Here is a 72,089-nt window from a genome sequence, read left to right as displayed (position 1 = left end):
AAAATCAACAACAAAGCACTGAGTGAATGACAAATCACGTTTATATGAACCTTGGAAATATTCGGTTATAATAAAGTTGTTTGGAAGAAAGATTGCCCATCATATTCTGAGAAACAAGCTCCTAGACCTATGGAAGCCAACTGAGGAACTTCCTATTATTGATTTAGGATCTGATTTCTTCCTCATAAAATATCAAAAGGAAGAGAATATGATGAAGGCTCTTCATGGTGGTCCATGGTTCATACTGAGCCATTTTCTATCTGTTCGCTAATGGGAACCAACATTCATAGCATCATCTACACGGCTTACGTACTCGGCTATATGGGTGAGAGTTCCTGAACTTCTAACAGAATTCTACGATTTGGAAATTCTACAAAGGGTTGGGTCGAAGCTGGGGAAACTACTAAAGATAGATTCATGCACTTCATCTACTACTAGGGGAAGATATGCATGAATATGTATTGAAGTACCTCTGGAAAAGCCATTAAAAACCCATGTGAATATAGGTCATCATAGGCAAACAATTCACTATGAGGGCCTAAACCTACTATGTATGAGTTGTGGACGTTTTGGACATGCAAAACAAAATTGTTTGTTTGCTGCTTCTTCATCTATGGAGACAACAACATTATCTCCTACTCTTCATGATGATGGCACACAACAAAGTGACTGGAAAATCGTCAACTTTGCAAGAAAATCTAACTACACTTCCAGGAACTCCACAGCCCCCTCAACAAGGCGGTTGCAGTAACAGCACAACCACATTAGCAGCTTGGCCCAGGTACGTACCCTAACCCTACTAGGCCACATTTGGGCTGGATGAGTGCTGAGAAATACATACCCAATAAGCCCAATAAAGACATCCAAAATAAGTTTGACTATCTAACTGATTTGGACCCAACTAGGGGAGGGCTGGATAGAGTTGGTGCAAGCCCAAGCTATAAGGACCAAAATATGGAAAGTGTTTCACAGCTAACACCAACTCCAATGCTGCTACACCTAGCTGACCAATCCATGCCAACCATAGGCTCACCACCTTCAATGCCTAATAAGCAAGTTGCTACCCAAAAAACTACTGCCATAGATTTACCACACCACTCTTTGCCATGCCAAAATAACAATAACACGTTACTTAACCCAGCACCAACACATCAGCCGCCTCCTCCACGTGGTATTACAGTCACCGCCCAAGACCAATCTTTATTAGACAAATCCCTCTTGTTTATACCCCTAATGGACACGTCCCTACCAGTAGTAAGCCAAGACCAAACGATCCTGCATGCTACAGGAACCTCAACTATCCCAGACCAAAAACACACTCAACCTCCATGCAAACATAATCATTACAAACCATGTGAGGACCTACATGACTTCACTCACCCGCTGATATCTTCCTCACCATCTACTCCTACTCAATCCTCTTTAAATAACTATCATACTCCTTCTCAAATATACAAACACACACAGAATACTCTTAACATTACCAATGATGCAGAGGCCATCCTTTCCAAACACCAGCCACTATATGTCTCTGCAGGAGAACATCCAAACCAACAGTCAGTTCTTTCATCCCCAGGCTAACCACGCAGGGGCCACAGATGCCACACATCTCAACCCCAATGATTTACACTTCACAAACAATAACAATGGACCAGCCACTTTAGTCTTGGTTGGAGATGGGATTACAAGGCTATACGCTGATATTCACTATGGAGATGAACAATCAGGAGGTTGTTCTCCTCATTCAGAATCCTACGCACTTAGCAGAGATTGTAATAGAGGGAATGCGACTAGGAATGGAAGCCTATACTCAGAATCAGTGGTTCACTACCCAAACACCTCTAGTGCTAGAGAATCAAGCCTCAACTTCGAATCAACACCACTGGGCCTACCCTATGAACCCAGTAATCAACATGATGCCCTTTTACCCTCCCCACCATATGGGTCAGGTGTTTGCTCCTTGGTTTCAGTCACTCCACTCTTTCAATCCACTCTCCCCATATGCAAGCCCACTGAGTCCACTAGACAGTTTCAACTTACAAGAGAGTCCACCACAAACACCACCACACTCACCACACTCACCACACGTACTAGACAGTCCAACAAGGCAAGAGTTGTCAGAAATACTAGCAGCGATGAGGGAAACATGAACAGAATTCTAGTGGCTAAAGGGGATTTTACTTTACGACCCAAAAGAGCAGTACGGAAAAAAGTTTATTCTGAAATGTCCACCAGATCTACAAGCATGCAGCTTCAACTTTCGTCTAACAACAAATCCAGAAGTGGGGAAATATGCCATGGTCATAATACCCACACTTCATCAGACTACTCAGTTAGTGAGTCTGGAGCAGATGACATCTCTTGTCACTCCGATGACTCTAATTCCAATAGGGCAGATCCACAATCCTAATTCCTACATGAATTTCTTAGTCTGGAATTGCCAGGGATCACATAATCCTGAGTTTAGGCGTCACTTTAGGTCTTTATTGGACAATCATAGACTAGTGTTAGCAATTTTGCTTGAAACACACATGAATGACCATACAAGACTCCGAGATGATTTCAATTTTACTAACATGTCGCAAGTAGCTGCTAATGGTCTGATAGGTGGATTAGTGGTACTATGGAATGAGGAGGGTATCAAGGTGACAGAGATGAGAATTTCTGATCAAGAGATACACTGCATGGTCCAGGTATGTCCCACTAAATCACCTTAGATGTTCTCTGCCATATATGCTAGTAATCACTATTATTTACGCAATATACTTTGGGAAAACTTGATTAATTTACATAATACTATTGGTATGCCTTGGCTAATAAGAGGTGATTTTAATGAAGTTTTAGAATCTAAGGAGAAATTTGGTGGCCTACCTATTAGTAACAATAGAGTAGATAAGATTGCTAACTATCTAAATTACTGCAAATTAATAGACCTAGGTTTTCATGGTAGTCGTTTCACATGGACTAACAAATATAGACATGGTAATACAATTTTAGAAAGGCTTGATCGCTTTTTAGCAAATTATGACTGGATAAACTTGTATCCAGAAGTTGTAGTGAAGCATCTACCCCGAACTTATTTAGATCATTGTCCCCTCTTAATTACATTAGAACCCACTCCTAGGATACAACAAAAAAAAAATTGTTTTGAAACCATGTGGACATCACACCCACGATTCCCAGAATTAGTTCGTAAAGTTTGGTCTGGTGATCAATCCTTGCTTCAAACGACTAAACACTTCCAGGCAGTAGTTACCCTTTGGAATAAACAACATTTTGGGAATATTTTCCAACAAAAAGGAAACTTTATTAGCTCGACTAGCAGGAATTCAAGCTTCAATTCATTATCCTACAAGTATATTCCTACAAAATTTGGAAACAAATTTATCTATGCAATACATTAATACATTACGCTTAGAGGAGGAATTTTGAAAATTAAAGTCTCGCATCAATTGGTTAAATGAAGGAGATGCGAACACAAAATTCTTCCATATGTCTACTATTCATAGACGTAGAAGAAATAGAATTTATGGTTTAAGAGATCTGGTTGGTAACTAGATTTTCGATCAAATTGAACTAAAACAACATATTCTAGCTTTATATCAAACACTGTTCACAACTGAAAAGTTAAGTTCTAATAGAAATTACAATGACTTGAATATTCATCGACTATCTGTATATGAAAATCATCATATGGAGGAGCCTCTCGGGCAAGAGGAGGTTAAATGTGCCCTATTTAGTTTTAAACCCTATAAAGCACCTGGTCCGGACGGGCTCCATCCTTTCTTCTACCAAAAATATTGGTTAGATGTCGACAATAAGGTCAGTCTATTTTGTCAGGACATCTTTAATACTAAGACCATGCCTCAAGAATTAAATCAAACCTTTATTTGTCTTATTTCAAAGGTAAAAAACCATGTTACTATTCAGCAATATCGACCTATAAGCTTATGTAATACCTTATATAAGTTGGTTACTAAGCTAATTGTCAATAGACTAAAACCAATCATTACTAAAATAATAGGACCTACCCAAACTAGTTTCCAACAAGGCAAACGACCTTCAGATAATGCTATAATAGTTCAGGAAGCTCTAAATTACTTTAGGAAAATGAATGGCAAGTCCTCTTGTATGCTATTAAAATTAGACTTGGAAAAAGCGTTTGATAGGTTAGAATGGTCTTTTATTCGGAGGACACTTATATATTTTAATATTCCTACATCTATGATAACTTTAATTATGTCCTGTGTTACAACGACCTCCATCTCTATTTTAATCAATAGTACTAGGACTCAATATTTTACACCTTCAAGAGGAATTCGCCAGGGTGATCCTTTGTCACCTTACTTGTTCATAATGTGTATGGAAATGCTATCACGAAGCATTACATTATCAGTGGATTACTTCCAATGGCAACCAATCTACATAACTAGAGAAGGGCCACAAATTTCACATCTCTTATGTGCATATGACATTATTTTGTTTTCAAAGATCACAACTAAGAGTTTTCATGCAATAATTGATGTTCTAAATCACTTTACACTTTGTTCAGGACAAAAAATTAACTTTGATAAATCTAAAATATATTTCTCAAAAAATAGCACTCAATCCGATCGGACTTATGTAACTGACTCCTTTTCTATTAAGGAAGGAACATCGTTTGGTAAATATTTAGGATTTCCTACGTTCCAGGCACGACCTAAAAATGAAGACTTTTAATTCCTTCAAGATAATTTCAAGAATAAATTAGCGGGATAGAAAACAAACTTTCTAACTATGACAGGACGCAATACTCTTATTAAATCTACCTTGAACAATCTACCCAACCATATTATGCAGTATATTCAGATTCCAAAGCATATCACTAATAAAATGGAGCAATACCAGCGCAATTTTCTATGGGGCACTACCTCAATATAAGGAAAAAATGCACCTTATCAAATGGAATGTTGTAACAACCCCACAAGAAATTGGTGGCCTGGGCATTCAAAAATTAGGCCAAAAAAACACGACTTTACTTGCAGGACTTGCTTGGCGAGTTTTTAAATCACCACAAGCAATTTGGGCAAGGATTCTCATTAATAAATACCTTCATAAAAGAACTGCGAGTAATAATTCAAAAACTTGGTATAACATTTTAAGAGGTTGGCAACACTGCCAAATGGGTATTAAATGGAGGATAGGAGATGGTAAGCATGTTAAATTTTGGGATGACCCATGGATAAAACCAGGCACAACACTGCGTTCTATGATCCAAGGCCCCTTAACTTTGGAACATAGTAATTTAACAATTTCGAAGCTGCTAAATGAAACGGGATGGAATTGGGACAAAATCTCTTTTGACTTAGCCCATAATATTAAACTTTTGATTAAAGCTACATATGTATCTCAATTACACAATCATGGCGATCAAATCTACTGGGGTCTGACGCAAACGGGCAATTTTACAGTTCATTCAATGTACAACAAACTAGAATTAGAGGCACAACAACCTACGACTCATTTAAATACTTTTTCATGGATTTGGAAACTCCCTATCCATCCAAAAATTAAAAGTTTTATTTGGCTTCTATGCCACAATAGGTTACCAACGAGACTTTACTTAAAAAACATTAAAATCATACAAGATGCAACTTGTTTTTACTGTCAAAGGGAGGATGAGTCAATCAAACACATTTTCCTTGAATGTGTAAATGCTATGAAATATTGGCAAAAATTAGGACTCATACACCTTATTAATCATATTACCAACTATTCATCCACACAAACTTGGGTATGTAAACTAATTTCTTATAAGAACATCAAACTACCTTTCAACATAAACCCTAACACCTACTTACCAATTAGTTTATGGAATATTTGGACTACACGAAACAATAATCTTTATAATATGACTAGGGATAACATTCTCCTTAAATCTACAACTCAACAAGCAGCGGAATACACATACTTGGCTGCTTCTGCACCTAAGACTAATCATAAAACAACATTGACTAAAAATGTTAAATGGAATACACCAAATACACACTTCTATAAACTTAATATAGATGGAGCATATTCAGACAACACTGCAGGGATAGGAGGACTAATTAGAAATTCCAAAGCGGAATGAATATTGGGTTTCGCAGGATCTGCACCACATGAATCATCCACCTTTGCAGAGCTCTATGCATTGACACAAGGTTTGGAATTTGCATATGAAAATAACATAAGGCCACTGGAAGTGGAGGTGGATACAAAGGAAATTACCATACTATTACATACTGATAATATTGCATTCTCTAACATGATTAATGATTGCAGGTACTATCTGGGCCAGCTAGGTAATCATGTAGCACAACATGCATACAGAGAACAAAACATGGTAATAGATCAGCTAGCAAAGGCAGGCCACAATTTTAGAAATGACTATACGCCAAGTGTTTTTGAAGCTGTTCCCACTTTTGTTGCGCAAATTTTTGGAAAAGGCAAGGCATGTTTGGGAGGAACTCAATCAGGACAGGACACTGCTTGGCAAAATCAAAGTGGCAATATGGATCAATTATCCTCGTCTGTAATTAGTTGTCATGATGATAATTCCAATAGGATGACCATGACAACTGTAAATATTAGTAGCAACTTACGACTTTGTAATAGAACAATGATTTGTGATAGGGAGCCAGTTAGGCCCCAACCCTCTGTACGCATTACATAGTTATTAATATATGTTATCTTTCTGACAAAAAAAAAGTTTTCTCTTCTTTCAAATATCTCCAAAACAAGGTTCTTTTCTTACTTGGTGTAATCAGGGATAAACAAACATGTAACTTAAATTTCCTGAAAACATATTGCACTAAATGAAGGAGGACACTGCTTAAATAGGCAATGTAATATCTTGGATATACTATGAAAAACTCAACAACTATATCTTTTATGATAACAATGGTGTCCGGCCTAGTACGCGCGAACCTCTACTATTCCACCCCATACCTACTACCTCCCACTGGCATAGAAAAACCTTCACAACTTTATCACACAGAAAAAGAAGCTTACTGAGATGGTAGGACAGAAAAAATGGTTAAATTAAACTATCATTCACCAAATAAATCTGTAACATGATTTTGTAACAGCTAATCTGATCTGCTATTCATAAATGAACTTCAAAAGAAGGTCCTAGATATAAAATTTTCAATCAATTGCAAGAAAGAGCAAGCACCTGCTTGGGCAATCGAGCTGATTGGCCATAAACACCACGAGAGCAGCTGTCAGCATACTGCAAGGCGACCTTGCCACCCATGGAATGCCCTATAACAACATCAGGCCAATCCCAACCCTGTGAATTCACCAAATTAGCCACATCTTTAGCAGCATTTTCCATATCATGAGGTGGCAGGAAACCTTCAATTTCAGCTGACTTCCCATGATTCCTCAAATCCACAAGAACCATCCTCCAATTTACACCATCTAAAACAACAAGCAGATAGAAGCATATGTTAATAATTTTGAACTTACAGGACCTAACTTACAGAGAAATCTATGAGTTATAAATGAGTTTAACTAATATGCATCAACAGTACAATGAATTTTTACACTGTCAGATCATCTTTACCTGTTGTGGCAGGTAATCTACCTTAAAGGGCAGCCCGATGCACTAAGCTCCCACTATGCGCATAGTCCGGGGAAGGGCCCGACCAAAAGGGTCTATTATATGCAGCCTTACCCTGCATTTCTGCAAGAAGCTGTTTTCACGGCTCGAAACCGTGACCTCCTGGTCATATGGCATCAACTTTACCAGTTACGTCAACGCTCCACTTCAATATCTACCTTATTTTCAATAATACAAATCCCACTTTTTATGAAGGTTTACCGGTAGATATAGGTTGGGCTACCTGATAGTGTAAGAAAATCTTTACATTGTCTGTGTGTATAAGTTAAAATCATTATGTAAATTAGTCTGGTTAGAGATTTGTATGTCAATATAATCTAGTTAGGTCTAGTGTTAGCTGAAAACTCTGATCAGAGACATGTATATCCTAGTGATCAAATTTAAAGAACGTCTAATTCGCCTTAAAGGACAAACTATTTCACCTATACTGGAATAAAATTTACCTGAATAATAATGTATTAAGAGAATGCATAAAACGGATTCCAATTAATTTAACTAATTTGATATCGAGATATAATTGATTGAAGTACCTGCAGAAAGGGAGGAAGCGAGGGATCGAGAGAAGGATCGCCAATTTCGACCGGAACCTAAGAGGCCGTGAAGTATAAAAGCTGTGAAATTGTAAGGTTTTTCCGGCGAAGACCGGACTTCTTCATAAGCTACGGTGGCGATGCAACGGTTTGGCCGGTGAATAAACGGTGAGCATATGGTTCGAACCCGGTTCAGGAATCTAAGGCCCTCGACCGGTTTGCTTCTGCAAATGCTCGACATTATCGGTTGGTTTCTGCTTAAAAGCTTCTTCCTTAACTACTACTATAAACACTACGAATCGTTTTAATTTATACACGTAGTTTCACCGGGGGCATAATTTAAATTTTAAAGGGAAAAAAAAAGATATTTTAATATAATATTTATGTGACTATACAATTATAAAAAGTTTAAAATGTATGATCTGCAAACATGTTAATATAATATTTATGTGACTACAAAATTATTATTAAAACCATACAAATTTAAATTAAATATTCAAGTTTAAAAATGAGTTATTCCTTTTAGGTTTAATAGTCTATTGATCCTTACTGAAACAAGCATGTTAGCTTATAGAGTTTCAATCAATTAAAGAATGTTTACCGTGAAAATGGTAACAACAATTAAATTTGTAAATGAGATTTTAAAAATACGTGATCTATTCTCAAGCCAATTGTTAGAGCAGATGATGCTAAGAACGTGAAGTTTAACGATGAAGTGCAAGCTAAAACGAGGCAGTAATCAAACCGAAGGGGCCTATTGCCCGAATGCAGAACCGGTCGATGAGGACCTCGAGGTCGAGATTCGAGTCGAGCTCGAGCTATCGGGGGCAGCCAGGAATAGGATAACAATTAAGAATACGATTAAGCAAGGCTCTTTACGACCGATATTGAGCAATATATTGAAGAACAAGTAAGAGAACGATAGATATTAAAGTGGCATCGGGCCAGTGAGAACGAGCAAGTTAGAAAGAAAAGAGAGAGAGAGAGAGAGAGAGAGAGAGAGAGATATTATCGCATTTGTGGAGAAATGGAGCAACATCAGCCCTTTACAAGGTAGGGTGAGTTCCCTTTATATAGGAGGGGGGACTCGGCTACAAGTATGTGGAGATTAATTACAAAGTATGGAGATGGGATGACTTGACGTGATGCCTCAGCATAGGCTCTGGATAGGCCGGCCCTGTCAGAGTTAGCCGTGTGCCTTGGGAGCTTCCCCTTCTGTCCTGGCTTCGGTCTCCGTTTTCTCTGAGTCGGGCTTCGACGAGCCCCGAGGTCGGGAACTCGGTCATGGCCTCCCGTCCTCAAGGTCCCGAGGCATGCTTCCGAAATGACTTGACAACGAGAAATCAAGTCTTCTGATTTTGCCGCATACAGATAGTCTCCGCGTTTATGATTCTGACACTTGACTCCTCGAGCTTCTTTCGGCGACGCCATATCGATGATACGACTCCTGGAGCGAGCTTTGTGGTAACCGGACATCCACGGGCTCGTGCTTTTCGACCTCATTCATTGCAATCCTGATTCTCACTTCCCAAGGTGAAGGTACCGCTGTCGGTTCGATTTTCCATGAATGCATTGACTGCGCCCATCGGCCAATCTTCCAAAGCCTAGATGACTGTGTCGTAACCCCCTATAAATGGGGGTGCCTTGGCTTTGCTTTTCTTATCCCAGTGCCTCTGTTGGCTTACTTGCCTATTTCTTCTTATCATCTTCTTTCACCCTTGAACATCATGCTAGGGGCTCATGACCTTAAGGCCGTTTGGAGGAGTTTCCTTAGACTGTGTCGTGGCCTTCTGCCGGGGCTTCCCTTCGTCGAGCATAACCGTGCTGTCCCGCTATTGATGTGGTCGTCGATATGCTGGCCCTTGCTGCTGCTGCTGGCCCGAGGTGATGATGGACGGGGAGTCAGTTTCCCCCCTCATGTAGACAGTCGTCCGGATTATGCACCGCTGCTCAAAAGGGGGCTCGGATTATACACCGTTGCTCACTTTCATACCCCGGCTCGATGTGGTGCTCTGCTCCGAGTCAGGGGCTTGCACGGCTAGACGTTCCAAGGAGTGGATTCTAAGTAGCCGTGCAAGCGGGACCGAGGATTGTTCAGTCCGATGTCTCTCCGAGGTTCCCTTGGCTAACGAAGGTCCTCAAACTTCGGAGAGCTATGGCATTTTTTCATCCCTCCCTGCCACTCACCTTGTCCCTTGGGGATATCAGTGTGGAAGGTTGGGATAAAACTTCCGAGGATGCGCGTCCGGAGGCACCTGTTGCGGACCTTCGAAGGTGGACCGGTCTTCGGGCTTTCACTTTGCGTGTGCATCCCTTTGTCTCTTCCTTTAGGCATAGAGATCCTCCGTAGGATTTTTTAATTATATGTAATGTCCCCTCGAGGGCTGTTGTACATGGATCTTTTATGAATATGAATATACTCCATTGACTTCTGTTTTCGATCTTTGCTTTGTTTCTGTATGTTCTCATGCCCTTCGAGGCCCTTTGAGTGCCTTCTTTTATTTGTTAACTGCCGATATCTGACTTGGGCGCATCTACTGGCCGACATGGCTTTCTTTCGAATCCCATCGTTGTACCTAGGACCAATCCTGGATTTGATTTACAAGCCCGGGCCGCAGGGGCAATCTGAGTTGTATGGGGATAATGCGCCGAATTTCAGGGCCTTCGAGGATGTTATCCTGAATGAAGGTCAGCTTTGGGTACCAGGGGGTCCCTTTTGATCTTGATGTAGATACCCCCTTTAAAACGTATAGGATAGACTTCTGCTGAGGACTTGCCTGTATTTAGGCGCTGCCTAGAACCTTCGTGGAGCTTTCGTGATCGGAGCTTCCCGTGCTTATTCCTCTATTTTAGAAGAGGAGAACCACGAGACCAGGTACCTGCCTCGCGTCGAGTGATGACATATAATGCTTCTCAAAGTCCGACTTCTTTGGGTTGGGGGTCCTCGAGATAGAATGCTATCTCGAGCTTGGAGATAATATGGACGGCTCATCGAGTCTTGACTTCTCGTTGAAAGATGCTATCTGGATCGGGTATCGACCCGTCGATCTGTATCGAGGATGTCGGCTTACCGGGGTTCGCCTAGGCGAGTCGTCGCTGCCTCTCGCATATATGTGGGGCAGCTTCGGCTTTTTTGCAAGACCTCACTATTTTAGATAGTTGCCCTTCCGCTTTGGCATAGGGTTCTCCATTTCTTCAGGCGCAAAAAACATTGGCGCACGTCCTTGCTCTGATCTGTGAGCACTTCGGGGCCGGCCCGTCAGGAAGTAGGGAGTGCTGCTCCTGGCACCCAGGATCCGCTGGGGTTTGTTCCAAAGACCGTTTCTTCAATAAAGGAGGAACATCTGGAGATGGTGAGGAGATACTGCGGGTGGAGCGAAGGGATAATACTACAGGTGCTTTCCCCAGATGAGAGTATTACGGACTCCACTGATGGATTCTTGAGCGTATACCTATACCCTTTCGCATTTGGCCCCCCTGATAAGGTTGTGCTAGATTTTTGCTTAAAGTATCGGGTTACTCTGGCACAGATACATCCGTCGTTTTGGCGAGTGGTGCTGATGATGAGGTTTTTTGCGGAGAAAGCTGGGCTCGAATTCACACTTGATCACCTCGTTAGGCTATACCGGCCCTTCCATCATCGAGGCCTGCTAACTCTGAGATGCCATTCGTCCACGCCCTTTGTTGTTGACGACGAAAAAGATGGGGATCGAGAGTGGGCCAGTTGGTTTATTCGAGTCCGGACGACTGCCATTATCCCTGCGGGGCTTTTGCCATTTCTCGAAGGGTGGAATCATGCACGTGAGTGGGGCGTTTGGCGCTTTTTTAGATTTTGCCTATAGCAAAAATCAGTTGAGTAATAATGTTGTCTCCCTTGTTGTAGCAACTTCGTGAACGCCGGGCGAAGTCCTTGACCTGCCCGGCTGGGTCCGGAGGTTGGTGACCCATTCGACCTGCGACGAGCGTAGGTGGCGAGCTGTATTTCGTACCAGATGGGGAGTGAAATACCAAGGTATGTGCGTATGTTGCCTTTGCCTTGGCCTTCGTATATTCGAGGTATCATTTTCCCCTTTCATTTGTACTGGATTCGCCATTTGCAGACATCGGGCGGTTCCTTGGGATGAGGCAGTGCTCTTCCGAAGATGGGAAGGTGTCGTCGGCCTCCGAGCCGAGGGATGATGGCGATAAGGGGTATCGGCACCCGCGGTGTGATGGAGCTTTTAGTGGCTCTGGGCGGGCCCGTATCTTTGAGGAGAGGGCATCGTCCGAGCCTGATATTCCTCGAGTATCAGATTCTCGGGCGGTGGTTCCTCCGAGTGAATATGCCCCGCCCGAGGTTGGTTCTCCTGGGGTCGGAGAGACAGGATCAACAGGATTGTGTTCTGACTTAGAGGAAGTCCGTTGGCTTCTCTTCAAGGTGAGTTTAGGCGCATTTTTTCCTATATGTCGCGCCCTCCTCCCTTTATTGAGTTTTCCTTGTGCAGGCCTGTGATAGGCTTATGTCTAAGCTGCTCCGTCAAGGGGCCAGGCTCCAGAAATCCTGAACGAGGGCGAGTCCCTTAGGCTCCTTAGCGAGGAGAAGGAGGCTGAGTTGGTACATTGGCGACATGAGGCGTATCGGAGCTCAAACTATGAGAGCTATTTGATGGAGCAGGTAACTTCCTCTAGTACGCGCTTCGCTCTTTTCTAACCTTAAGGCGTTCCCTTTTGTTATATCAGCTGCAGAAAAAGGCGGAGGCCTTGGAGTACCTCAAAGGTGACGTCAACCGCATCAGAGTTGCTTGTGGGAAGCTAAGGGCTCAAGTGCAGGCTCGAGCTTTGTAGGAGATAAGTGCCTCGGCCAAGGTCCCTGCCTTCGATGTCCAACTCCGCTTGACTTGTGACAACGCCAAAGTTTAAGCGGATATGATTGAGAAACTTGAATTTGATCTCTCAAAGGTCAAAGCTGAGATAATTGACGCCCGGGCTGAAGCGGCACTAAGTCAAACCAAGGTTGATTAGGAGATGGCAATTCGTATGAAGGATGTTGTTGATGCCCAAGCTGAGCTGAAGTGAGCCCTCAACCGGGAGAAGAGGATCGAGGAATATGTTCGTTGCAGATCCCGATGAGAGGTAATCGAGGAGGTCGGTGCAAGGGGCTTCGTTCTCTCGGAGGAATTGGCTCGAGCAAGGGCGGACGACCGTGACGCTCGGTCACTTTTCGGTGACGTCGCGGAGGGCGAATTTGACAAGCTATAGCCCTTTAGTGTAGAGTGTAGATTTCGCCATTTTGTCACTTTGTTTCTGATATATGTAGAGCATGCCTGTAGATGGATAATGCGCCTTTTTTGCGCATGTAATATATAGGAAGAAACTTGAAGCTTTATTTCTTCTGTACCTCTTTTCTGTTATTGCTTTCGACCGGGCAGGCTGGTTTTGGTGTTTGGTGGGATCCTTGTAGGTCCGGAACTGATTGGACAGACCTGGGGGCTCTTAAGTGTGATCCTTGACGTGAGCAGGTGATGGGGCCTCCGTGCTTGGCCCGACTGTTTAGGCTTAGTCTCCGAGTCGAGCTTCGACTCGAGCCTTCTTGCCCTTGAATCTTCTATGCTCGTGCGAGCAAGTAGTAATTGTTCTTATCTCTTGCCCTTGGGCATTTGCCGTTTCAACTATTTTGGGTCCAGTCTCCGAGTCGCATTGTGACTCAAACTTTAGTTGACCCTCAAGCTCTTTCCTGCCTGCATGGGTGGATGACGATAGCCTTTTGTGCTTTGGGTCGAAGTGACCTTACAGGCGCGTAGCTCGGAGACTCGCTCGGCTGGCGATGGTGGCATTTATACCATGCCCTTAGGCATACTGTAGTTTAGCTATTTCGGGCCCAGTCTCCGAGTCGCGTTGCGACTTGAGCTTTAATTGACCCTCAAGTACCTTTGGTTTTCAGACTGGCGATAGTGCCTCTTACGCTGTTTCGGTCATTGAGACCTTTCAATATGTGGCCCGGAGGCTTGCATAGTTAACTATTTTGGATTCGGTCTCCGAATCGGGTTACGATTCAAGCTCATTTTAATCCTCAAGTTGTCAATTTTTTAGCTGGCGACAATGACTTTTATATTGTTTGGTCATAGAGACCTTTTAATATGTGGCCCGGAGGCTTGCTTAGTTAACTATTTTGGATCCGGTCTCTGAATCGGGTTATGATTCGAGCTCACTTTAATCCTCAAGTTGTCAATCTTTTAGTTGGCGACAATGGCTCTTACGTTGTTTGGTCGTAGAGACCTTTTAATATGTGGCCCGTAGGCTTGCTTAGCTGGCGACAATGGCTCTTACGTTGTTTTTGCCCATGGGCTTTTTTGTAGGCTTTGTTTTCCGCTCGTTAAGGTCTTTTGAGATATTTTTGCCTGACCCGTCGTCGGTTCTAGAAGAACCTCGATTTCAAGTCATTATTGGTGATGTTTTGAGCACCTCGGAAGATTCATAGCTCGTAGATCGACGCTCTTGCGATTTGGAGCTGACATGGTCGGAGCTCGTTTTTGCCTGTTGAGGGAAGCCTATTTTAACCGGTTCTTTCCGAAGTATATTCGAAGTGGTGGCCTGTGATTTTAGCGACAATCGGGCGTCCCCGAGTCGCATTATTTTGGTTGTATCAACCGTTTTGACTGTAGTCATGTGCGTTTGGCCGTAGCCATTTTTGATCCTGAGTGATAGTTTAGGCGTCTACACTGAGGGTATGCCCTTTAGGGATTCTTACAAATGCGACATATAGCCTAAACTTTGGGATTTTCATGCCTGTTAAGGTCTTACAGTTTGTCATGCCTATTGAGGTCTTACACTTTGTCATACCTGTTGAGGTCTTACAATTTGTGTAATGTAGAATAGATCTGGTTACGCCGAGGCTGCCTGCTGGGGGTCTTACAGTTTCGAGTTTTCCAGCGTATGGAGATTAATGGCAGTCTCTGAGTCATCGAGTTTGTTTAAACTTGAAGACCGCTTTTCGTGAGCTCGGAGTTGCCTTGTGGGGCCTTTATGAGCCCGGAGTTCTGACCCTAGGATCGTGTGGGTGTTGAATTGCTGATTCTAAGTCTCTAAGTATCTCGGGACACATTCGATGGAGAGGCCCTTGCCGCGAGTATGCTGAAATCCCCTTTTCCGAAGCATGAAATGCCGAAAAGATATTCTTTATTATTTGGCATAAATATATGCTGTAAATACATGTTATCTCGTTGTTATGAGCTCGGCCCTTTTGAAACTCAGTCTGCTATTTTCGGTCCTTCTGAGGGAATGGTGCCCTTAAGAGAAGATCATCGCTCGTCGTCCGATTGTAGAAAAAGGCATGTGATCTTGTCGGATCCTGCTGGAGGGACCCTCTTTGGGGGTACGCTACTCCACTAATAATCTTGCTGGCGGGACCCTCTTTGGGTCTGAAGTCCGATCGAGGGAAGAGAGCACGGCGGGCCCTGCTAGGGCCTTGGATCTCTAGGTGGAGTTAGAACTTTTGAATGCCCCGGCTAATTGCCTGCATACATGTTAGTGAAAAAATAACAAAGGAGCAAAGTAGTTCTTCTTCACCGTCGGATATGTAGGTGACATTTCGAGGTTTGGTATGTTTCTGCCGTTCCGAGGCGTGAGCCCTAATATAGTCTTCTACTGTGTTCAACCAGGCTTGGCCGAAGATGTGGTTTGGCGTACCCTCCGATCCCTTTGAGGGCGGAGGCATTGACGCCGGCGATGCGTTATGTGGTGAGGAATTTTCTCTCATGGCGTGTTGCCCCTTACCGCCTTATTTTAATCCCGCCCTTTGCGTGGGATTTTATCTTTTCGGCGAAGTGGGGTTGAGGCTGTCTTCGGGCGGTGTGCTGGTGGCCATATGAATAGGACGCCTGCACCTTCTTTGATGGTACGAAGCTTGGCATCTCATTCCAAGCTCAGATGGGTTGTATCAAGAGAATGGTTTTCGTGGTGATCATCGTCTGGATTCTATCGGGGAATCTGTTGGGGATTCGAGATACGAAAGTGATTTGGTCCGTTGGTCCAGACCGCTCAATTGATTTTGGTCCGACTTTGTTGGTGTACTTGATCGAATCTCCTAAACTCATGAACATACATTTTATTGAAAATAGATTAAACGAGGCGGAGAGTTACCAATGTGTCATTGTGAGACCGAGGCGAGGTCTTGGTATCCTTTTCTCTGGATGTAAGGGTGCCCTTCAGAATATTTCCTGGACCCGTCTTTCCCCAGCGACGAGCACTTTCACTCTACATTTTATGGATCTTTGAAGGGTGTCGCCACCCCTTTACTGTCGTGGCAATACGTTGTGGCTTGTCAGCTTCATTCTTCCCGATCTCCTTCCTCCCTTGGAGCTGGATTCGAGCCTGACCGCTCGATGGTACTCGGAGGTGATTTTTATTGAATAGCACGGTTGTCGTTCTTTTGAGCCAGTGGCCATTTTTTACTCTGTGGCTGCACACGCCCTACGGTTCCTACACCGGGCTATAGTTCTTTTGAAGGGGTCTCGAATAGGTCTAAATCGCCTGGCGTTCTTATTTTTGCTTAAGGTGATCATGATGTTCGGTAAAGCAATGCTGAAATCATACTCAGCTGGGTGGGGTTCCCCTGCCGGTTGTGCCTTGTCGAATATGGTTCTACTGGAGATTTCTCGGGGATGTTGACCTCGAGCTATTTCTCTATCGTTGCGAGGTAGGTTGCATCTCGCGTCGTTCCTTCCATTCGCGACGCATGGATGGTACGTTCATCTGTTTGGCATTAGCTTCTTTGTCGGGAGTCTGCTTGGATATACTGAACCTGAGGAGGTTCCCGGACGATTGTCCACGGCCCCGATTCGTGGCTGGTGCCGGGTATGGGCATCCGACCAGATCTCGGCTGGGTATCTGATCAAGCTTCGTTTGAAATGTCCTGGAGTCGTCGGGCATGCTTTGTTTATGCTTCGGGTGAAGGCCTGTGTTGCCAAATCATCCGAAACCGGGAGCGATCTCATTCGTTCTATCAGGGAATGAGGTATGGCTTCCTGCGGTGCTTCATTTTTTCTTCGTTCGGTCTCAGGTGTATCGAGCCCTCTCATTACTACTTCGATGGCATCGGCGCGTGCTTCTGCGGAGGAACACGCTGGTATGGTAAGCGAGTTTGTGAAGTCAAGTGCCAGGCAGTGACGCTGCGTCATGGTTTCTTTCGAGAGTTTCCTCGAACTTCCTCAACGAGACGGGCTCGAACTCATCATCTTGGAGGTCGTTGGCTTTGAATGAGCACGTGTAAGCGGTGGTGTGCTCGTAGGGATCCGAGGTCCTGTCGCACCTGGGGATTTTCGGCATTTCGAATTTCCTTGAAGCGGGTTTCGGGATTGCTTCCTTGGGGGACGATTGCCGTTTGAAATTCCATGAACCTAACTTAATCCTTCCGAAGAGATCCCCAAGCATCCTTGCTGCAGCGGGGTCGGTTATCGATCCGTTGTTGTTTGATCTCTCGGGTACTCGTTTGGCATAGGGAGATGTTTCCGGCGCAACTGTGCTGGGAGTCTCTGGGTGACTTTGCAGTTGAGCGATAGCCAAATGTTGTGCCTGCAATATTTTAAAAATACCGCGAAGACTCACTTCATGTTCTTTCCGGACCGGGGTTTTTTGAGCTTCCTATTGGTCGATATGTTGTATGCTACCATTTGTGCACGAGGTTTTATTGACCCTTTCACGCCTTGTGAGCCCGCGTTCGCTTGAATCGATCTAGATGTGTTATCGAGGTTCTACAGCGTCGCGCCAGCCACTGGAACAGCCACACCATTTCCGTCATGATTTTTGGGTAGTCATTCTCGACTTTTCTTACCGAGCTGGACATTTTAACCTGAAATCAAAGGATCTTGGACAAGAAAAAGTGTGAAAGATAATGTGCATTTGTGCAATGAAACCAGCAAGAAAATAATCACTATTATTTTTAGCCCCACGGTGGGTGCCAAACTATTTACCGTGAAAATGGTAACAACAATTAAATTTGTAAATGGGATTCTAAAAATATGTGATCTATTCTCAAGCCACTTGTTAGAGCAGATGATACTAAGAATGTGAAGTTTAACAATGAAATGCAAGCTAAAACGAGGCAGTAATCAAACCGAAGGGGCCTGTTGCCCGGATGCAGAACCGGTCGATGGGGACCTCGGGGTCGAGATTCGAGTCGAGCTCGAGCTATCGGGGGCAACCGGGAATGGTATAAAAATTAAGTATACGATTAAGCAAGGCTCATTACGACCGATATTGAGCAATATAGTGAAGAACAAGTCAGAGAACGATAAATATTAAAGTAGCCTCGGGCTAGTGAGAACGAGCAAGTTAGAAAGAAAAAAGAGAGTGAGATATTATTGCACTTGTGGAGAAATGGAGCAACATTATCCCTTTACAAGGTAGGGTAAGTCTCCTTTATATAGGAGGGGGGACTCGGCTACAAGTATGTGGAGATTAATTACGAAGTATGGAGATGGGATGGCTTGACATGATGCCTCAGCATAGGCCAGATAGGCCGACCCTGTCAGACGTAGCCATGTGCCTGGGAGCTTCCCCCTCTGTCCTGGCTTCGGTCTCCGTTTTCTCTGAGTCGGGCTTCGACGAGCCCCGAGGTCGGGAACTCGGTCGTGGACTCCCATCCTCGGGGTCCCGAGGCATGCTTCCGAAATGACTTGACAGCGAGAAATCAAGTCTTCTGATTTTGCCGCATACAAAGAAAATTAAATATTTTTTTAATACAACCATAGTACAAGAATATTTATTTCTCTTGGTCAATAGTACAAGAATTATTTATTACTTGAACCCTATAAGTTAAAATAATTTTAGGTGGCGATAAGGTATACCAGCAAATGGAGGCTCATGAAGACTTCATTTATTGGAAGATAATATTCATTAAGTATAAACTTTTTGAAAGTTGTGTCTGAAGAAATTGTATACGGGTAAAATCAAGCTCATGCTATACTCCGGCTTCGGATAAGATAAATTGAGCTAACGACATAATGACAAGAAACCAGAATTAAGGCAAGGGTCTCATCGAGTCAGAGTTTGGGGAGTGACGCCCACCCTCGAGAATATCGAGGCCATGATCCGGGATCGGTCAAAATCCCAAAAGACTTTGGAGAACGTTGTCGGTCAATCAAGCATGATTAACAGAAGGTCGTGATATCCGCGATTGGCCGGATATCGCGGCGTGGATCTCGGCACGCATTAATAGAGAACCGATGATTAGTTAAATGGAAGATTTTTTACCTTTTATAGAATTGTACTTAGGGTAAAACTCCCCTACTATATAAAGGAGAGCCTGATTATTTATTAAACACATTGTAACACATGCATACCAAAGCAATATACTGTTATTTTCTTTATCGTTCAAAACTCTTATTCTATTTATCAGTGTTCAGTTACTATGAACCCAGATTGTGGGCGGATATATCATTAAGGTTGGAATCATCCTCCTCAAGTGGTTTGATAATTTACTATATCCTTATCTACTTAATTTTACGCAATTTACCGTTTGTATCGAGTTAATTCGCGTATCCTTAAAACCACTTACAAATTCAAGTATTATCCATTTTAGTTTGGCACCTACCATGGGGCTAAGGATAATAGTGGCAATTCGATACAAATTCCCATGACACACCCTATTTTACACTTGTTCTTTGAAGTATCTTTAATTTCAGGTCAAAGTTTACAATGTCGAACTCCCAATCTGCCCCTCTAAACGTGGATGTTGAGACTGGTCATCATGGCGAGAAGAACAACATGGTACCTGGTAATGAGGCGCCCCATGTCGATCCCAACGGAGTCCCGGCCCTTGACCCAATCGACACTAATTCACATGTGGCCATCAATGCGAATTTGCCTACCGATCCTGAAAACAGCGTCCATAGGGGAGTCCAATCAGTGGCCCAAAATACACACGATGGTGAAGGTGATGGGATCAACTTGCGGATGATCTTTGAAATGCTGCAGGCTCAACAGGCAGCGATAGCCCAGCTGTGAAACCAAAGCCGCCCCCGAGCATAGTTGAGCCTGAGCCTTCCCGGAAACCACTCGCAGAAACGAACTAGTCACGGAGAGACCAAGTGAAGCTAAGCCCGGGACTAACCCCGAGATCATAAAGATGCTCGAGAAACTAACAAAATGGGTGGAATCGGGATAAAAGAAGATCGAAGCCAATGACAAAAAGGTGGAAATCTACAACTCCAGGGTTGATCAAATCCCGAGAGTGCCACCGATACTAAAGGGCCTGGATTCCAAGAAGTTCGTTCAAAAACCTTTTTCTCCGAGCGCAACTCCGAAGCCAATCCGAAGAAGTTTTGCATGCCCAAGATTCCTAAGTACAACGGAACAACTGACCTAAATGATCATGTGACCTCCTATACGTGCGCCATCAAAGGGAACGACTTAGAGGATATGAGATCGAGTCTATCCTACTGAAAAGTTTGGGGAAACTTTGTTAAAGGGAGCTATGATATGGTATCACAACTTACCCCCTAATTCTATTGATTCGTTTTCTATGCTTACAGATTCTTTCGTGAGCACACGCTGGGGCCATTAAGGTCGAGACCAGGATGTCGAACCTTTTCAAAGTAAAACAGAGAGATAACGAGAAGCTCAGGGAATTCATGTCTAGGTTTCAAATGGAATGAATGGACTTTCCTCTAGTTGCGGAATATTGAGCCATTCAGGCCTTCACCCAAGGACTCAATGCTCGAAGTCCGTTTGCTTCACAGCAGTTAAAGCAAAATTTGGTAGAATACCCGGCGGTAACTTGGGCTGACGTCCATAACCAGTACCAGTCAAAAATCAGGTTCAAAGATGATCAGCTTGGGGCTCCTTCCGGATCCGTTTATCCCGTCAGAACTAGTGACCAATCCAAAAAAGACATTGATCGTGAACCAAGATCAAATAGAGATCGGTATCAACCATACAACGGAGATCAAAGAGGCAACGGGTCCGGGCGCAATCTTTGTGAGGAGTGAGAGAAGAAGTGACCGAGGTCATAATAATCGGGGGCTCATGAGCAAGAACGATTTTAACAAAGCCATCTGGGACTAAGAAAGCACCGAGGTTATCGGAGTACAACTTCAACGTCTCCCATCATATCTACCATCGGACGCATCAAAAACACCAAGTGGCCTCGACCTTTACAATCTGATCCTGCCCAGAGGGACCCCAACCTAATGTGTAAGTATCATGGCACTCACGGCCATAGAACTGAAGACTGCCGACAATTGAGAGAGGAAGTAGCCCGGTTATTCAACAACGGACACCTCCAAGAGTTCCTGAGCGATCGAGCCAAAAATCATTTCAGAAATAGGGACTCCAATAAGCAGATCAAATAGGAGGAACCTCAGCACGTCATTAACATGATCATCGGTGGAGTAGATGTCCCCCAGGGGCCGATGTTAAAGCTCACCAAAGTATCTATCACAAAGGAAATACGGATTTGAGATTACGTGCTAGAGGTAACCATATCCTTTAACGACGAGGACGCTGAAGGCATCGTTCAACCACATAATGATGCATTGGTAATATTTGTACTCATAAATAAACCTCGAGTTAAGCGTGTGTTAATTGATCCAGGTAGCTCGGCTAATATCATCAGATCGAGAGTCGTAGAACAGCTGGGTCTACAAGACCAAATTGTTCCTACAGTCCAAGTTCTAAATAGATTTAACATGAGATGTGAGACCACTAAAGGGAAGATAACACTACCGGTAAACACCGACGGAATCGTTCAGGAAATAAGGTTCTACGTGATCGAAGGAGATATGAGATATAATGCTCTGTTCGGGAGGCCGTGGATTCACAACATGAGGGCAGTGTCCTCGACACTGCACTAGGTGTTGAAATTCCAGACATCTGAAGGTATTAAAATAATTTACGTAGAGCAATCAGCTGCAAAGGAGATGTTCGCGGTCGACGAGCTAGTTTCGATATCTGCACTTTCAACACCAAAGGATCCGAGTTCGGTCGCCAAGGGAGAAACCAAATAGCAATCACCAACACTAGACCCGGTCGAACCAGAGAAGCAGGGAATAGGTGAGGACGACGACTACAGAGTTCCCAGGTCTTTCATAGTCCCCGACAATTCCGACGCCACCAAATCAATGGTTGAAGAACTGGATCAAGTTATATTGATCGAGCACCTGCCTGATCATAAGGTATACCTGGGCATAGGGTTAAGTCCCGAGCTTAGGAAATAACTCATTAAATTCCTTATATCTAACATAGATTGTTTCGCTTGGTCCCACCTCGATATAACAGGGATCCCGCCGGAAATAACTACTTACAAACTAAGCCTGGATCCGAAGTTCCACCCATTCAAACAGAAAAGGAGGCCTTAGTCTGAAGTTAAGCATGCATTCATCAAAGACGAGGTATCTAAACTCCTTAAAATAGGGTCCATTCGGGAGGTTAAGTACCCGGATTGGTTAGCAAACGTAGTGGTAGTCCCTAAAATGGAGAATAAATTAAGAATGTGTGTGGACTACAAAGATTTGAATAAAGCATGCCCCAAGGACTCTTTCCCTTTGCCCAACATCGATCGCATGATCGATGCGACGGCCAACCATGAGATCCTCAGTTTTCTCGATGCCTATTCCGGGTACAACTAAATTCGGATGGACCCAGGCGACCAGGAAAAAATGTCCTTCATCACTAAGTACAACACCTACTGCTATAACATAATGCCATTCAGACCAAAAAATGCCGATGCCACTTATCAACACCTAGCAAATCGGACGTTTGAAGAACAAATAGGAAAATCAATGGAAGTTTATATTGACGATATGTTAGTTAAGCCCCTGCAAATAGAGGGCCATTTGAAACATTTGCAAGAAATTTCAACATATTAAAGAAATACAATATGAAGCTGAACCCGGAGAAATGTGCATGAGTCGGGTCTGGGAAATTTCTCGGATTCATGGTGTCTAACCGGGGAATCGCGATTAATCCTGATAAGATCAAGGCCATAGAGGACATCATCGTGGTGGAAAATATTGTTACGCCCTGTAATATAACGTCGATATTTCGTCCCGCAGTACTACATTACGATGATGTTACGCTTCACAGTATTAAATTACGACGATATTGCACCATGTAGTATTGTACTATTTCAAACAAGTGATAAGTAAATTCATGGAGGTAAGAAGGTGAGCGAATCAAAGAAAATGAATTTCGTCGAAATTCGACATTTTGGGGTAAAATACGGTCTAAGTTATAATAAGTCATATTTATGGACTAGTACCATACAAGGTACCATATGACCACATTGGTATAATGTATAAAGTATATTAAAATGAACAGTAGTTTTAGGTAATTTGAGATAATTCTTAATTATACGGGTATTTGGTTAATTACCGGGTAACAGAACATTACCTAGTTAATTATTAAATTATAAGATACCATGTGGCAGCAAGGAAAGACTTGGTTCTTTAGGCTTGGTCTAACATGTAAACACTAAATTCTTTAAAGGATTAGTGGCTATCTAACGTGTAAGCACTAAAAGTGTAGATAAAACTTGATCTCTTTTAAAGACTTGATTCATTTTTGGACAAAGACTAACTATTTAAGGTATAAATCTTTCTTCCAATTTCAAATTACTCAAGAAACAGACGTTTGGTTTTCTTTATATAAAAGCTTGGTTTCATTTGATTTCATGTTATACAACCTTTCTTCCTAATACAAATCCTTTAGAAATAGACGCTAAAACTTAAATCTAACAAGCTTCCAACCAAAAATTTTGAAACCAAATCAATTCCAGCGAGAAATTATTATAGCCTTAGCAACGTAAAATTTTGCGGTTCTAAAGGAGTACAGTGCAATCTTCTCCAAGAATATTATACGGAGTTTCTCTACTCCACGTATGTTAAGGCTATCCCTTCCTTCTTTTTGGCATGATTTAAATTATACAGAAGAAACGAGCAAACGCATGGTTTTCATAAATTACTCTATTCATAGAAATACTAGGGGTGTCTATATTCTTGATTCCCCATGTGAGTTATTATTATCTTCTGTTCATAGGTCCCAGAAAAATACGTATATGATAATGTTTATCCGAAAGACATATTAATTTTTATGGCATTCCAAGAAAATTTTATTAACATATTTCTTATGCATTTCATGCATTTATACATGTACATTGACCCATGACCAGATGGAGTTATATACGCCTATATATGTATTTATATGTATATGGGATATGAGAAAGGTTATGACGTTATATACGCACCTCCACCTGATCAGCTGGTATACGTTGATGATTTTGCCCACAGTGGCCGAGATGATATGATAGGATACCTTTAGAGCCCTGATGATGTTATGAAACATGTACCTACGCATGACATGACATTCATACGCATATGCATGACACTATAATTATTTCATGATTTACGGAGTTATCCAGACTTACAAATTCAATCATTTACTCTATAATTCCTCCATGTCTGTTATGTACTTATTTATGTGCCTTACATACTCGGTACATTATTCGTACTGAAGACTCTTTTGCCTGGGGAAACTGCGTTTCATGCCCGCATGTCCCGATAGACAGGTCGAGATCCCTCTAAGTAGGCTATCAGCTCAGCAGAAGATGTTGGTGCACTCTGTTTACTTCGGAGTTGCTTGTTTAGTTACTATGATTTAGACGTGTATTGTTTGGTATGGCGTGACTTTGTCCCGGCCTTTATGAAAATTATGTATTCTTAGAGGCTTGTAGACAGATGTCGGGTACGTAAAAGATTGTACGGCTTTGTTGGCCTATGTTCAGTATACGAGTGGTTATTTTTATGTCTTATGTATAAGTTGGTATCACATGTTGTATTTCACTTATCTCACGGCAGCCTTCCTACTTTATAGTAAGTAATGAAAAGATACGTTATGTTGGTACTCGATTGAGTAAGGTACCAGGTGCCCATCGCAGCCCATCGATTTGGGTCGTGATAGAAGTAGTATCAGAGCAGCTTTGTCCTAGGGAGTCTACAAGCCGTGTCTAGTAGAGTCTTGTTTATGGGTGTGTTGTGCAGGAGGCTACAAGGCATTTAGAACTGTCACTCTTTCTTCTTACTCTAGATTGTGTGGTAGAGCTCACTTTTAAGAATTCAAATTCCAAACTTCTACTTTATTCGTAATAAGATAATGCCTACATTCAGAAAGACGATCGATAAGAGGTATAACTGTGGAATTGTTGAGTTAGAGGAACGCAATTTTGCATCTTGCTTATGATGAGTAAATGTGAGGTCTTCAGCAGATCATGCGTGTACTAAAAGGTGTACAGTTCTTGATAAGGAGCTTTTAGGAAAGAATACTTATCCACTCTTGCGGTGAAAAGGAATCACGGAATTGGAAGTTAGACACAAGTTGTAGCAAGAAGAAGAAGAAATGTGAAGAAGGATACGAGGTACCTGGTTAATAAAAAATTATCATTATTTACCACTCGGGAAGGGAGATATAAGCATTTTGAGTTACCTTCAACAGTAATAGGGGCATGTATAATTGGTCACACAGATCTAAATTATGCCCTATGGGAGCTAACTGATATAGTTTAAGAGAAGGACGAGTTATCAGGATCTGGCTGGGGTTAGAGTAACCCAAATAAGGGATGGATTAGTAGAGTTAATTGACATTTCTGAAGGATAGTGTAAACGTGGTAATGGATCTCCTTGCGAGACACCTAGATGGTGCACTCTAAAATAGTACAGCTAGATATGAGTGCTATAAATATAGGCACTGGAAGCCGGAAAAGGATAAATATTATCTTAATATGACTTTCGTCCCTAGTAGAGAGATAATGCTAGGAAACCCGAAGAGCTAATGGATGAAGCAAAGGGGAACTAAAAGCAAAAGAATATCTTGTTGAAGTTTTCAGAATAAAGTGATAGACAGAAGTGTTAGCAGGAAATAAGAAGAGAGCTAATGAAGCATTAAGAGTAAGATGTGATACATAGATGACAACGGTAGGTCAAAAAGATGATCGTATTACAGAGTCTATAGTCAAGTGAAGGAAAAGACGAGAGGTGACGGGCCTTGAGAAAAAAAATAAAAAATATAGGCCATAAAGTCATATCCTCATTTCGAGAAGTAAATCTGTGACTCCAACGCGACTACCGGAAGGAAAAGTTAGACCCCACGATAAAAAAAATCAGTATGGGCTGGTGAACAAGATAAACTAAACATGACTTAGGGGCTAAGTGGGGTTATAATGGTCGACATCATGAGAATTTTAGATTTCGTTCCGGCGATAACATAATGAACAATAGAAGAAGATTCATGAAAAATTCAGCGAATGGTCATTCAGGAAGACACTTCTCTAAAGCAAGAATTGGGAGCAAAAGTTAAGCTTAAGGGATCATATGTGCCAGTTACACTAAGTGTTACCCTCACGAGTAAGGAAATTTCGCTATCCTTAGTACAAAAGGATTACCGTAAGGAGAATAAGGGTCATCAATGATGTGAAAGGACGCCAAAGATGAAGAGGTAAAATATCTATAGGTAGGTTGTCGTAGCTCCAACTCTTAGTACTCCCCTAAATGGGGGAATATGGAGTGATAATGGCATTAAGTTAGAATTAAGTAGTTCTAGTAATTATGGAATGATAAAAGAAGAACGCGATAAAAATGAGAGAGGGATGAGATTGCAGTTATCCAAAGTCTATAGATATGCTACGATTCCATAACATTATGCAAACACGACGTCAAGGAAAAGAAGTAAGGGTTCCTGCCCAGGATGTTATTGATAAATAAGGAGTCAGTGCGAAGGTAAGTTAAGACAAAGGAAATAAACCAAGAAAGATTACACGGAACATTGATATGAGAATGAGCCAACGAGTAGTTAGTAGTTGATTCATGAGGGACCTAGTTATGACTAGATAAGAGGGTACAGACAAATCAATAGACCGTGCAAGATAAACAGAATGAACACCAACATGGGGAATTCAGTCTCACAAATTTGACATCATGACCTTGAGAAATATTAAGATAGAAGTTGTGGTAGTTAAAGGTACCGTATGAGTGTTACGGAAATAAAAAGAGAGTGCCACTGGAAAGACAGTCAAAATATCAGTTCAGAAGCAACTCTACAAGCCCAAGGGCGGGAGGTAGGTAACTACGGATAAGTATAGGCAAGAAAGGATATCAGAAGGTCCGTCGAGTATACAATCTAAAAAGCTCACAGATTTACAAGAGTCAAAGGGTCCTCCCTAATTATTATAATAAAAGACTAGCTAAGGAAATAAGGAAGAAGGTTACAACCTAAGCACGATAACCTAAAAAGGAAATGGTCTTGTAACAACAGTTTCACAACAATATTGTATGCACTCCATAAGAAAGTGACGCCTACCATGGCTATTGAACGGGGAGTAAAATCAGAAGTGATATTCAAGATCATACGAGTTGTATGGAATTCTAATATGTGTGGGCACTAAGATAAGCTAAGTATGCACGCCATAAGTGGCAGAATGACCAGGAGAAGTAATAGCTTACATTAAAAGAGAGCTGAGAGGGAACAGAAGGAATTATTCGGGCAATGATCTAGAGTTAGTTACATTATGAACGCACTTAAGATTCAGAGTATTATCCATGCAGCATATATGTTGACAATCATACTGCTGTAGAAGATTCTAGTGTACGTTAAAAGAAAGAATTAAGCCCAGGTCATAAATGAAGGATTAAATTGTTAAAGGATTGTATCATGCATATTCCTCAGTGCCCATAAACGGCTAAACAGAATAACTAATACCATGAACCCCAGAGCGGGAGATAATTTAAGCCGACATAAAGGCCGATCAGAAGTAGGAGGAAACTAAAGAGTTACATCAACGAAGTAAATTAGGAATTCGGTTGTTGGACCCAGAAATTATAGAAATCATGATTGGTAATATCACGGAATTACTCTTAATATTAGAGGTACAAGGGAGATATTACAACAACCATAATTTATAACCGCTTAACGGTAAAGCCAGTTAGAGGAAGTACTAGCCTCATAAGAAGTTAGTATGAAACTCCTACCAAATTGTATATGCCCAGAGGTGCAAGTATTACAATAGAGCTTCAAGTTGTGAACGTGAACTATACCTATGTGGAAGGGAGGTCATGAAAGAGATAGAAGACACAATGCAAGATTTTAAGATAAGTAAGGTAAAGGTGGACAACGTACGAGATACTCAAATACAGAAGTTTTGAATAGTCCTTACTTCGGATAAAAGTCTAGAAGTGCAGGGATTCAATATCTAGGAATAATAGCGGCATTGTCAGTAGCATACCTTCCAGCCTATGGTCTTGGTATCAAGAAGCCTGATTAAGAAAGTAACGAAAAGTTAGAGATGATGTGATGTCTCGCTTGATATTCCAGAACGACATAAGGAAATCTATGATGCAACCAAGTTGAAAGGTTGCAAGTAATATTAATAGATATATGTAGGTAGCAAGCTATTGTATTGTGAAACGACAAGGTTCTAGAAGATAGGAGTAAGGATAAGAAAGGGCGAGTGAGAAGGTAATGAAAATGGATAAGTCCTCAAGATTAAACCCATGAAAACAAGAAGAGTAGATGGTTTCTCTAAGTTATACAAATCTCACTGTAGCCTGAATGAACTCAAAGGAGTCTAAGACTAATAGCATTTAGAAGAGATGGAATGCTGCCCTACTAGTAGAATAAGGGTGTAATTGTGATAGATAAGGACGACGTTTGGGCCTTCAATTGAGTAATGGTCTGACAAAGAAAATAAAGAGATTTCACGAATTGGACAAGATTAAACTACCCATATAAGGTAAGTCACATTGGGATGCTATAAAGAATGGTTATGAGAGTATAGTATCACCCCTAGGTGGATCAATCTAACTACTCCAGATATCCCCGATGAGACGTGAGCCCTAGCGGCGGTGTTACATAAAAGATCAAGTTATCAGTGGTAGATGCTGAATCAATATTAAGGTGAATCAACAATAGATGGATAAAAGTTCAACAGTATGAGATGGGATTAGACCATCATTCTTAAGGATAAACAATGAAAGTAACTTGGAGTTGGTGTCAGACCTTAGTAACGATAAAGTCATACGAACGGATAAGCGGATCTATGAAATAAGATATAGCAATATTCGTAAGTCAGAAAAGTACCAAAGGGACATCTTTTCAAGCTCTGTATATGTTTACAAAATGAGACCTAGAGATTGGCTTAAAACTAGAGGGAAAAGGAAAGATGAGTCGCAGAAGCGCACTTACAAAGCCAGAATCATACAGGCTGCATGATAGAAGGTAACAAAAGTTACGAGATTAGAATGATTCTAACTACAAGTCGTGGTGTGGGAAAGAGGCGTAAAGGGGGAAATGCCCTGGCCTTTGGATCTATTCACAAAATAGTCGCCTAGATGGAAAGGAGAGTACTAAAGTATTCGAAAGACATAGGTTATAAAAATGATAAGTGCACCAGTCAACATTCGAGGACGAATGTTCCAAAGGGGGAATGATGTTACGCCCTGCAATATTACGTCGATATTTCATCCCGCAGTACTACATTACGATGATGTTACGCTTTGCACTATTAAATTACGACGATATTGCACCATGTAGTATTGTACTATTTCAAACAAGTGATAAGTAAATTCATGGAGGTAAGAAGGTAAGCGAATCAAAGAAAATGAATTTCGTCAAAATTCGACATTTTGGGGTAAAATACGGTCTAAGTTATAATAACTCGTATTTATGGACTAGTACTATACAAGGTACCATATGACCACGGTAGTATAATGTATAAAGTATATTAAAATGAGTAGTATTTTTAGGTAATTTGAAACAATTCTTAATTATACAGGTAATTGATTAATTACCGGGTAACAGAACATTACCTAGTTAATTATTAAATTATAAGATACCACGTGGCAGTAAGGAAAGACTTGGCTATCTTTAAATTCTAAATTCTTTAAAGGATTAGTGGCTATCTAACGTGTAAGCACTAAAAGTGTAGATAAAACTTGGTCTCTTTTAAAGACTTGATTCATTTTTGGATAAAGACTAACTATTTAAGGTATAAGTCTTTCTTCCAATTTCAAATTACTCAAGAAATAGACGTTTGGTTTTCTTTATATAAAAGCTTGGTTTCATTTGATTTCATATTATACAACCTTTCTTCCTAATATAAATCCTTTAGAAATAGACGCTAAAACTTAAATCTAACGAGCTTCCAACCAAAATTTTTGAAACCAAATCAATTCCATCGAGAAATTATTAGAGCCTTATCAACGTAAAATTTTGCGGTTCTAAAGGAGTACGGTGCAATCTTCTTCAAGAATATTATACGGAGTTTCCCTACTCCAGGTATGTTAAGGCTATCCCTTCCTTCTTTTTGGCATGATTCAAATTATACAAAAGAAACGAGCAAATGCACGGTTTCCATAATTACTTTGTTCATAAAAATACTAGGGGTGTCTATATTCTTGATTCGCCATGTGAGTTATTATTATCTTCTGTTCATGGATCCCAGAAAAATACATATTTGACAATGTTTATCTGAAAGACATATTGATTTTTATGGCATTCCAAGAAAATTTATAAACGTATTTTTTATGCATTTCATGCATTTATACATGTACATTGACCGATGAACAGATGGTGTTATATATGCATATATATATGTATTTATATGTATATGGGATATGGGAAAGGTTATGAAGTTATATACGCACCACCACCTGATCAGCTGGTATACGTTAATGATTTTGCCCACAGTGGCCGAGATGATATGATGGAAGGCCCTTAGAGGCCTGATGATGTTATGAAATATGTACTTATGCATGACATGAAATTCATACGCATATGCATGACACTATAATTATTTCATGATTTACGGAGTTATCCAGACTTACAAATTGAGTCATTTACTCTATAATTCCTCCATGTCTGTTATGTACTTATTTATGTGTCTTACATACTCGGTACATTATTCGTACTGACGTCCCTTTTGCCCGGGGACGCTGCGTTTCATGCCTGCAGGTCCCGATAGACAGGTCGAGAGCCCTCCAAGTAGGCTATCAGCTCAGCAGAAGATGTCGGTGTGCTCCATTTGCTTCGGAGTTGCTTGTTTGGTTAGTATGATTTAGACATATATTGTTTGGTATGATGGGACTCTGTCCCGACCTTTATGAAAATTATGTATTCTTAGAAGCTTGTTTACAGATGTCAGGTACGTAAAAGATTGTACGGCTTTGTCGGCCTATGTTCAGTATACGAGTCGTTATTTTTATGTCTTATGTATAAGTTGGTATCACATGTTGTATTCCACTTATCTCACAGCAGCCTTCCAGCTCAGTTATCTTTTATAGTAGGAAATAAAAGATACGTTATGTTGGTACTCGATTGAGTAAGGTAACGGGTGCCCATCGCGACCCATCGATTTGGGTCGTGAAAAATTTCAAGGTCGTTCAAAGGTTAACCGGGCGCATAGTTGCCTTGGGCCGATTCATATCGAGGTCCTCCGACAAGAGCCATCAATTCTTCTCGTTATTGAAGAAGAAAAATAACTTCTCATGGACCCCGAAGTGCCAATAAGACTTGGAAGAACTCAAGTGGTACCTCTCGAGCCCGTCTTTTCTTCATACTCCGAAGGCAGACGAATAGTTGTACCTGTACTTAGCAATATCCGAGATAGCGGTAAGTGGAGTCCTTGTCCGGGAAGAGAAAGGTACGCAATTTCCTATCTATTATGTTAGCAGGACTCTAGGTGAGGCCGAAACTAGGTATCCTCACCTAGAAAAATTGGTGCTCGCTTTGCTAAGCACCTCGAGGAAGTTAAAACCATATTTTCAATACCATCCCATATATGTTATAACTACTTACTCGTTGAGAAACATAATGCATAAACCCAAGCTCTTTGGACGATTGGCCAAATGGGCCGTGGAGATCAGTAGGCACGATATCGAATATTGACCCCGAACTGCCATCAAATCTCAAATTTTGGCTGACTTCGTGGCAGACTTCACGCCAGACCAAATACCCGAGGTCGAAAGGGAATTGTTGTTGAACTTGGGGTCTTCCTCGGGAATCTGGGCTCTCTTTACGGATGGTGCCTCAAATACAAAGGGGTCCAGACTTGGCTTCGTGTTAAAGACACCGACGGGTAATGTAGTTAGACAATCTATTAAGACTGTAAAATTGGCTAACAACGAGGTCGAGTATGAGGCCATGATTGCAGGTCTCGAACTGGCTAAAAGCCTGAGGGTCGAGGTGATCGAAGCTAAGTGCGATTCCATCCTTGTGATAAACCAAGTCAATGGGACGTTTGAATTCAAAGAGGTACGAATGCGAAGGTACCTAGATAAACTACAGGTAACGCTACATTGGTTCAAAGAGTGGACTTTGTAACATGTACCTCGGGATCAAAATAGCGAAGCCGATGCTCTTGCTAACTTGAGATTGTCGGTTGATAACAATGAGTTCAACTCAGGAATAATCATACAACTTATGAAATCGGTAGTGGAGAAAGACCACGCTAAGATAAAATCTACAAGCTTAACCTGGGATTGGAGAAATAAGTATATAGATTACCTAAAGACCGTGAAGCTGCCTCGGATCCTAAAGAATCGAGAGCTCTGTGCACAAAGGCGGCCAAGTTCAGCATGTCCGAGGACAATACCCTATCAGGAAAATGTTCGATGGCCCACTCACCATATGTCTGGGACAGGGAGATACCGAATATGCATTGAGAGAAGTTTACGAAGGCACCTGCGGGAACCATTCGGGTGCCGAATCATTGGTTCGTAAGGTACTTAAAGTTGGCTACTACTGGATCAACATGGAAAAAGAATCAAGGGAGTTCGTATGAAAATGCGATGGATGTCATAGGCACGCACAGATGATTCATCAGCCTGGAGAGCTATTACATTCGGTCATGTCACCCTGGCCATTCATGAAAGGGGGGATGGACATCGTCAGTCCCCTTCCGTGGGCACCCGGTAAGGCTCAATTTATTTTATTTATGACTGACTATTTTTTTAAGTGAGTGGAAGCCCAGACATTTGATAAAGTCATGGAGAAAGAAGTTATTGATTTCATGCGGGACCAAATAATATGCCGATTCAGAATGTCGGCCGAGATCGTGAGCGACAATGGGAAGCAGTTTATCAGCAGCAAGGTGAGACAATATTTCGACGACCATAAGAACAAACGGATCCTATCAATACCCTATCACCCTAGAGGGAACGGTGAGTCAGAGTCTACAAACAAACCATACTCCAAAACCTTAAGAAGAGATTGACCGACGCCAAGGGAAAATGGAAGGAAATTTTGCACGAAGTCTTATGGGCATACCGTATAACCTCAAAATCTAGCACCGGGGCCACCCCGTTCTCATTAGTCTACGACGTCGAAGCGCTAATACCGGTTGAAGTAGGAGAACCGAGTCTCAGGTTCTAATATGCGAAAGAAGAGTCAAAAAACGAGGCTATGAGTACGAGCCTAGAACTGTTGGATGAGAGGCACGAGGCCGCCCTTGTCCGATTGGGGCCCAAAAGCAACGGATCGAAAGGTATTATAATCGGAGAGCCAACCTCCAACACTTCAATGTCGGGGACTTGGTGTTAAGAAAGGTCAAACTAAACGCCCGGAACCCGAACGAAGGGAAATTGGGACCTAATTGGGAAGGTCCATATTGAATTATCGAGATCACCGGTAAAGGATCATACAAACTAGAAGCGATGAACGGTGAGCGACTACCGAACAACTAGAACATAACCCAATTAAAACGATAATACTGCTAAGGTACGATCCCATTTATTTATTTCTTTACATATATTACAAATTGGACTAACGCTTGAAGGTAACGACCAAGGAATGATACACCTTTTATGCCTGAAAGCACGCGTTACACTCTTTTTTCCTGAATTGGTTTTGTCCCAAATGGATTTTCCGAAAAGGTTTTTAACGAGGAAATAATGGATCGCAATAACTTAGAGTTGAAGACCAGTTATGAACCAGGAGTCAAGGATCACGTCAACAGTATTCGAGCCCTCTCTACGATCGGCATCGAATATTGGGGGCCATCACCCTCGGATAATGATTTTAGAAAGGAAGGAAACTTGTGCTAGAACAGTCTGGGCTTAGTGGATAGGATTTATTATAAGGGACAATTGGTCAAATGAGCCATGCCCACATAGACCACTTAAGCCATAGCACGAAACTTATACACATTTGCAATCTTGTATGTTGTGCACAGAAATGAAAGACAATTTCTACCTTGCAGATATATAGTTTGTCTCCTAAAACTACTACATTTTATTCCTTAAGGACATCGAGCCCAAGGGCCCCTCTATCCAGATCCAAGAGATCACCCCCACTCGGGGACTATCGTCCAAGGCAAACTCAGTAGCTCGAGTTGTCAAATCCAAGGGACACAAAAACTTATTAGGCAGTGCTCAAACTTTATAGGTTACGGCCACCCCCATTCGGGAACTGTCGTCCTGGGCAAGCCCAGATGGCTCGGTTACCGAAGCCCGAGGTGATAAGCCTATTGTCCAGTTCCCGAACTTAAAAGGTTACGACCATCCCTAAAATGGCTTGGAGACGTCCGAAGCCCGTAACCAAAATATAAGGCCTTCAAAAATTCCAAACCGGTTCAAAGGCTGCCCTCCACAAAATTATAAGTTAAAAACTTCTAAGTAAGCACTGTGGGGAAAGATTCCAGTCATACCAAGCCCCCACGAGTTTGAAGAAAAATTACATCGAGAACAAGCCTTGTTCGAACCTCCGAACAAGACCTTATTACTACGTGCTAAGGCATATAAAATCTTTGCGGTCGTAAAGAAAAAACCAAAAGGAACAAACTTGAAAATTGCTAAAGGGAAAAAAGAAAAGCCTTGTATATATATAAAGATCTTTACAAAGGCCAAACGGCCTCAACAAAACATACAAAAAAATACAAGAACAAAGAAAATCTACAAGGCACCTAAGCTTGATCCTCGCCGGAGCCCGCCTTGTTGCCGGGGCCATCGGAGTCTTCTCCATCCTCAGATTCGTTGGAGCCTTCCTCGTCCTTGGGATCAGCCAACATTTTGGCTTCGGCCTTGAGCCTTTTAGCGTTTTCGATCTTGACCGACAGGTCGAAACACCAGGCATGAATTTCCTCGAGAGCCTCTCTTCGGAACTGCCACTTCACGTATTCGACAGTGACTTCAGGCGGTCCTGGGCTGCCTCAACGTCAGCTCTGTACTAGGCCACCATTTCCTCAGCATCAGCTCTGGTTATCTCCCTCACTTACTTAGCTATTTTAAGCTCATTGCCGAGCGTATCCCGTTTAGGGACGGTCGAGCCTAGTTGAGAGTGGAGGTCTTCGATTTTTTGGGATTGGGCCTCAGCTTTCTCCTTAGCTTCTCGAAGTTGTAACTCCACCGAGGCCAGTTGTTTTCGGGCAGACTCCTTCTCTGACTTCTCTAAAGCCAATCGGTCCATTTTGCACTTCCACTCTTCGGCCATGGCCTTGACATCATCAAACTCGACTCGAAGCTGGTCGATCCGGTCAAGCTTCTACTGGACCTGTGGGTTTTGACCATTAGTTTCCATGCATAACTCGTTATCACTGACTTCAAAGATATTTACCTTTTCCACCAGGGCGGCATATTCTTTCTGAGCTGCGTCCAAATCAACCCGGAGATTCCTGACTTCGCTTTCACGTTGCTCGCTAAGAAACTTATACATGTCCCTCTTCTTAGAAAGCTCTTTGACCTCAGCCTCGAGTTGGCTAAGCCCATCTCGGTACCGAAGAAAGGTTTCATGATGGAGCATCGAGGCCTGCAAAATGTGAAAAAGAAAGGCATTAAAGTCATCAAATACTGAATTCGAAGATAAATGAGTGTGATAACACCTTACCTGGTTCAATGCCTGTTGTGCTTCATTGAACAAGCATGGCACATCCACCTCGTTCATCTTTGCCTAGTATTCTTCGATTACCAGGCACCGGAGGTAGCTAGCTACCCCGATAGGGACGAAAATAACCTGGACATCCTCCGTGATGATGATAACAACAGATCACTTTCGGCTAGGATCCGTGCTCGGAGTGGGGAACCGGTTGATCAACCTCAGGCTTGAGTTTGGCCCACCGACCTCCGAGGACAGACTTTTCCTCGGTACCTCTAAGTCGCCCAACCCAGAGAAATCCACCAAGGTGGTTGAGCCTATGCCGTCAAAGAAGCATTGGAGGGGATCGTCCGCTCCATGAACCCCTTCATTGGATTGCTCCTTCCTCGCTCGGGCTTCATTGAACATGGACTCTGTGAACGAGGGCGATCCTTAAATTTCTATAACACCGAGTAGGGCAGAACCGGCGTCTTGAGAGGTCTCGACCCTCACCTCCATACTAGCCTCGTGAACTTGAGGGGGATTAGCCTTCGTCATTTCCCCCGAGGCTACCACCTGTTCCTCGGGGACGGACGGCTTGCGAGCCATAAAATTTTTATCCTCCTCGGGCTCATCCCTAAGCCGAAAGAGTGAGTCAGAGTTAGGCACTCGGGAGCTGGAGCTTTCCTTTGGCTTACGAGCCAACCTGCTCTTTGGTTTCATTTTCTCCTAGCTCGGGGAACTCGGGGCCTTCCTCCTTTTCTTCTCTCTTGCTGTGGCTCTGGGCTGCTGAAGTAGAAGGATCAGCGGGTAGGTCATCACTCCTTACCAAAGGCCTAAGCTCGATGGTCTTAGGCAAGCCTGCAAAAACGAAGAGAAATAATGAGGACATAGTGTTGAAAAGAAATTATAGTGCTACTTATTTGGAGAAAGAGACCTTACTGTGAGAGCGAGCCTCCCAGCAACCCTTCTAGAGCTTGCGCCATGAGCACTCGGCATAAGGCATCTGCGAACAAATTCCCCCGATCCACTCCTTAAGCCGAGGAATGGTATTTAGAACTCGAGCAAGGGCTGCACCACAGCAAGCACCAATGAGAAAAGGGAAGATAAAACATAAAATCGATGATTAAACGGAGTTGTACTTACGTGATACATTCCACTTCTCAGGGAACGACCTCCACTCGACAGGTATCAGGTCGGCGGTCCTCACCCATACAAAGCGTCCTTGCCAACCACGATCTTGACCCTTGCCGATGCTTGAAAATGGGGTTTTGTTGGTCCGGCGTACAAGCTTTATCAGCCCCCCCAGAAGATTCGGGGACTGTACAAGCAGAGTAGATGAACGATGGTGAACGTGCATGAATCAATTTTATTCACAAAGAATCCTAGGAGGATCACGATCCTACACAACGATGGGTGAATTTGGCCGAGGCATACATTATACTCCGGTAGAAGTCCAAGATGATCGGGTCTACCGGGCCCAATATAAAGGGATAAGTGTAAACATTCCGATATCCCTCAACATGGATAGTAATGCCGTCGTCAGACCCGGGAATCGCTACATCTTTATCCTTCCAGCCGCTGTCCTTTCGAACCATAGGAAGAACAACCTTAGTAATGGAGCAGATGTACCGCGACACTGCCTCGCGTCGGCCTTAGACCGAAGATGGCTTTTCGACCTTGAAGTCATTATTAACCGAACACCCCCCGGGGACAAACATTTTCAAAGGGGGCTTGACTGCTGGTTCATCAGTGGTCGCCCCCGAAACTGACCTCTCGAGGCCGACCACATCGAGAGCGATCTCCTTAATTTCGGCAATCGGTTGGGAAGTAGAAGCGACCTTTTGGGGAACAACTTTGGAGGTTTTGGCCATTGTTATCTGAAAAAGCTTGAAAAAGACAGAGAAAGGTTGAAGGTTGAAAGTTGAAAGTTCAGATGTATTGGCTTGGGTAGAGAATGAGTAAAAGTTTGTAACTTACTGAGGAATCTTGAGTAATGGAGGTAAAACTACTAGAGTATAAAAAAAGGGTAATGAAATCCTGAAGGCACGAGGGTAGAAGTTTGGATGTAAAGTAAAAAGAATGAATGAATAAGGGAATATTTATAGGGCTCTATAATGTTTCGCATCCAGGGACACCCAATCAATGGCTGACACAGAGTTAAGGTCATAATGACGTGACTGATGAGACGTTTTGAGTTTTTTGTCGTTGCTGTCATGGCGTATTAAAGAAGGAATCGAGGAGCTCATATCGTTTTTCGTCAACTTACTCTCTGAGAAATTAGGGAACTATCTGTATATGGGTAAAACCGAACCCATAGTACACCCCAGCTTCTGATAAGATAAATCGAGCTAAAGACATGATGACAAGGAACCGGAATCGAGACAAGGGTTTCATCGAGTTAGAGTCCAGGGGCGTGACGCCCGCCCTCGAGAATATTGGGTCCATGATCCGGGATCAGTCTAAATCTCAAAAGACTTTAGAGAATGTTGTCGGGCAATCAAGCATGACCAATAAAAGGCCGTGATATCCATGATCGGTTGGATATCATGGCGTGGATCTCGGCACGCATCAATAGAGAACCGGTAATTAGTTAAACGGAAGATTTTTTTACCTTTATAGAATTGTACTTAGGGTAAAACTCCCCCACTATATAAAGGAGAGCCCAATTATTCATTGAACACATTGTAACGCACGTATACCAAGACAATATACTATTATTTTCTTTATCGTCCAAACTTTTATTCTATTTATCAGTGTTCAATTACTGTGAGCCCGGATTGAGGGCGGTTATATCATTAAGGCTGGAATCATCCTTCTCAAGTGGTTTGATAATTTACTATATCTCTTACTTCTACCCTGAGGGGGTAGAGAGGCAGTTTTCGATAGACCCTCAGCTCAAGAAGACGAAAAGAGACAATATATCAGTACCATCAACAAAAACCATAGGAATAATAACAACATCACAAGAATCAGTAAATACATTGAAAGCAAACAATAACCAGTAAATAAGTCTCGGTACTATGAAAACGGAAGAGTATTGTGAACACAACATTGACCACTAGCAGTCAAAGACAAAATCCTATCAGACTTACCTCACACTGGTAGGAGTTAGAAATATGCTCAACTACCTCCTAACCTACAACCTTAATGTTCAACCTCCACAACTTTCTATCGAGGGCCATGTCCTCGGAGATCTGAAGCCTTGCTATATCCTGCTTGATCACCTCTCCCTAATACTTCTTAGGCCGCCCTCAACCTCTTCTCGTACCCACTAACGCCAACCGCTCGCACCTTCTTAGCGGGGCATCTGGGCTTCTCCTTTGTACGTTTCTCGCATCTTGTCATCCATGGGAGCCACGCCCACCTTCTCCCGAATATCTTCATTCCTAATCTTATCCATCCTAGTGTGCCCGCACATCCACCTCAACATCCTTATTTCTGCTACTTTAATCTTCTGGATATGTGAGTTCTTAACTGGCCAACACTCAGCCCCATACAACATGGTCGGTCTAACCACCGCTCTATAAAACTTACCTTTGAGTAGCATTGGCACTTTTTTGTCACACAGGACTCCAGATGCTAACCTCCATTTCATCCACCCCACCCCTATACGGTGTTTGACATTCTCATCAATCTCCCCATCCCCTGGATAACCGACCCAAGGTACTTGAAATGCCCTCTCTTAAGAATGACCTGCGATCCAAGTCTCACGTCCATGCCCACTTCCCTCAGCTCGACACTGAACTTGCACTCAAGATATTTCGTCTTAGTCCTGCTCAACTTGAAACCCTTAGACTCAATGGCCTGTCTCCAAACCTCCAGCCTCTCGTTAATGTCGCTTCGTGTCTCGTCAATCAGAACTATGTTGTCAGATAACATACATCATGGCACCTCCTCTTGAATATAGTGTGTCAATGCGTCCATCACCAGGGCAAATAAGAATATACTAAGCGCAGATCCTTGGTGTAATCCCATAACAACCGAAAAGTGCTCAGATTCATTTTCATCTGTCCTAACCCGAGCCTTAGCCCCAATATACATGTCCTTAATCGCTCTAATGTAAGCAACCGACACACCTTTAGACTCTAGGCATCTCCAAAGAACCTATCTAGGAACTTTGTCATATGCTTTCTCCAGATCAATAAACACCATGTGTAGTTCCTTCTTTCTATCTCTGTGCTGTTCCACCAACCTCCTAATAAGGTGGATAACTTCCGTAGTAGAACAACCCGACATGAACCCGAACTGGTTATCAGATATAGATATCGTCATCCCCACCCTCGCTTCTACCACCCTCTCCCAAACTTTTATGGTATGACTCAGTAATTTGATACCCTATAGTTGTTACAACTCTGGATATCACCTTTATTCTTGTACAACAGAACCACCGTACTCCACCTCCACTTATCCGGCATCCTCTTCGTCCTGAAAATAATATTATATAGTCCAGTCAGCCACTCCAAATCTGCTCTACCCACACACCTCCAAAATTCTACCGGAATCTCAAAGGCTCAATTGCTCTACCCCTGCTCATCCTACGCATAGTCCCCACAATCTCCTCAACCTTGATGCGCCTAAAGAACAAAATTAAATATTGCATTTAATTTACTTTTAAATGTGAGTTATAATAACACAAATATTTATATCTTATTTATATCCCCCCTTAAATTATGTTGTCTAGTCAAACCGCCATATAAATTCGAACTGAGGAAGTATTTCTTATACTAAAGTACCTTAAGATTAGTTCGACAAAACAAAAGGTTCGCATGCAGTTATGCTAAGTAAAGCTTATTATTGTACTTTTGTTTGGGTTTAATGTCTATTGATCCCTAGGCTTAAAACTTTGATGGTAAAGTAGGCGATAGGGGATTGGGACAACGAACGAGGCTTATGAAATTCATTAGTTCAATAATTTTTCTGGGAAAAAAAGAAGCATGGGATTTTAAGATGTACTTTTAGTAAAATCTCGTCTAGTATAAATAAAAAATAAAGCTCTTTTAAAAGGCCGCAAAGGTGAACTTTAATATTTCAAATCAGAAATGAGATACTGTTTCAAAGATAAACTTGAACTAGGGCTTTTTCTTAAATTTATTTATTTTCTACAAGTACACCACGAAACACATGGCTAGCATGTAAATATGTCAAGTAAAGTTTATTTTATTACTTTTCTTCCACTTTTTGAAGCCACTTCTTGAAGGCGAGGTTGTTCATCATTCTCTCTTTGACCACTTATTGCAATCGTAGATTGAGCTAATCATCTAACTGTATAATATAGTGGCTTGTTTGTTCAACTTGAGCAATGTGGTTTTGCAAATCTATATCTATATATTATTAAAATGAGAGGAAAAAGTCCTCTTCTTAAGCCAAGTGGCAGCCTAAAAAAAAGCCACTTGATATATTTAGTTATTTAGTTAATAATTAGCTATTGATTATTATTTTTGAATTTAAATATCTATAAAAAATTAATATAAGAAAAAAAATTAACAATTCAAATTGGGAAGTAGTTTCTTCCAAATACACACACACATATATATATTACTATTTTATATTACTATATTTATTTATTATTATATTATAGGGAATAGGAATAGCAAAACAGTCCGAGAATGCCAAGTTTCACAACCAAAATTCAAACAAGTGTCAAATTTTAGGAACAAACCTCCAAAAAATCTGAATATTCAAAAACAATTTAAAAAATTAAAATAAGAAAAAAAATTAACAATTCAAATTGGGGAGTAGTTTCTTCCATATATATATATATATATATATATATATAGCTATTATTATTATTATTATTATATATTACTATATTTATTTATTATTATATTATATATTATATATTATTATAGAGAATAGGAATAGCAAATCAGTCCAAGAATGCCAAGTTTCACAAACAAATTCAACAAGTGTCAAATTTTAGGAACAAACCTCCAAAAAATTTTAATATTCAAAAATAATTTAAAATAAATAAAAATTTAAAAATCTTAAACCTTCTGATACAGTTTACTACAATATCAACATGGACAGTTTTTTAAATGCTTTGTTAAACCTAAAAATTCAAAAAACATAACTGCTCCAAGTCTAAATTATTAACTGTCGATATCAGATAAATGGAAAAAGAACTCTAGAATTAGCGTCACAATACAAATTGAACCTTCTCTTTTCTCTTCAAAATTAAACATTCAGAGTGTTTATTAGATGTCTTGAGGTTAAAAAATATATACCAAGACAAATAGTTGTTTCTTTCCATTAAAAGAGAGAGAATATTGTTGTACTAATTTGATAGTATTGAGAAAAAGAGATTTGACACTTTTAGAATAAAATCTAAACTATTTTTGATTAATTTAAATTATATATTTATATATCTATATCTATATTTATATATAGATTCACTCATCAAGAATATAAAAAAATATTATATTACAAAAGAAAGTAGCAGACATAAATATTAAATAAATTAATATGTTAATAAAAATTTCTATTAGCAAAAATATTATTTAAATAGTGACAAAAATATTAGATAAAATAATATGCTAATAAAAATTCTAATTAATAATATAGTAATACTGAACATCTATCTATATAGAATAAGAGAAGAAAATCAATGTGATAATGTCAAGTATAACAACAAATACTTAGCAACTATCAAATTTTGGACAAACATCCAACAAATTTGAATATTCAAAATTTATTTTTTTTAAAATGAAAAAAAATCAGAAAGAAATTAACTACCTAAAATTAACACTCAAACGCGGGTGAGGGTTAGTTTATCTTAGTTAATTTCTTTGTTTCTTTTAAATTTTTTTCGGTTTTCTTTTTTTAAATAAAAAGTTTATTTATTCATTAAAAATCAGACAATATTATTGAGAACAACAGAATAAACTTAAAACAAACAAATATTTTAAGAGTAATAAAATTTATATCTTTTATTATATTACAAAAAGAAAGTAGCAGACAAAATACTAAACGAACTAATATGCTAATAAAAATTTCTATTACCAATATAATAATACTAAATATTGGATAATATAATAATAAAAAATACATAATAAAAAAATTATTCGATGACTATATAAGTTCCTTTAATTTAATAAAGATTTTATTCATTAAAATTCAGGTAATATTATTGAAAACAATAGAATAAAATTTAAAACAAAAAAAATTTCATGAGTAATAAAATATATATATTTTATTATATTACAAAAAGAAAGTAGTAGACAAAAATATTAAATAAAGTTATATGCTAATAAAATTTCTATTAACAATATAATAATACTAAATATTGGATATATAGAAAAAAAATATAGAACAAAATAGTGTCTATATAAGTCCCTTTAATTTAATAGATATTTTATTCATTAAAATTCAAATAATATTGCTGAGAACAACAGAACAAAATTTAAATAAAAAAATATTTCTAGAGTAATAAAATATATATTTCTATTATATTACAAAAAGATAGCAGAAGATAAAAATATTAAACAACGTAATATGCTAATAAAATTTTTTATTAACAATATAATAATGCTGAATATTGGTTAATATAATGGGTAAGGTCTGCGTAGACACTACACTCCCTAGACCACACGATGTGGGATAATAATAGGTATGTTGTTGTTGTTGTATATAAGTACATTTAATTTAATATAGATTTTATTATTGGGTATATCGTATGACAAATAAGATGACAATTAAAATTTATAAAACAATACGATCTAATATGTTCAAATAACACCGATCACAATTTAAATTAATTCATATTTTTTAATATTGTAGGCATATAAATTTTATTGGAATTAAATCCATAAAATAATTTGGACTATATTTTAAATTCAAGATATATTGGTCCAAATAAATATTATGGACTAATATATAAATGAATTAATTATATAAGTCCAATATATATGGATTAAATAAATAAGTCTTAATCCATTGGGCTAGCCCACTTAACCCCGATCATGCCAACTTCATTAAGACCAAGATGACATCTTCCTAGAGGCCCAGTTTGGTGCCACGCGTGAAATGACGTGGCGCGCCAAGTCAAACGGAAGAGCCAATAGGATCATGCCACGTATCAAAATGACAAGGCATGTCAAGTCATACTAAAAGGCAAATGAAATCGCGCCACGTGTGCAAGTGACATGTTCTGGCCAATCGAATGCGGCCATGTCACACTTCAATTTGATTGGTCGGAAAGAGTTTGTTCTTATCATAACTCTTCCTTTCCACAACTATAAGTAGGGGTCTTCATAACTCAGAAAGACACCAGAAGTTATAACAAGAAGCAAGAAAGAGCTCGTGGATCAAACGCTGTAAATTTCTCCACAAGTTTCAAGCTTCAAGTTCAAGTTCAAGAAATCAAGTTCAAGTTCAAGAACAAAGAATAAATCAAGGTCAAGTTCAAGTGCAAGAACAAGATCATCGTTTGTGGCAACAAATACATATTCAAGATCAAGTTCAAAGGCCCTTGAATTTATTTACTATTGAAAAGAAGAATTTGAGGATTCATAGAGATTGTACACTCAAATATTTGAAATAAAATACTACAATTGTTGTGATATTTTCGGTCTTGATTTTATTTTCTCGACCCAAATTTATTGTCTACAAATTCTGGCACGCCCGGTGGGACAATATCTACCTCTCATCTCAATTTTTCAATCACCAAAGTTCAAGAACATTGAAATGGCTTCGAAGAAAATCAACTCCAGGTCAACATCTACCAAGGCTGCTAACTCCAGGTTTTATGCTGATGTGGAAAGCATCCTCGATGTCACCTTTGGAGGCTTCAGACTAGTTACGAGGAACAAAGCAAGCTCTTTAAGACAACAAGCACCCCAAGTGCTGTCCGCATCAACCCCTATTTTCGGATCTTCATTCTTAAAAGGAGCAAGATCTTCCACACAAACGCATCTGAAGGAGGAAGCGATGTTGCTAAAAAGATCAAGAAAACTCTTGCTCTGCTTGACCTCTCCGGCTCCAATCACTCTGCTGTGAAGGAAGATGATGATGCTTCAAGCGTTGGATCCTCCCCACTTACACCACATAGAGTGAGCCAATCAAGGATCAATCTGTGTGAAAATCCATGCTACTCTCCGTCATCTACGACAATCATGCAAGCCATGGTGACAAACACTTCATCTATGGAGGAGCAGTTGGCAAACTTGACAGAAGCAATCGCTGGCTTGACCAAATGCATGCAAAATCAAGAGGCTAGAATTGACAAGCTAACAGACAGGGTGGGAATCTTGATGGAAGAAGAATCTATCCATGCACCCGGCAAGCTCCCAGAAGTTCTAGAGAGTGACTCTCCTCCAAGACAAGCAACATCCACTAAGGCTATCTCTGTCTCATCTAAAGGGATGATTCCAATCGATCAACTGAAGGAGTTCATCGAAGAAACCATTAAGAACAAATATGAAGTTGCTTCCAAATCCTTCCTTACATATGCAAAGATGTACACTGCAAAGGGTCGATATGTTGAAGATGCCTGCTGGCTATCAACCTCCGAAGTTTCAATAGTTTGACGATAAAGGTTACCCAAAGCAACATATTGCGCACTTCGTGGAGATGTGCAACAATGCTGGGACTTATGGAGATTACCTCATCAAGCAGTTTGTCCGCTCGCTAAAAGGAAATTCTTTTGACTGGTACACGGACCTTGAGGCTGGATCTATCGACAACTGGGATCAAGTAGAGCAAGAATTCCTCAATCGCTTTTACAGCACAAGACGCACAGTGAGTATGATAGAGCTTATAAATACTCATCAACGAAAGGGGGAACCAGTTATCGACTTTATCAATCGTTGGAGGAATGCAAGCCTCAACTGCAAAGACAGGCTTAGTGAAGCTTCAGGCATAGAGATGTGCATCCAAGGCATGCATTGGCGATTGCGTTACATCTTGCAAGGTATCAAGCCTAGCACATTCAAAGAACTTGCAACTCGTGCCCATGACATGGAATTGAGCATGGCCTCTGCTGGAAATGAAAGGCTAGCCATCGATGAACCTTGCAAAGGGAATGACAAGCAAGAAGTCAGGAAGTGGGGCAAGTTCGTACCCAAGTCTGAAAGCAAAGAAGCTATGAATGTCAACACGTCACCTATGAAGTTCACGACGAAGGTGAGCAAGAAGCAGAGTATGAAATCCACTTCTTTTCACGATAAGCCAAGTGGAAAGTTGACTCTAAAAGAAATGCAAGAGAAAGAATACCCATTTCTAGATTCCGATGTGCCAGCTATATTTGAAGAACTCATTGAGTTAAATCTCATTGAGCTTCCAAAGATGAAGCGACCAAATGAAGCTGGGAAAACAAATGACCCAAACTACTGCAAATATCACCGACTTGTAAGCCACCCTCTGGAGAAGTGCTTTGTCTTCAAGGATAAAGTTATGGATTTGGCTCGCGAAAAGAAGATCGTGCTTGAAGATGAGAAAGCAAGCGCGAACCAAGTTTCTATCACCTTTGGCTCATTCAATCTAGAAGAGTTATGTAGTTTAAAAGGAATCAAAGATGAAGAATTACTGGAGAACAACAAAGTTGAAGACGACCAACCTAATGATGATGAGGGTTGGACGTTGGTGACTCGTCGTAGGCGCCACAAAAGGAGCCCACCGAAAGAATCAGTAGAACAACCAACAAGGAAGATGATGGTAAAAAGACCAATGAAAAAGAATCCAGTTAGGCATTTGAAGAAAGAAAAAGTGGAGATGCACCACCCTCAAAAGCCACGACGACATCCAGTGACCTTGGAGGAGTTCTTACCAAGTTGGTTCCGCACGAAGATTTCCCATGAGGGCATTGATGCCTCTTGTTTCCATGCTGACAAAGGGGAAGAAAAGAGTGATGACCTACCGTTGGCGCCATTTTCGGAAAAACCAATCGAGACCACTCCTCAAGAAGTTAATGCTTGTGAGGAAAAGGTCACGTTCACAAATGACGATATTTTTCTAGGTGACACTCCTCATAACCGCCCATTGTACCTGGTTGGCTAGCGCGACGAAAGGGTAAATCGAATTTTGGTTGATGGAGGATCCTCAGTGAACATTTTGCCAATACATACTGTGAAAGAACTTGGTATTCCCATGAACGAACTCTCAGAAAGTCGTGTGATGATCCAAGGATTCAACCAAGGGGGGAAAAGAGCCATAGGCGCGATCAGGCTGGGAATCACTATTGAAGATATGCAATCAAGTGCATGGTTGCATGTGATCGACACGAAGACTTCATACAATGTTTTTCTTGGGAGGCCTTGGATACATGGGAATAGAGTAGTTCCATCTACCTACTATCAATGTTTAAAATACTACGAGGGTGAAGTCGAGAAGACAATAGTTGCTGATGATGAGCCATTCACCGAGGCTGAGTAAGGAATGTGATGAAGACGAAGAAAGTGTGGGTTCTTCATATCATGTTACTGTACAAGTCGACAATGGCATTCCATCTTCAATGGAAGATAATGCGGAATTGGAGGATATTTCGTCGTGTTATCACATATCCTTCAGTGATGGGGACCCTCAAGAAGATGAAGATGTGAAAGATGCTCCACCTGAACTTGAAGAAGGAGTGAAGACGGTAGTTAATTCCTTAAAAAAAGTTAACCTTGGCACCGATGAAGAATCAAGACTCACCTACCTAAGTGCTTTACTAGAAGCCGATGAAGAGATCACTTATATTGAGTTACTCAAAGAGTTCAGGGATGTCTTTGCTTGGAGTTACAAAGAGATGCCTAGCTTGGACCCGAAAGTAGCAGTCCATCACCTTGTAGTCAAAAATGGTGCTCGTCCTGTTAAACAAGCTCTAAGGCGTTTTAGGCCAGACTTGGTTCCCTTGATTGAAACCGAAGTTAACAAACTCATCGGAGCTGGCTTTATTCGTGAAGTTAAATATCCAACATGGGTTTCAAGTATAGTCCCTGTAAGGAAGAAGAATGGCCAGATTCGAGTGTGCGTTGACTTTAGAGATCTCAACAATGCATGTCCGAAAGATGAATTTCCGCTTCCTATTCCAGAGCTGATGATCGATGCTACTACTGGTTATGAGGCAATGTCTTTCATGGAAAATTCATTGGGCTATAACCAAATACGCATGGCACCAAAAGATGAAGAGCTTACTGCATTCCGTACCCCAAAGGGTATTTATTTCTACAAGGTAATGTCTTTTGGCTTGAAGAACGCTGGTGCTACTTACCAAAGGGCTATGCAAAATATTTTCGACGATCTTCTCCACAAGAATGTCGAATGATATGTTGACGACTTGGTGGTGAAATCAAGACAGAAGGGCGACCACATGAAAGACTTGAGGATGGTATTTGAATTGTTCCGGAGATACCAACTTAGGATGAACCCATTGAAATGTGCCTTTGGAGTTATTTCTGGAAAGTTCCTTGGTTTCATTGTCCGACATCGAGGGATCGAAATTGATCAAGCCAAAGTGGATGCCATTTTGAAAATGCCTGAGCCTCGAGATATTCATGAATTGAAAAGTCTGCAAGGAAAGCTATCATACCTTAGAAGATTCATATCAAACCTGGCTGGGAGGTGCCAACTATTTAGTCACCTCATGAAGAAAGGCGTTCCTTTCAAGTGGGACCAGGATTGTAACAATTCCTTCGAAAGTATCAAAACCTACTTGATGAAGCCTCCAGTTTTAGTAGCTCCTATACCTGGAAAGCCATTGATACCATACATTGCGGCGCAGGAAAGGTCTGTTGGAGCACTGTTGGCCCAATAAAATAGTAAGGGGAAAGAAAACTCTCTTTACTACTTGAGCAGGATGATGACACCTAACGAGTTGAATTATTCTCCAATTGAAAAGTTGTGTTTGGCGCTAGTCTTCTCAATTCAAAAGTTGAAGCACTACTTTCAAGCTCATATTGTCTGTCTTGTTTCTAATCCCATCAAGTTCGTGATGTCAAAACCTATTCTTAGTGATCGACTAGCGAGATGGTACCTCCAATTTCAACAATTCGAGATTTTGTACATCCCTCAAAAGGCTGTAAAAGGACAAGCATTGGCAGACTTCTTGGCAGATCATCCGATGCTTGATGATTGGGAGCTAACTGATGAGTTACCTGATGAGGATGCAATGGTCGTTGAAGTTCAACCTCCATAGAAGATGTACTTCGATGGTGCTGCACATCGTGGGGGAGCCGGGCTGGCGTAGTATTTGTCACTCCTCAAGGTGAAGTCTTACCCTACTCCTTCACCTTAACACAACTCTATTCCAACAATGTTGCTGAGTATCAAGCATTAATACTTGGGCTTGAAATGGTCGTTGATATGAAATAATTGCAAGTCTTTGGTTTCTCCCAGTTAGTGGTCAATCAACTTTTGGGTAGTTACGAGGTCAAAAAGCCTGAACTACGCCTATATCATGATTATGCTAAAAAGTTGATGGGGTGGCTCGGGGATGTGACTATTCAACATGTGCCAAGGAAAGAAAATAAGAAGGCTGATGCTTTAGTTGATCTAGCTTCATCATTAGCCCCGCCTGACCAAGAGCAAGTTACCATCTGCCAAAAATGGGTATTACCGCCGCTAAATGAGGCTGAAGGTGAAGAAAACAAACTCAAGCATCTTGTCTCTATTTCTGAAGTTGAGAAAGAAGAATGGCGACAACCCATTATCGACTACTTATGCTATGGGATACTTCCAGAAAATCCGAGAAGAAGGACTGAAATCCGTCGTCGCGCACCTCGTTTCCTTTACTACAAGGATACTCTATACAGAAGGTCGTTCGAGGGAGTACTCTTGTGATGCCTAGGAGAAGAAGAAACCTCCAAGCTTTGCAAGAGGCACATTCTAGGGTATGTGGGTCACACCAGTATGGACCAAAGCTCCACTTCCATATAAAAAGGATGGGATTTATTGGCCAACGATGGTAAAAGATTACTTGGACTACGCCCAAAGATGCAAGGCTTGTCAATTCCATGCGAATTTTATTCGTCAACCTCCTAAAGTGTTGCACCCGATTGTTGCATCCTGACCATTTGACGCTTAGGAATTGGATGTTATTGCACCACTACCAAAGTCCTCTGGTGGCCACCCATACATCTTGGCTGCAACTGACTACTTCTCAAAATGGGTTGAAGTTGTTGCTCTTAAGGAGGTAAAGAAGGAAAATGTTGCAAGTTTCATCCGAGTAAACATCATCTATCACTTTGGCATTCCCCGTTACATAATAACGGATAATGGCAAGCCGTTCGACAATAGGTTGATGAATAAGATTTGTGAGCTCTTTGGCTTCAAGCAACGTAACTCTTCGATGTACAATGCTGCCGCCAATGGTCTAGCCGAGGCATTCAACAAGACTCTATGCAACTTGTTAAAGAAAGTCGTCTCCAAATCCAAACGAGATTGGAATGACCGTATGGAAGAAGCTCTATGGGCATATAGGTCGACTCACTGCACGCCAACACATGTGACTCCTTATTCACTCGTTTATGAAGTCGAAGTCGTCTTTCCACTTGAGCGTTAAATACCTTCATTACGACTGGCTATTCAAGAAGGGATCACTGATGAAGAAAATGCTCAACTTTGGTTAGCAGAATTTGATGCTCTTAATGAAAAGAGATTGGAAGCTCAACAGAGTATTGAATGTTATCAAGCTCATTTATCTCGCGCCTTCAATAAAAGAGTTCGCCTGAGATCCTTTCAAGTAGGAGATCAAGTCCTTGCCGTACGAAGACCCATAATTACTTCCCATAAACCTGTAGGGAAGTTCACTTCAAAATGAGATGGGTCATATGTCGTACAAGAAGCTTACTCAAGTGGGGCTTACAAGCTGGTTGATGCAGATGGTATGCGAATCGACCCTATCAATGGCAAGTTTTTGAAGAAGTATTATCCTTGAAGTTGCAACGCTCCTCGACATACGAGCCTAAACTGCAAGTCATGATACTCTTTGACGCATGAGCCTAAACTGCATGTTGCTACACTCCTGGCCCGCAAGAGTATAAACTGTGTACGAAAAAAAAAAGTCCGCTAGGTTAAAAATCTCGAAAGAGGTGGCCTAGGCAAAAGTTAGGATGTAAAAAAAATATCTACCAGTCTGAACTACGGTATGACTTGATCCTCTTCACTGAGGTACGTAGGCAGCTTAGAGTTTCATTCTAAGTTCAGTCGCATAAGTTCAAAAGATACATATTGCCCCAATTATTGTTCGAATGAAGTATGAAGGAATGTAAGATCAAGCTGAAATGTCATCCTCCTACTGAACTTTGACCTCATTTGATTTAAAGGGGGCGCCCCTCCATGGCAAATTGATATCTTCGATGGGCCGATTTTAGGAGGATGTCAAGTATTTGCATTGAAGTACAGGGATTCTCTATGTCTTCAGGTTCGCCAAACCTTCAAGTTTGTTGGTCTCCAAGTCCGCCCTCTGCCTTAAAAAAGGGGGAAGAGAAGAGAGACATCAAAAGGAAACACAAGTATAAGGAAAGGATTGCTTGGCACAACGTTTTAAATTCAATGAGACTTGAACTCAAGATATTTGTGAGAATATGACTCTTAAATTTCGATTGATGGCAAGTAAGACATCTTCCGATCTCGAGCTTCCATACCAAGATATGAATTTTTGTGAGACTGCGCAAATCTGGAATTGATGGCGTGGCGCAATGTAAAGTTGATTTCAAAATATTATCTGGGAAGATTCCGAAGTTGTTTGATTGAGAATTTTGGAAATATTCTATATTTTGAAGTTTAGTTTTCAACAAATCAAACGGTTCTTAATTTCGACGTTCCTACACCAAGATATGAACCTTTTAGCTAGACTGTGCAAATCTGGAATTGATAGCGTGGTGAAAAGTAAAGTTGATTTCGAAATATTATTTGGGATGATTAAGAAATTGTTTGATTAAGAATTATTTATATGTTCTAGGTCTTGAAGTCTAGTTTTCTTGAAATCAAACGGTTTGCAATTTCGATATTTCTACATCGAGATATGAATTTTTTGGTGAGACTGCGCAAATCTGGAATTGATAGCGTGGTGCAATATAAAGTTAATTTCAAAATATTAACTAGGACTATTCTGAATTTGTTTGATTCAAAATTTTGGATATGTTCTATATCTTGAAGTCTAGTTTTTTTGAAATCAAACGGTTTGCAATTTTGATATTTCTACACCGAGATATGATTCTTTTGGTGAGACTGCGCAAATCTGAAATTTTTAACAGGGTGAAATCTAAAGTTGGTTTCAAAATATTATCCAACGCGATTCTGGAGGTTTTTGATTCTGAGTATTGGATATATTTTAGATATTGAAGTCATCAAACGGTTCATTATTTTGACTCTCCCACGGCAAAATATGAATCATTTGTTACAAGTACGTAAAGCTAAAAATTATGCGACTAAGATAAAAGTCGAACAATGTAAAGCAAAAGAGAAGCTGAAATATTTAAGCCCCCGAAGTCTCCAAGTTGAAGTCTTCAAGTGTATTTAAGTTGAAGTCCCCAAGTTGAAACCTTCAACCCCGTCGGTCTTCAAGTTGAAGTCTTCAAATCCGCTGATCTTCAAGTTGAAATATTTAGGCCCTCCAAGTCTCAAAGTTGAAGTCTTCAAGTCCGTCGGTCTTCAAGTAGAAGTCTTCAAATTCGCTAATCTTCAAGTTGAAATATTTAGGCCCTCCAAGTCTCAAAATTGAAGTCTTCAAGTCCGTCGGTCTTCAAGTTGAAGTCTTCAAATTCGCCGATCTTCAAGTTGAAATATTTAAGCCCTCCGAATCTTCGAGTTGAAGTCTGCAAAGTCCGCCAAATCTTCAAAGTTTTCCAAGTGTTCAAGTCGATGTCGTATTCGAGTTGAAGCTTTATAACTTTTCAATCTTAAGATGGACATATAAGTCCCTTTGCACCTTAAGTTAGCCACTTCACGGGATTGTCCTTAAAAGGAACTATAACTTTCCAATCTTAAGGTGGACCTATGAGTCCCTTTGCACCTTAAGTTGGCCTCGCCGATAGTCGAGCCACATTGAGAGTAATCTCTCCGATAGTCAGGCCACATTGAGAGTAATCTTTCTGATAGTCGGGCCGTTTTGAGAGTAATCTCTCTGATAGTCGGTCAAGGATGAGTACTCTTCCCCTCACACCCCAAGATTGGCTTCTTCGTGCATGGATCATCTTGTTGAACAAGAACAAATCCTTCTTGTTCGACCTACAAAAAAAAAGAGAAACCAATAAAAGAAGAAAGCACAAGAGAAGAAGAAGAAATTACCTTCGCGTCAATGCTTTCAAGTCGTCAAAAGTAGACTCTGAAGTAGCTAGCAAACGATGCAATTGATGTTTGTAAAGGGAATGCGTACGAGTTTATATAGCTATCGAGATGTGGCATTAAAATTTGTTGGGCGATGTGGGATCAGTGCTAAGGCGACAAATACAATTTGTCTCCAGCATGGATTAGGCTGGAGTGGCAGACTTCAATAAGGAATCAAATAGCTTCCTTGCTTGAATGTTTAAACTACGTAAAGGCTATGGAGGAAAAAACAGTCGTCGACGCGTCCAACGTTAATATGGATACTATTCACGATTCTATTCATATTAAGTTGCTCAGGTCTTTGCAAATGAAAGCCTACATAGGGACCAGGTGTAATATTAAAATAATACATTTTTTTTGGTCTTTGGTCACTTGACCTTTGATTGCGTGAAACAAGTGAATCAAAGTTTCCATGAATTATTTTGACTTATGTGAGCTTATCTCTGATTTTGCTATTTGCTCACATGAATTAGTTGATTTAAATCAAGGTCTTGGCATGGATTATACACTAAAAGAGGGAAAATGGTTTAATTTGGAAAGCTTGAAAATTTATAGCTTTTCATCTGTTGACAAGCAAAGTGCGAGTCGCTCAATCGTCCAAGCACAGTACTTCAAGCCTTGTCTATGATACGTTGATATTTTAATAAGTCTTGAAGTAGGGGGCATTTGTAGGCATATAAATTTTATTGGAATTAAATCCGTAAAGTAATTTGGATTATATTTTAAATTCAAGATATATTGGTCCAAATAAATATTATGGGCTAATATATAAATAAATTAATTATATAAGTCCAATATATATGGATTAAATAAATAAGTCTTAATCCATTGGGCTAGTCCACTTACTTGGGCTAAAGTAATGAGCCCACTTCATTAAGCCCAAGATGACATCTTCCTAGAGGCCCAGTTTGATGCCACGCGTGAAATGACGTGGCACGCCAAGTCAAACGGAAGAGCCAATAGGATCATGTCACGTATCAAAATGACAAGGCATGCCAAGTCACACTAAAAGGCCAATGAAATAGCGCCACGTGTGCAAGTGACATGTTCTGGCCAATCGAATGCGGCCATATCGCACTTCAATTTGATTGGTCGGAAAGAGTTTGTTCTTATCATATCTCTTCCTTTCAACAACTATAAATAGGGGTCTTCATAACTCAGAAAGACACCAAAAGTTATAACAAGAAGCAAGAAAGAGCTCGTGGATCAAACGCTGCAAATTTCTCCACAAGTGTCAAGCTTTAAGTTCAAGTTCAAGAAATCAAGTTCAAGTTCAAGAACAAAGAACAAATCAAGGTCAAGTTCAAGTTAAAGAACAAAGAACAAATCAAGGTCAAGTTCAAGTTCAAGAACAAGATCATCATTTGTGGCAACAAATACATATTCAAGATCAAACTAAAAGGCCCATGATATTATTTACTATTGAAAAGAAGAATCAGAGGATTCATAGAGATTGTACACTCAAATATTCGAAATAAAATACTACGATTGTTGCGATATTTTCGATCTTGATTTTATTCTCTCGACCCAAATTTACTGTCTACAAATATCGACCACGCATCGCGCGGGTATGACTACTAGTTTTTGTTTAATAGGAAAGAATGCGGTGGAAGAATTTATATTATGTATTTACAGTCTTTTAGAAAAGTAGTTTTAGATATGGTAAATAGATATGTAGAAGCAACCATAAAATGCATACTAGTATGTGTTGCTAGGGCAGAAAAGGAGGAGGATAGCAGGGATGAGCCTATGGTAAAGGGATAATGAGAGAAAAAAGGAATAAATATAGAGGCGAGTCTAGGATTTCTAGAACATGAATGTACTACTAAAAAATGACCCAAAAAAAAAGTATTATGTGTGAATCAATCCATATTCCTTTGGGCGAATAACCGTATTCAACCAAATATATCATTCAGCCTTTTTGAAGCATGAGACTAATAGATAATACTTATTAGATTAATTCTAGAAAATACATACATAAAATACCTAGTTTGGCAAGGAGAACATGAATTTACGTGTAATATCATGTGGTCTATAAATCTGCCCCTATATAATGGGCTATGACAATTGACAAGCTACGTTAAATATACGTGCTGTGTTAAAACTCGAAGAGTCAAGAGAAACAAAATTATGGGTCATTCTCCAACTTAATTAAAAAGTTGAGTATTATATGAGTTTGGTCATTATGTGTATCAGTGTTATATGATTTATCATATCCAACTAAACATTTCTCAAACATTCTCTTAGCAAAATGGGTAAAATTCTAGCTCTATGTTTGTTTCTACTACTACTACTACGTTGTTTTCAATTTTATTAAGAGAATTGATTATTCAAGACTTTAATGTAGGCATTACTAATACCGGTCACTGATTTAGTGTAGGACAGGTTGTATAAACCTGCGATTGCAGCAGCCAGCAATGAATAACAGTCCGCATAGATTGGGAGAGAACTAGAGAGAGAAAATTGAAAAGTCCACATTAAATTAAGTACTGTACTTAATAGAAAAAGATAAATTATTATGTAATAAAAATATGTCAGCTGTGGGATTTGAACCCACGCCCTTCCAGACCAGAGCCTAAATCTGGCGCCTTAGACCACTCGGCCAAACTGTCGTACTAATATTATGGTTCATCGCTTTGTTTTATTTGTATTAGCAAATCACTACCGATAATTGCAATTCAATTAAGAAAACGAAGGATAATTACTTGAGCTCTTTCTCCTTATCCTTCTTTGTTTCCTGCTAATTATCTGCTAATGTCTACTATTTTTACTTATCCAAAACATCCACTGGTGCAAAATTAAATACGATCTCTTTTCATACTTCACAAGCAGCAGCTAGTTCCGGGCTCCATTTGCAAGCCTCGCGAATAATTCACCTTCATTACGAGCTTGCACACATGCTTCTAGAGCTACTCGATTAGCTACAACACCTGGCGCATTACCCCAAGGATGTCTTAAAGTTCCTCCACCGAACTGTAGTACGAAATCATCCCCAAAGATCTCGGTCAGAGCAGGCATATGTCAAACGTGAATACCTCCTGAAGCCACGGGTAGAACACCTGGTAAAGAGACCCAATATTGAGTGAAATAAATACCGCGACTTCAATCTTGTTCAACAAATCATCACATAGTAAATCAACAAAACCCAAAGTTATGTCTCTTTTAAGTTTACCTATTATGGTACCAGAGTGAATATGATCTCTACCAGACACACATAATACTTTTGCTAATACCCGGAAGTGGATATCATAAGTCTTTTGTCTATCAATAACTGCATGCATTGCACGGTGAATGTGAAGAAGTAGACCATTATGTTCTTGATTAGCCGCTATAATTACTTTTTGCACAAACCAAAATTAGATCAGATATATCATACATGCATATAACTAGCTATAGGCACACTAGCTAATTAACATTTACAATTGATACATAACAAGCATAAGATTAACCATGTTATCATAAAGTATGAAGTTATATGTGAACATTAATACATACTAACAAATATATACTATATTATCATAAAGTGTGAAGTTAACTGTACAAATTACATAAGTTAAGTTAAGAAAGATAATAAGAACAAAAACCACTTTAACCTTCCCACGAGCTCTTATTATAGGAATTCATAACGAGCAGAGGCGGATCTAGGATTTGATAACTGCGGGTGTCATGGTCTACCAATAGTAAAGGAGATTAGATTAGGGTATACATTTAGCTGATCTGTTTTGAATTAATTCTGTGTCGTTCGGTTAGTTCGATCCACTTTAAATTAATTCATTTTGATTTACAAGATCTTTGGTGCATAATTAAGTACGCGATCACCAAATTGAATAAGATTAATCCAATTTGATCTAATTCTCTCGATTCAAATTCTATTAAATAATATTATTAAAAATATTAAATGAAACTTTTAAATTAGCAAATACACCCTTTTAATCTTTATATAACTAAATTAGTATTATGTCTATTAATGCCGTCATTTTTGAAAATTGGAAATCTAGGAGTAACATGAGATGGATAAAAAGAGAAAATAATTAAAATCAAATTCAAATGCAATTTTGAAGCTTTTCAAAAAATGGAAGGAAAAATATAATAATTTAATAAATACTAAAAATGAGGTTGTACAAAGAGAGAAAATAAAAGATGAAGAAATTTAAAAAATTGAGAAATGAGCAAAAAGAAAAGAAAGAAAATGGAATACGTAAGAACACGGACAAGAAGACTCGCCTTGGAATATAATGGGTTCGATCTTGCGTCCCTCACTTAGAGATTTAGCAATTTAACCATGGCACCTAAAGTCAATTTGTTTCTTTGGGTGCCAAGCTTTAAATATGTAGTAACATTAATGTAAATTACCAGTACACCCTTAAAATTTTATCCGAGCGATCGGGTGGTGGCGTGTGTTACATCTCGCGTTTTCATACGTTAAAGTTTCATCTTCAGTTAATCGACGTAGACACGGGGATGAGATTATCTTGAGGTTAACGTATTTATGCTATTTATGAAAAGCGATAAGTAAGTGCCATGAAGGATAAATGGTACACGAATTAAAGAAAATGAGTTTCATCGAAGGTTGTCGATTTGGGATAAAATACGGTCCAAGCTATAATACCGGATATTTATGGACGAGTACCATATATAATTGTATCATATGACCGTGATAGTATGATGTATAAAGTGTATTAAAAATAAATAGAATTCTAAGTAATTTGAGACAATTCTTAATTATGCGGGTAATTGATTAATTATCGGGTAGCGAGATATTACCTAATTAATTAATAAATTAGTGGATAAAGATTTAAAATCCTCACCCTACCCCCACGTGGCAGCAAGCCACTTCCTAAAGATATAACTCTTAGTCATTTGTAATTAGGTGGCAACAAATAATGTGTTAATAATAAGACACTCCCCTTCTAATATTTTCTTAGTTTGCAACGTTAATAACCAAAATACATCATTCTAACAAGACACTTCCCTTTTGCAAAGTTAGCAACAAAATTTCTTACAAAATTCCTACAATCAGAACGTTATCAATTCCTCCAAGTTTTCAAAACTTCTTGCAACCAAACAATTCCAACAGGAATTATTAGCACCATAGCAACGTAAAATTTTGTGATTTACGGTGCAACCTTTTTCAAGAATATCATACGGATTTTTTTCTACTCCACGTATATTGAGGCTATCCCTTCTTTCTTTTTGGCATGATCAAATGATACACAAAAAACGAGCAAACACACAACTTTCATAACAACTCTATTCATAGAAATATTACACATGGGGATCTTTATGTTCTTGATTCCCCATGTGACATATTACAAAGGTATTATCAATGCATACTAGGGGTCTCTATATTTAAATTTTATATATGTATGTCATCCAATTATGGTGTATTACTGATTGGTATGGTATTATTTCTGTCATGAGTTACATCATTGGTCAACTAATTTGATCAGAAGGTTTTTACTGCGTTCATATGCATTTTGGACTAGCTGGCCATTCTTCTTAAATCTTAGTGTTTTGAGTTGGTTAGTGAGAGTCTTATTGAGTATTGAGATTTCCACAACTTTGTAATGTAGCTTATAAAAACAAACAAAAGACATAATCATAGTAGTACAAGATACAAAAAACGTAAAGTCAGTTGAATTGACTAGCTAGATTACGTACTAGGATTATGAAGTACGTGGTTCCCCCACTGCTATTGACTTGTTGATAAAGTTTATTCGAAAGAAATATTGATATTATTAACATATTTTCATGTATTTCATTCATTTATACATATACATTGACCCATGACCATATGGTGTTATATACATATATATATATATATATATATATATATATATATATATATATATATATATATATATATATATATATATATGTGTGTGTGTGTGTGTGTGTGTGTGTGTGTGTGTGTGTGTGTGTGTGTGTGTGTGGGAAAAGGTTACGACATTATATACGCACTACCACCTGATCAGCTGGTATATGTTGATGATGTTGCCCACAACGACCGAGATGATATGATGGGATGCCTTCAGAGGCTTGATGATGTTATGTACACGTATACCTATGCATGGCATGACATTTATACGCACGTGCATGACATTATAAATGTTTCAGGATTTACAAAGTTATTCAAACTTACAGGTGGATTTCTTTATTTCATGTTTCATCTATGTCTTTTCATGTCTTATATAATCAGTACATTATTCGTACTGACGCCCTATTTCTCGGGGCCTGCCTTTCATGCCCGCAGGTGCATGTAGGCAAGCTGACGGTCTCCCTTCTTAGGATCCTTGATCAACGAAAGTTGGCATGCTCCACTTGATCCGGACTGCTTTTGATTTTGGTACGATATGCTTGTATACATATATGGATATGACGTGGCCCAGTCCCATCTTTGTACAGTTGTATTTTCTATTAGAGATATGTAGACAGTTATGTATAGTCGATAGTATGTGGCCTTGTCGGCTTTCAGTTTTAGGTATATAGTTGTCTATAGCAGCCTTGCCGGCTCACCTACTGTATTTCGCATGTATACACATATGTCTTTTGGATAGGTTTCCCTCACGTATGTTATTCATGTTTATATCTTAAACGCATGCTTAAGGATGTTCGACATGTAGAATTCGGGAACCCGTCGCGGGCCATCGGTTTGGGTCATGACAAAAGTGGTATTAGAGCAGTTTTATCCTAGGGTTGTCTACAGACCGTGTCTAGTAGAGTCTTGTTTATGGGTATGTTGTGCACCTCACTTATAAACATGAGGCTACAGTACATATAAGATGTTATCCTCTCTTCTTATCATAGATCGTGCAGTATAAAAATTCATGTTCCTAACGATATGTTATATTTCCAGTGATGCCTCCAAAGACTACAGCCGCCCAGAAAGGAAAGTCCGTGGCTGGTGAGACTACTAGTCGAGCGCCACGAGTTTCCAGGGCTTGGGGAGAGTCTCATAGTAAGGTTCCATCTCAGACTTCACATACCCCGCCCTCTCCAAAAGAGCCCCGAAGGTCACCAGCTGCAGCGCCCGCCCTTATACGTTCAGCCCCTCAGCTAGATGTACCAGGTTAGGAGATAAGAGATAATATTCAGCTATTAACTCGATTAGTAGTCGCACAGGCTCGACGTCAGGAAGTCATGCAGATAGGTACGTTAGTACGATGGTTCGTGACTTCATTAATTTAGACCCTCCAGTATTCACTGGGGTAGATCCAAACGAGGACCCTCAGGTATTTATTGATAGAATGCAGAGGATGTTAAGGGTAATGAAGGTCACTACGACTGAATCAGTTGAGCTAGCTTCCTATAGACTCCGAGATGTTGCAGTTAATTGGTACGAGTCTTGGGAATTGTATAGAGGTGAGGATGCCCCTCCAACAGTATGGCAGGAGTTTATAGAAGCTTTTCTTCATCATTATCTGCCACCGGAGCTTAGACGGCCTAGAGTTGATCGGTTCTTGACCCTTCGGCTGGGTAACAAGAGTGTTCGAGAGTACAGTCTTCAATTTGATTCGTTGGCTAGGTATGCTCCCACTATTGTATCTAATATGGAGGATCGGGTTCACCGGTTCGTGATGGGATTAGAGCTGCACTTTCTTAACGATTTTATGTCGATCTCACTTCATCCAAACATGGATATTTCTCGTATTCAGGCATACGCTCAGGGTGTAGAGGAGCGTAAGCAGAAAAAAGGGCCGATCGTGAGCATGATAGGGCACATAATAAGAGAGCGAGATCTTCAGTTCCCTCTGGTGAGTTTCGAGGTGGTCAGAGACAACAATACTCGAGGTATCCAACCCAGCCATCAGCTAGCGCACCCCCTCAGTTTGGCGGTAAGAGATTTGATTGTTCCACATATTCAGGGCCTGGACAGAATTCCAGGCCTCAGGTTCTCAGTATAGGGGTGAGTCAAATCAGATAAGGCCGCCCTTGCCATGATGTGCTCAGTGTGGTAAGTAGTATGCCAGGCAGTGCCGTATGGGATTGGGTGTTTGTTATACTTGTTGTTACCCGGGCCACGTTATGAGGGGTTGTCTGACGAGAGGTGATGCAAGCATAGCTCAGCGAGCGGGATCTATAACTGGTTTGTCATCATCAGTATGCCCCTAGGTAAGGTTCACAAGCACCAATAAGTCGTGGTAGAGGCAGAGACGAAACATCTAGCTCGAGCGGTCCTTATAATCGCATTTATGCGTTGGCAGGATGACAGGATCATGAATCATCGCCTGATGTTGTTACAGGTATATTATCAGTCTTCTTATATGATGTATATACACTGATTGACCCAGGTTCCACCTTATCATATGTTACTCCGTTGGTTGCTAGTAAGTTTGGAATACAACCTGAATTGGTTAAACCTTTTGAGGTGTCTACACCTGTTGGGGACTCAGTGATAGCTAAGCGAGTATATAGGGGTTGAATAATAGTAGTTCATAGTCGATCTACCGTTGCAGACCTAATCGAGTTAGATATGGTAGAATTTGATGTTATAATGGGTATGGATTGGTTGGCTTCTTGTCATGCCAACGTTGATTGTAGATCAAAGATAGTCTGATTTCAATTTCCAGGGGAGCCTATTTTGGAATAGAAAGGTAATACAACATCGTCGAGAGGTAGATATATTTCCTATCTCAAGGCATGGAAGATGATCAGAAAGGGCTCTATTTATCACTTAGTTCGGTTTCAAGATGTGGAAGTAGAATCACCAACCATTCAGTCAATCCCTGTGGTTAATGAGTTTCCCGATGTTTTTTCCAATGAGCTTTCGTGTCTTCCATAAGAGCAAGAAATTGAGTTTGCTATTGACCTACTGCCAGATACTCATCCAATATATATTCCTCCCTATAGAATGGCCCCCGCAAAGCTAAAAGAATTAAAGGTTGTTAAAGGAACAACTAATGGACTTGCTTGAAAAAGGCTTTATCAGACCTAGTACATCACCGTGGGGAGCACCTGTGTTATTTGTGAGGAATAAAGATGGTTCCTTACAAATGTGTATTGATTATAGACAGTTGAATAAGGTGAATATCAAGAATAAGTACCTGCTCCCGAGGATTGATAATTTATTTGATCAGTTGCAAGGTGCCAAGTATTTTTCAAAGATAGACTTGAGGTCTGGGTACCATTAGGTAAGGGTTAAGGAGAAAGATATTCCGAAGAAAGCATTTAGGACCAGATATAGGCACTTTGAGTTTCGTGTTATGTCGTTCGGTTTAACCAATGCCCCAGCAGTATTCATGGATTTGATGAACCGTGTGTTCAGGACCTTTTTAGATCTATTCATAATTGTATTTATTGATGATATATTGGTGTATTCACGCTTAGAGGCTGAGCATGCTGATCATTTGTGTACTGTGCTTAGAGTTCTACAAAAAGGGTAGTTGTATGCAAAATTCTCTAAATGTGAATTCTGGTTGGACTCTGTAGCTTTACTTGGGCATATCATTTCGGGTGAAGGCATCCGAGTGGATACACAAAAGATTGAGGCAGTAAAGACTTGGCGTAAACCCATAACACCGACACGGGTTCATAGCTTTCTCGGTTTGACAGGATATTACAGGAGATTTGAAGAGGGATTTTCTTTCCTTTCAACACCTTTGACAACGTTGACTCAGAAGGGAGCAAAATTTCAATGGACTGATGCTTGCGAACAGAGTTTTCAGGCATTGAAGGACAGATTAAATTCAACACTGGTTCTAACGCTCCCAGAAAGGACCGATGGTTATGTTATCTATTGTGATGCTTCAGGCATTGGATTGGGTTGTGTGCTGATGCAGCATAGTAAGGTTGTAGCTTATGCTTCTAGACAACTAAGAAAGCATGATAAGAATTACCCGACTCATGATTTAGAGTTAGCCACAATGATTCATGCACTAAAAATATGGAGGCACTACGTGTATGGCATTTATGTTGATATCTATATGCATCATAAGAGCCTCCAGTATATCTTCAAGCAAAAGGAATTGAATGTATGTCAAAGAAGATGGTTAGAGCTACTTAAAAACTATGATGTTGGTATTTTATACCATTCGGGGAAGGAGAACGTAGTAGCTGACTCCCTCAATCGTAGATCTATGGGTAGCCTGTCAATTTACAGCCAGAAAAGAGGGGAATAGTAATAACTAGGGATTCTAGTCTAGTTTATATTCCTTTTTGCCTGAGTTTTGGACAAAAATGTATACAAGTGTTCCCCAAAATCTAACTTGTTGTACTTGCTTGCAGTGTTTGGTCAAAAAAGGGACAAGGATATTATAACCAGCTCAAAAAAGGTGTGAAACCTGCACAAGTTCAGAACCAAGCCAAAGCAGTGCTACAACATAAAATCCACCGCAGCCGCAGAAGACTCATCGCAACCGTGGTCCTTTTATCGCGGTCCGCAATGGCAAGGATTCAGAGAGTTGGCATTTTTGGAATTCAAGCTACCACGGTCCGTGGTGGAGGAGTTCAGAGAGCCAGGAGTTTGAGCAAAAGCTTAAGTCGGCGGTTGATTTACTGTGGTCGTGGTAGCCTTACCGCTGCAGTGGTCCATTTTCCGCGGTCCGCAATACCTTCGTCAGGGGCATTTTTGTCTGGAAAATTTAGCTGTGTATAAATACTTTCTTTTTAGACTTTTAGGTCATCTTATCTTAACAGAGCACGTGAACGACGATTTTAGTCCATTTTGAGTAATTTTGTAGCTTACTTAGCAATTAATCTTAGTCTTTTATCTTGTAATTACAATTTATGGATCATTCTTCATCTCAATCTATGATTTCTTCTTCAATTATGAGTAGCTAAACCCATTAGCTAGGGTTGTGGCTCAACCCTAGTGTGGGTATTTAATGGGTCTCTTATCTTAGGGCTTAGATGTTTATGGGTGATGGATATCTGGCCTGATTTATACTTTTTGTGTTGAATTAGTGGTTACAAACACTAATTTGTGCTTTTTTGACTTAGGCTCTTCTTGAGAAAGAGAAACTAAGTCTAGGAATTTCAGGCCAACAAGGAATTGGGGTGTATTCAAAAGATTGATAGCCCCAATTAAAGGGTTAAACCTAGAGATAGTAATACCCGACTTGAGCTAACATTGCTTGCACAAATTGAACACCTAATTGGGCTTGAGAAATCCAATTAGGGCAAAGTCACTCTTACTACTGAGAGGTGTAGAGTGAGTAGCTTCGTGCATTGGCTATATCACGATCCCAGCTATAACATTATTGCCCTAAGTTTGAGATCCCGTTAGATACTCACCTAGGAGAAAGTCACTTCCCTAGTGCCTCTTTAACCATTTAGAAAATCCTACAAAACATCTTCTTAGTTTAAATTTTGTGCATATTAGTATAAAATTAGTATAAAATTAGAAGTAACAAACAAACAAATATAATTGGAAGTGCAATTAAAAGCACTACATATTTCTAGATTATATAGGAATCCAACTCCAAATACATCTAGCTCCCTATGGATTCTATTCTGACCTTCTCGGGTAAAAGCTGCATCGACCGCTCTTTCCACTATGTAGTGGTGTAGGGTTGGACTCGATCACTTTTTGGCGCCGTTGTCGGGGAGCTAAACAGTTTTGGCTATCTATCTAACTAGTTTTGTATTTTATTTTTCTTTCCTTATGTGTTACTAATTTGTGTGTGTCATAAATTCAGGTACAAATGGCGAACAATGATAATCTTGGAAATGCTATTCCGGGGGAGGAGGTTGATAACAATATTGATGATGAGGTACCTATAGTGACTCAAGCTCAAAGGAGAGGCCGCCAGGCTAATGTTCCAGACCCTCCCCCGCCTCCTCCAAGAGTCGCTCCTCGGGTGCTTCCAAATGACGGATATGCTAGTGCAATTATCCCACCCCAGATCCAGGCGGGCAACTTCCAAATTACAAATATGATGTTGACTTTGTTGGAGCAACAAGGGTATTTCACAGGTGCTTCCCATCAGAATGCATACAAACATTCAAGGCTTTGTTGATACGTGTTGGGGAAGCAAGCAAACAAATGTGTCAGAGGATGCATTGCGGTTGAGATTATTCCCTTTATCACTTAGAGGGAAAGCTTTGGACTGGCTCGAGAGGCTTCCCAACCATTCTATCACTAAAGGATGAGTTGGCCGATAAGTTTATAGCCAAGTTTTTCTCACCGGGACATATGGAGGCATTGAGGGGTGAAATCTTAGCATTCAAACAGGAACCAAATGAGCCCCTTCACGATATCTGGGATCGATATAGAACTATGGTCAAGGAATGCCCCAACAATGATATGACTGAGGCAATAGTTCAACAGAAATTTTATCGGAGTATAAACACGACCAATTAGTGTGTGGTGAACCAGTTAGTAGGGGGTAATTTCATGAAGCTGCCTTATGCTGAGGCTTGTGATATTCTTGATGAGATGGCTGATATTTCTTCATCTTGGCAAAGTTGAGCTAATATGACACAGGTGACCCCACTATCATTCACTTGCACAAAGAGCTCCATGACCATGGACAAGCAATAACAGAGTTGACTACAACAATGAACCAGTTGGCAAAAGCTCTGTTACAACAAGTTCAAGCCCCTAGACAAGTTAATGCTATGGAAGGTGCCAACATGTTGGTCAACAAGAGGCGACAAAGAGGTCAACCAATATGACCAAAGAAGTGGTGGTTTCAATCAAGATGAGGGTTATGTTGAGCATAATGAAGAAGTGTAGTATGTGAACAATTACCAAGGACAAAGGGGCAATTCCCCTAACCAACAACAACAATGGAGATCCCAAGAAAATTGGGGGAATCAAAACCAACAAGGCAATAGCAACTGGGGGAACAACAATCAAAATTGGGGCAACCAGAACAATCAGGGTAACTGGAGTGGCAACAACAACAATTGGGGAGGAAACAACAACCAAGGGGTTGGAACAATGACAATCAAGGGAATCAGGGGCAAGGCTTTCAAAGGCCTCCGATGTATCAACAACCAAATAACCCACCTCCATTTTCGTCCCAAGGTCCTAGCTCATCAAACAATGAGATGGGAAGGATCGAGATGATGTTTGAACAAATGATGAAGAAGAGTGCCGACTCTGATGCCAAATTGGCATCCCACAATACTTCAATCCGGAATTTGGAGGTTCAACTTGGCCAGATTTCACAGTCTTTGAATACTCGCCCTAAGGGGGCTCTACCTAGTGATATGGTAGTAAACCCAAAGGGTGGGAACCACACCGAGCATGCAATGGCTATGATTACTATAAGTGGTTGAGGTGGTGATATGAATACCTCAAAGCAAAAAAGAAATTGTGAGTGATGAGATTCAAGTGCAAGATGATGATGTTCATTTAGTTGATGAGCAAGTGATAGAAGACAATGTGGATGCGGAAGTGAGAATTGATGCTCATGATGATGAGGTGGAGACCCAAGATGATATGAACCCGTGTAGGGAACACGTAATAAACATACCAAAAATGGTAGTGCCCAAGGCTAAGGCTCCCTTTCCAAGGCCTCCTCCACCTTACCCTCAAAGTCTTGCGAAACAAAAGAATGAGAACCAATTTAAGAAGTTCATAGAGATGATAAAAAGCTTGTCAATCAATGTTTCATTAGTGGAAGCTCTTGAACAAATGCTGGGTTACGCCAAGTTCATGAAAGACTTGGTGACTAAAAAGATATCCATGGATTATGAGACCATCAAAATGACTCACCAAGTAAGTGCAATTGTGCACTCTATGGCTCCAAAGCTTGAAGATCCCAGCACTTTCACTATTCCATGCACCATTGGGAGTCAGATTTTGCAAAGGCATTGTGTGACTTGGGAGCAAGCATCAATTTGATGCCTTACTCCGTCTTCAAAACTCTGGGTATTAGTCAACCACGACCTACTTCAATGAGGTTATAAATGGTGGATAGAACAATGAAGATGTCGCTTGGTATTATTGATGATGTTCTTGTTCGGGGGGACATGTTCATTTTGCCTGCTGACTTTGTAATTTTGGACTGCGAGGTTGATTATGAGTTTCTGATCATATTGGGAAGAACTTTCCTTGAAACTGGGAAGGCTTTAGTTGATGTATAAGCACAGGAACTCACCTTCTGGGTGGGTGATGAAAAAATAGTCTTTCATGTGTGCAAGTCAATGAAGCAGCCCAATAGTACTTAAGTGTGTTCTTTTGTGGATCTTGTTACGACAGTGATAGTTGATGATACTAGTGTAATGATCAATGTGGAGGACCCTCTAGAAGCAGTGTTGTTGAATCTTGATGTCAATGAGGATGAAAGTCGGGTGGAGTGTGTTAATGCTTTACATGGAATGGGCTCTTACTCTTATGAGCCTCGGAAACTCTCTTTGGATTTTAAGAATAGAAAGACTCCACCAACAAAGCCCTCAATCGAGGAACCTCCCGTGTTGGAGTTGAAACCGTTGCCTCCACACCTCATGTATGAATTCTTAGGCCCTAATTCAACTTTGCTAGTGCGCAAAATGAGTTGATTCCTACCAGGACTATCACCGAATGGAGGGTGTGCATGGACTACCGCAAGCTGAATAAAGTGACCTGCAAGGATCACTTTCCATTGCCTTTTCTTGATCAGATGCTAGATAGACTTGCTGGGCGTGCCTTCTACTGTTTCTTAGATGGGTACTTTGGGTACAACCATATTTTGATTGCTCCGGAAGATCAGGAGAAAATAACCTTCACTTCTCCATATGGCACCTTTGCCTTTTCTAGGATGCCATTTGGTTTGTGTGATACGCCGGTACATTCCAGCGGTGTATGATGACCATATTTATCGACATGGTGGAGGACATTTTGGAGGTGTTCATGGACAACTTCAGTGTTGTGGGTGACTAATTTGATGAATATTTGAAAAATCTTGATAAGGTGTTAGCCTGGTGTGAAGAGACCAATCTTATGCTTAACTGGGAAAAATGCCACTTTATGGTCGAGGAAGACATTATCCTCGGCCATAAGATTTCAAAGCATGGTATAGAGGTGGACAAGGCTAAAATTGAAGTGATCTCAAATCTTCCTCCTCCTACTTCAGTCAAGGGGGTTAGAAGTTTTCTTGGGCATGCGGGGTTCTACCGAAGATTCATCAAAGACTTTTCCAAGATACTGAATCCCTTGTGCAAGTTATTGGAAAAAGATACCAAGTTCGTGTTTAATGAAGAATATATGAAAGCTTTTGAACTTCTCAAGTACAAATTGACAACCACTCCTTTTATTGCCTCACCCAATTGGAGCTTACCTTTTGAGCTCATGTGTGATGCAAGTGACGTGGCGGTTGGAGCGGTCTTGGGTCAAAGAGTCAACAAGTTGTTTCACCCGGTGTATTATGCAAGCAAGACAATGAATGATGCTCAAGTGAATTACACGGTGACGGAAAAAGAGTTGTTGGCTATTATGTTCGCAATGGAGAAGTTTAGGCCTTATCTCATGGGGGCCAAGGTGATAGTTCATACCGACCATGCCGCACTCCGCTACTTGATGACGAAGAAGGATTCCAAAGCTCGGTTGATGAGATGGGTCTTATTGATTCAAGAGTTTGATTTGGAGATTGTGGACCGGAAAGGGTGTGAAAACCAAGTGGCAGACCACTTGTCCCGCTTGGAGGAGGAGGGGAGTCCCCATGATGGCCTCAAGATTAATGATTCATTTCCCGATGAGAAACTCCTCTCTGTGTCTGTGAAAAGTATGCCTTGGTTTGCGGATGTTGCCAACTTCTTTGTGACCAATATTGTTCTGTGTGAGCTCTCTTCTAACCAAAGGAAGAAGCTCAAACGGGATAGCTTAGACTATTATTGGGATAAGCCTTATTTGTTCAAAATTTACAATGATTATGTGATCCGAAGATGCGTTCCGGAAGAGGAGCAACCGAGTATTCTTGATACTCGTCATTCCTCTCCCTACGGTGGTCACCATGGTGGGGCAAGAACAGCTTCAAAGGTGCTTAGTTGTGGATTCTATTGGCCTACATTGTACAAGGATGTGGGTGATCTTGTGAAGAGATGTGATGAGTTCCAAAGAGCTAGCGAAATTTCAAAGAAGGATGAAATGCCTCTCACCACTATTCTTGAGGTTGACATATTTGATGTGTGGGGCATCGACTTCATGGGACCTTTTGTAAGTTCATGTGGCAATACGTACAGTCTTGCGACCGTTGATTATGTTTCAGAGTGGGTTGAGGCCGTGGCTTTACCCAACAACGAGGCCCGGAGTGTTGTGGCCTTTCTCAAGAAGAGTATTTTCACTCGGTTTGAAACTCCTAGAGCAATCATTAGTGATGGAGGGTCTCATTTTTGCAATAAGGCATTTGACACTTTGCTTGCATAGTATGGTGTCAATCATAAGGTTTCTACCCCTTACCATCCTCAAGCTAGTGGACAAGTTGAAGTCTCCAACTGGGAGATCAAGAGTATATTGTCAAAGACGGTCAATGCAAATAGGACCGATTGGTCAAAAAAATTAGATGATGTTCTTTGGGCTTATAGGACTGCTTACAAGACTCCGATTGGTATGTCTCCGTACTGATTGGTATTTGGGAAAGCTTTCCATCTACCGATCGAGTTAGAGCACAAGGCCATGTGGGCTTTGAGGAAGTTAAATCTTGAATGGGATGTTGCAGCAAATCTTTGGGTGGAGCAACTTAATGAGCTTGATGAGTTTCGGTTCCATGCCTATTCTAGCTCGTCCTTGCATAATGACAAGATGAAGTACTTACTTGACAAATATGCTCGTGGAAAGGAGTTCAAAGTAGGTGATCTGATTCTCTTGTTAAATTCCCGGTTACGACTGTTTCCGGGTAAGCTTAAATCAAAATGGAGTGGACCTTTTGAGATGGTGCTTGTGACTCCGTTTGGTGCTCTTGATTTGAAAAACAAAATTGGTGAAATCTTCATATTTAATAGGCACAGAGTCAAGCACTATCTTGGCAAATTTGATAACAGCCACGTGGTGGAAATGATCCATCTCAAGTGGTTGATGGTAACCTGCGTCGTGCTGCGGCGTTAAATCAGGCGCTTCTTGGGAGGCAACCTGTCGCACCCCCTTTTTTTCCTTTTTTTGCAGGGAAGTCTGGGTCTCGACATTGATGGGGGAACAACTTATTTCCTTTTGGGAATTTGGGTATTTTAAGAGTCGCTAACTAACGTATTATGGTGCGTTAGGGCACCTAGAGTAATTAACTCTTATGACTAGTTTGCATTACCAGAGATTAGTGTAAGGGCTCAAAATAACCTTAAGGGGAAGGTGTTAGGCACCCCTCGCGGTCCACAACGGTGCGTCCCGACCGAACTTAAACTATATGAATTAGTTAATTATCAAACAAGCAAGTATTTGTAGATAAAGTAGCTTTCCCCATGCATATATGATCAAGGAAGTTCAAATAATGAAGGTAAAGAGATTTGGACCGCTTATGTATATGTAAAGGAGGTTCAGGGAATTTAAACACATATGGGAATTGGGAAAGAGGAGTCCTAGGTTGGTTAGCCTACAAGATCATACCCATGCAATGCCCGGTAATCACTCTTCAATGAGGGGCTACACTTGACATTAGCGCGCAGGTCATCATATCCTTACTACCCAATTCCCTCTCCTTGGTCATGGCCTAAAGCGTTCTAGCAACCTTAAGATATACCCTTTGCATGCACTATTCGTCCCTTCCTTGTGGCCCTGAGGTATTTAGGACCTCTAATTTAGGTAGTTCTAGACTATACTAAGGTACTTAAAGGAGAAAAATCTAGGCGACAACCAAAATAATTAGGACTGGACCAAAGATAGAACAACTAAAGGCTCAAGTTTTACCTCCACAAACAGAGCAAGCAAGTGCACGTCTTAAACATAATTTCAGATATTTAAGAGAAGCCCTAGAACATGATATCTAGGTAAGCAGAGAATATGCAGTATTGAGTTAAGACCAAAGTATCAAAGACCTATTCAGTTTGCCTACTGAATTTTTAGAATCTATTGAATCTGGGCAGTCACAATAAGCAAAGCAGTTTTACAGTTTTATTTATTTATTAGACATTGATTACATATAGGCTTGCCTAGCCGTAATACCTTATACACATGCTATATAAATGCAACTAGAATTCTGCGAGCCATTTTTAAAACAGTTTGAGTTCATTAAGTCCTATAGACATGTTGCTCTATGCGCTGAATAACTGATTTTAGACTTATAGATGCCGACAGCTAAATGCAGAAATTTGTCTTAGAATCCTATAAGCATGGCATCTAAATGAAATGATTAAAACTTGCTAATGATTGATTTGAACATTTGTTAATATGCAGAATCTGATCTTTTTCAGGCAAGACTGATTAATTTTAAAACCCCTATAAGCATGGTATCTAAGCGAACATCGCATCAAACTTACAGACATGTTATAGAATGCAGGGTCGATTTTTTTAAATCCTATTAGCATGATGTCTAAGTGAACAAACATTGTAACAACTTATATGTATGGTATCTAGATAGACAAGATGTTGTAACAACCTATAGGCATGGTATCTAGATAGACAAGATATTGTAACAACCTATAGGCATGGTTTCTAGGAATGTAAACATTGTTTTAAAATCCTATAGGCAGTATATCTACCCATTTCCCAACAAACGTGTATAATAATCCCTCCAAGTTTACTAATTTCTCCAATAACTGGTTACAAAGATTATTATTACAACCCATAAATGAATTTACATAATGAATAAAAACTATACTATAGGGAGCCTAAAATAGGCCCAAAGTGAATCCTGGAAATACCAGGCCTTCAAACAATCCCAGATGTCATAGCCTCATGATGTCCAATAAGGGTATCCTGGTGTGTTAAAGTTCTCAAGGGCCTCAGAGACCCCGGGCAATGCTCACACCAAGATCCTTTTGAATAGAAGAGTAGTTATGTGCAGTGTGGA

The 72,089-nt window shown here is 40.5% G+C and overlaps 1 protein-coding gene, 1 non-coding gene and 1 pseudogene across 2 annotated transcripts in view; all 3 read right to left on the bottom strand.

Annotated features, from left to right (window-relative positions):
- LOC107805943 (uncharacterized) overlaps positions 1-8,471 on the bottom strand; it is an 11,126-nt gene extending 2,655 nt beyond the window's left edge. Inside the window, exons 1-2 of the mRNA XM_016630051.2 lie at positions 8,176-8,471; positions 7,196-7,443 (exon numbers count right to left, since the gene is read on the bottom strand). Coding sequence (XP_016485537.1) covers positions 7,196-7,443; positions 8,176-8,416 — 489 coding nt within the window. The 5' untranslated portion in view covers positions 8,417-8,471. The remainder of the gene's footprint in view (positions 1-7,195; positions 7,444-8,175) is intronic.
- A 27,199-nt stretch (positions 8,472-35,670) lies between these two features.
- LOC142180936 (uncharacterized) lies at positions 35,671-56,850 on the bottom strand (annotated as a pseudogene).
- On the bottom strand, positions 55,759-55,838 carry TRNAL-UAG (transfer RNA leucine (anticodon UAG)). Its single transcript has one exon. It is a non-coding gene; the product is annotated as a tRNA-Leu (tRNA).
- Positions 56,851-72,089: the final 15,239 nt, after the last annotated feature.

The sequence above is a fragment of the Nicotiana tabacum genome, chromosome 5 (assembly GCF_000715075.1).
Source record: "Nicotiana tabacum cultivar K326 chromosome 5, ASM71507v2, whole genome shotgun sequence".
In the NCBI taxonomy this organism is placed as follows: Eukaryota; Viridiplantae; Streptophyta; class Magnoliopsida; order Solanales; family Solanaceae; genus Nicotiana; species Nicotiana tabacum.
This window is presented reverse-complemented; position numbering and strand designations above follow the sequence as displayed.